The sequence below is a fragment of the Trichosurus vulpecula genome, chromosome 1, assembly GCF_011100635.1.
Source record: "Trichosurus vulpecula isolate mTriVul1 chromosome 1, mTriVul1.pri, whole genome shotgun sequence".
In the NCBI taxonomy this organism is placed as follows: domain Eukaryota; kingdom Metazoa; phylum Chordata; class Mammalia; order Diprotodontia; family Phalangeridae; genus Trichosurus; species Trichosurus vulpecula.
The window spans coordinates 160368-232456 of NC_050573.1; the positions used below are offsets into that span (position 1 = coordinate 160368).

The 72089-nt window shown below is 42.9% G+C and overlaps 1 protein-coding gene and 1 long non-coding RNA gene across 2 annotated transcripts; both read left to right on the top strand.

Annotated features, from left to right (window-relative positions):
• Window positions 1-10256: 10256 nt before the first annotated feature.
• LOC118853678 lies at window positions 10257-15669 on the top strand. The gene is made up of 3 exons (XR_005010684.1): window positions 10257-10307; window positions 12778-12904; window positions 15633-15669. It is a non-coding gene; the product is annotated as an uncharacterized LOC118853678 (long non-coding RNA).
• An 18530-nt stretch (window positions 15670-34199) lies between these two features.
• LOC118845015 (zinc finger protein 420-like) lies at window positions 34200-55672 on the top strand. Its single transcript, XM_036753038.1, has 5 exons — window positions 34200-34406; window positions 38325-38557; window positions 44071-44197; window positions 45675-45770; window positions 51203-55672. Exons 2-5 carry the CDS (start codon window positions 38525-38527, stop codon window positions 53038-53040), a joined length of 2094 nt encoding a protein of 697 aa, XP_036608933.1. The 5' UTR covers window positions 34200-34406; window positions 38325-38524; the 3' UTR covers window positions 53041-55672.
• The last annotated feature ends 16417 nt before the right edge of the window (window positions 55673-72089 follow it).

Here is a 72089-nt window from a genome sequence, read left to right on the forward strand (position 1 = left end):
TAAAAAAGACCACTGAATCATAATATGGGGACAGAGAAGATCAAAATATGAATTCAGAAGAGGACAGCTTTGGCACTATACCCACATCTGAAACCTCAAAAGGGACTATGATCTGGTCTCAAGCCCAAAAAGCATTCCTGGAAGAGCTCAAAGAGGATTCCAAAAGCCAAATTAGAGAGGTAAAAGAAAAACTACAGAATCTAACAAGAGAAAATTAATCCTTGAAAAGTAAAATTGGCCAAATGGAAAGAGAGATGCAGAAACTATTTGAAGAAAATAATTCATTAAAAATTAGAATTGGGAAAGTAGAAGCTAATGAATCTATGAGGCATCAAGAATCAGTCAAACAAAATTTAAAGAATGAAAAAATAGAAGAAAACAGAATATGTCATTGGAAAAACAACTGATATGGAAAATAGATCCAGGAGAGATAATATAAGAATTATTGCTCTTCTGGAAAGCCATGATGAAAAAAGGAGACTGGACAGTGTCTTAAAAGAAATCACAAGGAAAACTGCCCCTGGGTCTAGAAGCAGAGGGTAAAGTAGTCATCAAAATAATCCACCAATCACGCCCTGAAAGAGATCCCAAATTGAAAACTGCAGGGAATAGTGTAGCCAAATTCCACAATTATCAGTTCAAGGAGAAAATAATGTAAGCAACCAGAAAGAAACAATTCAAATATAATGGAACTACAGTCAGGATCACACAGGACCTTGTAGCTTCTACATTAAAAGATCAGCATGATTGGAATATGATATTCTGAAAGGCAAAAGAGCTTGGACTACAACCGAGGATCAACTACCCAGCAAAATTGAGCATAATCTTTCAGGCAAGGAGATGGACATTCAATGAAATATGAGAATTCCAGATGTTCCTGATGAAAAGGCCAGAGCTCAATGAAAAATCTGATCTTTGAATACAAGACTCAGGCATAAAACAGTAGACAGGGAAAAAATATAAAAAAGAAAAAAAACTTGTTATTCAACAAGGGCAAACTGTTTACATTCCTATATGGTGGGAAGATATTTGCTAATTTTGAGAATGGTATAGTTACTATCAAATCTAAAAGGGATATACATAGACAGAAGGTGTGGGTATAAATTAACTGAGGTGATGATAAAAAAATCTTAAGGAATGAGAAGGAATTATAATGGGGGAAGAGGTAAGGAGGAGGAAGAAAAGGGTAAATTATATCACGTGAAGTGGTACAAAAATATTGTACTAGAGGGGGAAAAGGGAGGGGGAAGAGCAGTGTTTGAACTTTACTCTCATCGGATTTGTTTCAAGGAGGGAATAGCATACTCTGTTAAGTATAGAAATCAAACTTGCTCTATAGGTAGTAGGAGCAGAAAGGGGAAAGACAATTGTGGGGGGCGGGTTAGAAGGGAAACAAGTAGTAATGGAAAAGGGTAAGATAAGGGGGGTGCTGAAAGGGAGGGAATATGGAGGGAGGCAGTGGTCAAAAGCAAAACTTTTGAGGAAGGGAAGGGAGAAATAAAAACCTAAACGGGGGAAATGGGATGAAAAAAAAGACATAGATAGTAATCATAACTGTGAATGTGAATGGAATGAACTCTCCCATAAAACAGAGGGGGCTAACAGACTGGATTAAAAACCAAAATCCTACAATATGTTGTTTACATGAAACACATTTTAAACAGGGGAATACACACAGTGTAAAGGTAAAAAGCTGGAGTAGACTACATTATGCTTCCGCTGAAGAAAAAAAGAGGGGGGCAGCAATCCTAATCTCAGAAAAAGCAAAAGCAAAGATCTAAATAAAGAGATAAAGGAAACTATATCCTGTTAAAAGCCACCATAGATAACACACTATGATCAGGTAGGATTTATTCCAGGAATGCAAGGCTGGTTCAATATTAGGAAAACTATCAGCATAATTGATCATATCACCAACAAAACTAGCAGTAACCATATGATCATCTCAATAGATGCAGAAAAGGCCCTTGACAGAATACAATACCCATTCCTATTGAAAACATTCCAAAGCATAGGAATAAATGGAGCCTTCCTTAAAATTATAAATAGCATCTACCTAAAACCATCAACAAGCATTATTTGTAAAGGGGATAAGCTAGGTGCATTCCTAATAAGATCAGGGGTGAAACAAGGACGTCCATTGTTGCCCCTTCTATTCAATTTGGTACTAGAAATGATAGCTGTAGCTATAAGAGAAGATAAAGAAATTGGAAGAATTAGAATAGGCAAAGAAGAAACTAAATTATCACTTTTTGCAGATGATATGATGATTTACTTAGAGAATCAAGTAAAAAAACTACTTGAAATAATAAACAACTTTAGCAAAGTTGCAGGATATAAAATAAACCCACATAAATCCTTAGCATTTCTATACATTACTAACAAAGCCCAACAGCAAGAGATAGAAAGGGAAATTCCGTTCAAAGTTACTGTAGACACTATAAAATATTTGAGAGCCTATCTGCCAAGACAAACCCAGGGCCTATGTGAACATAATTATGAAACACTTCCCACACGAATAAAGCCAGATCTAAGTAAATGGAAAAATATCAGTTGCTCATGGTTAGGCTGAGCTAATATGATAAAAATGACAAGTTTACCTAAATTAATCTATCTATTCAGTGACATACTAATCGAACTACCAAAAATTATTTTACAGAGCTGGATAAAATAATAACAAAATTCATCTAGAAGAACAAGAGGTCTAGAATATCTAGGGAATTAATGAAAAGAAATGCTAGGGAAGGTGGCCTAGCCATACCAGATATTAAACTGTACTACAAAGCAGCAGTCATCAAAACTACCTGGTACTGGCTAAGAAGCAAAGTCATGGATTAGTAGAATAGGATAGGTACACAAAATGGAGAAGTCAACAACTATAGCAATCTACTCTTTGATAAACCCTAAGAATCCAGCTTCTGGGCTAAGAACTCACTATTTCACAAAAACTGCTGGGAAAATTGGAAAATGGTAGGGCAGAAACTGGGCATAGACCAGCATCTTATGCCATATACCAAAATAAAGTCAAAATGGGTTCATGATTTAGGAAGAAAGGCTGAAACTATAAGCAATTTGGGAGAGCAAGGAACAGTTTACCTATCAGATATATGGGAAAGCAAACATGACACAACAAGAGATAGAGAGCATTACAAAATGCAAAATGGATAATTTTGGTTATGTTAAATTGAAATGTTTTCGTATAAAAAAGCCAATGCAACAAAGATTAGGAGGGAAGCAAAAAACTGGGCGAAAATCTTTACAACCAGTGTCTCTGATAAAGACCTCATCTCTAAAATATACAGGGAGCCAAATTTATAGGAATACAAGTCATTCCCCAACTAAGAAATGGTCAAAGGATGTGAACAGGCAGTTTTCAGAGGAAGAAATTAAAGATATCTATAGGCATATGAAAAACTGTTCCAAGTCACTACTGATTAGAGAAATGCAAATCAAAACAACTCCTAGGTACCACATCTCTCCTGTCAGATTGGCTAAAATGACAAAACAGGAAAATGATAAATGCTAGAGAAGATGTGGGAAAATTGGAACGCTGTTACATTGCTGGAGAGCAATTTATAGCCCCAAAGGGCTATAAAAATGTTCGTACACTTTGACCCAGCAATACCACTTCTAGGGTTGTATCCCCAAAGAGATCACAAAAGTGGGAAAAGGACCCATATGTACAAAAATATTTATAGCGGTTCTTTTTGTGGTAGCAAAGAATTGGAAATGAAGGGAATGCCCATCATTGAGGAATGGCTGAACAAGTTGTGGTATATGAATGGAATGGAATACTATTGTGCTATAAGAAATGGGCAAGATATGGACTTCATAATAACCTGGAAAAACCTACACAATATAATATTGAGTGAGTGGAGCAGAACCAGCAGAACATTATACACAACCACAGATATATGGATTCTGTGATGACTAACCCTGATAGACTTCACTCTTCTCAGCAATACAAGGTGTAAAGACAACTCCAAAGGACTCATGATGGAGAGAGCTATCTACACCCAGAGAAAGAATTATGGAGTCTGAACGAAAATTGAAGCACTGTTTGCTCTCCTTTTTTTTCCTTTGTTTTTTTTTCTTTTATTTTTGATTTTGTTTTTTTGGGGGGGGGGGTGTTTTTGGTTTTGTTTCTTCTTTCTCATGATTCATCTCATTGGTCATAATTCTTCTTTACAACTTAACTATTGTGTAAATAAGTTCAATGTGAAGTTATGTGTAGACGATGTATCGGATTCCATGCCATCTTGGGGAGGGGGGGGAGAAAATCTGGAACTCAAAATCATGTGGAACTGAGTGTTGTAAACTAACAATAAAAAAATCTTACTTAAAAAAATAAAAGGCACGATAGACAATGGAGTAATATCATTACTCAACAAATATGCAACAAGTGGTATAGCATCCAAATTCTTAGAGGGTTAGTTACAGGAAGAAATAGACAGCAAAACTATACTAGTGGGGGACCTCAACCTCACCCTCTCCAAACTTCTTAAATCTAACCTCAGAATAAACAAGAAAGAAGTTAAGGAGGTGAATAGAATTTTAGAAAAGGTAGATATGATAGAGCTCTGGAGAGAAAACTGAATGGGGATAGAAAGGAATATACTTTTTTCTCAGCCATACATGAAACATACACAAAAACTGACCATGTACTAGGGCATAAAAACCTCACAATCCAGTGCAGAAAGGCAGAAATAGTCAATGCATCCTTTTCAGATCATGATGCAATAAAAATTTGTTGCCCTGTTCCCCAGACGGCCCTCCCTTCTGTCACCACACTCCCCTCCTAGCCCTTCCTTTCTTGTAGGGCAAGAAAAATTTCTACGCCCCATTGCCTGTGTATCTTATTTTCTAGTTGCATGCAAAAACTTCTTTTTTTTTTTTTTTGTTTGCGAACATCTGTTTTTAAAACTTTGAGTTCCAAATTCTTTCCCCTCTTCTCTTCCCACCCACCCTCCCTGAGAAGTCAAGCAATTCAACATGGGGCACATGTGTATCATTGTGTATAACCCTTCCACAATACTCATGTTGTGAAAGACTAACTATATTTTGCTCCTTCCTAACCTATCCCCCTTTATCCAATTTTCTCACTTGACCCTGTCCCTTTTCAAAAGTGTTTGTTTTTGATTACCTCCACCCCCATCTGCCTCCCTTCTATCATCCCCCCTTTTTTATCTCACTGATTCAGGGTGCTAGGGCACGCTCCGCCCAGCTCCTGGTCTGGTTGGTCCGTGCCACCCACACTGGGCTCTGCTCCGCTTCCAGCTCCGTGCAAGAAAGACCTCACCCAGAGACCATCCAGGCTGTCCTGGGCTAGAACCCTGCTTCCCTCCACTATTTTATGGGTTCTGCAGTTCTTCTCTGTTGTCTTTGGTATTTGTGAGTTGAGAAGTCTGGCAACTGCCACAGCTCACTGATTCAGGGCGCTAGGGCCTGCTCTGCCTGGCTCCCAGCTCCTGGATCCTCTAAGGATCCCCCAATTCTGCCTGCCCTGGTGACCCCACCTTGGACACAGTTACTTTCCTGGTCTCTGTTTCAACAATCCAGCTGGGTGTAAAGCCAACAACAACCAGCTCATAGAACGCTGCAAGCCCAGGTCCCTTTCATCTGCTTTACAAATACAATTCGTAGTTATCAACATCTGAGTTTTCAGCTGGGGAGCTCACAATGGCTGGCCCAGAGTCACGCCCCACTCCTGCTATGGCTCAGAGCTAAGAAAAGAAAGCTAACCGCTGTGCTTATATATCCTTTTCAGGGCCCCAAGGGCCCAGACCTCACCCAGGCTGGCCCTGGAAAAGTTCTCCACCCCCAATATCACATCAGATACAAATCAATGACTCCCAATTGTCTCAGTGCTGAGAAATACAAAAACATCCCACTTTATCTACTCCATTCAAACAAAGGCCCCAATCATTAAAGGTCAACAGCAAAAAGTCCCACCTTAATTAGTATTACAGTCTCCCTTCTCTGCACCCATGGCTCTGGGGCTGGCTCCTTTTAAGATCCCAGGCGTGTGGCTCCTTGTCTCCACTTTCCCTTTAGGGATTCCAAGTCTAAGCTCTCCCAGAGGGTCCCAACAGTCCTCCCCAGCTCCTAGTTAGACCTCAGGACACAGTCATCCTGTTTCCCCAGGCTCAGTGTGCCCATGGAGCCCTTCTGTCACTCCATTGTCCCTGACCTCCCTCCATGAGCTATGTTAGATTGTCTTGGCTCCCAGACCATACCCCTGCTCCCCTTACACAAGCTGACCGGTTTCCTGCACCCCCTGCACACCCCATGCCAGAGAGCTGAATCCCAGACTCGCTTTTGTCTCCCAACATCAGGCTTCCCCTGGTCATTGCCAAGAGCCCTCCCCAACTGCTTTCCCTAGCTTCCCTCCCTCCTAGATAAAGCAATCAGTCTGTTGTCTATTCCTTGGGGACAGGACAATTTGGATGGAGAGCTCTGACTCCTAGGTCATTGAGGCTATGACTGGTCTCACCCCACCTGGGATCTCAAACCGCTTCTGCCTCTTGGGTCTCCATTGTTCATTCTTCTTTCCCTAAGAGGACCAATGACATGAAGAGGGTGATGTCTTGATTTGCAAGTGAATTGGATTTGAGTGGGGCAGGACAGTACAAAGTCATCAACTTCACCCTCTCCCCCAGAGTCATTCAGAGTCCAGTGGCAAGACATAGGTCAGGACAACTGGTGATGGCCCTGAAGGCAGTGGGATACCTTGGTCTTTTTAAGCTAAGGTCTTTCCCAGGTCTCGGTTTGTCTGAGGCAATACCCATTCAGAGACTGAAGGCTAGGTAAGAAATGAGGCTAAAGATCTGCCTTCTCCAAAGAAAGGGGAAGACCCTCAGGGTTTCTAACTCACACAGGAAAAAATTGCTATTTACACTCACTGTGAACCATCAATACCCAAAAATTTAGTAAGTGAGGCTTGGGCCAGGACCTATTATTGGCCAGGGTGGTTTGGGTGTAATGGCATCATCATGTAGCTCCTTTTGAATCCCAGATGGCTTTAACAAAGCCTGGCTGGTCAGAGCTAGATTCCAAGAAATCATAAAAGAAGGCTACATGAGGTGAGAGTTAATTGTCCCAGTTTTCAAACATGATAGTATAAATAAGTAGAGAATAAAAAATCTAGCCCCCAAATCCAAGATATCTTGGGAGGTTTAATCAATCACAATTTATATTCCTTTGGAGAGAACACCCACACATGTGGGTATGACTTCCCATCAGGGAGGGAGAAAGGGAGGAATGAAGGAAGGAAGGAAAGGAGGAAGGAAGGGAGGGAGGGAGGGAGGAAAGGAGGGAAGGAGGGAAGGAAAGAATGAAGGAAGGACAGAAGAGGAAGGGAAGGAGGGAGGGAAGGAAGGAAGGAAGGAAAATAACAGCAGTTTTGCCCAACTGCAACTGGCCAGTTGGTCCCCAATGGGGCAGCTACTACTACTTACAGAATGTTGTTCATCCTTGGTTCTCAGTGCACAGAGGGCAGAGTACCAGTTGGAGGAGCAGCTCTGACTCTGGGGCCACTGAGTCTCTGACTAGTCTCATCCCACCTGGGATTCCAAAACCCCCTCTGCCTCTTGGGTCTCTACAGAAGGATGGGAAGGGGAGGCAGACAGAAGAGAAGGAGGAAGAGAAGGAGGGAAGTAGTCTTCCTGTTCACACTATCTCCATTTCCAAGCCTGGCCCTCCCTCTGTAGGTTGGAGCATCACTTTCAGGTACTCTTGGGCTATAGTTTAATCCTGGCAGTCTGAGTCTAGGAGGTAGGGGGGAGGGGAAGGGATGGAGACACTGGAGAGGAGGAGCTCTCAGAGATGGACAGCCTGGTGGGTGGTGGCCCAGGGGGAGTTTGAGCTCTGGGTGGAGTTTGGAGGCCTGGTAGGAGTATAGGGCAGAAGTGGGGATCACTGCACTGGAGAAGGCATTCCATGTGATGGAGTGCAGGGCTTAGCAGGGAGAGGCAGTCTGGGTCTCTGAGTCCTAGCCCTGGGTGTGATTGGAGGAAAGAGTCCAGCTCTCTTGGGGGCCTCAGGGGCTAGATCAGGTGCTCTTGGAAGAGGAAGACCCTCCCAGAGTGGGCTGGACAGAAGCAGGAAGTCTTTGAGCCCAGACTGCTCTGGCTTCCCTCCACCTCAAATTTCTTTCCTTTCTTCCCTAGGATCTGAGATTGCTCCACCTTCTAGACACCAGCTCTGTGCTTACTGGTTCCAGGTAGGTCTGATCCAGAGCACAACCACCCCCACACACATACCCCACCCCCACCTTTCCTGGTTCTGCAGATTGCCCCAGCAATTCAGTCTCATTCTCCACATCTGACCTCATGGTGAGTGTCCTCCAGGTCTGCCAGGTGCACACCTTCCTCCCAAGCCTGGCTACTGGATGAGCTCCCTGCCCCTAAATCTTTTCCAGACCCCCCCATCCCTTCCTAAATTCCTGGCTCACCTTCCCCAGATTTATCATTGGATAACACTTTTCCAGACTTCACTTTGACGATAGTGTGTAAGGTAAAGAAAATGTGAAGACTTCATGGAGAAGATATGTATAAATATATATCTATATCTATACTGAGAAATGTTAAAAAATCAAGAAACAGGGAAATAGGTAAGTGGAAAAATTCTGAAGCTGTGAGAGTCTGATGGCTCAGCCTCTGGGAAAGTTTACCCTGAAACTTTTTGTTCTTTCTTCTGGTTCTGGTTTAAAGATTTGCTCAGTAAGAATAGGGTCACTGTGACCTGCTTTCTTTTACTGTAAAAGTACTGTAAAAGAATGGAGAGGGTCTCCTCCTCCCCTTATCCTATTCTCCTTCTTTAGATTTATAGATGTCACCTCAGTTGTAATCATTAACTAAGGGAATCGGAATTGGAGTTTCTATGCCTGAATTTCCTGGTTCTTTGTCTAGCTTCCGTGCTCAGATTATAAGCCTGTCTCCCAGCCGACGGTGAGAAGAGTCAGAGGTGGGTGGGAATTCTCTTGTGTTAGGTATAATTATTGGTGCTTTGCCCCTTGTAAAGCACCTCTTTTGCTGGTTCTGCTCTGTGCTAGCAGGGGATGCCCTATTCTCAAGAATGGAATAAAATTTATTTCTGTTCCCACCCTGAGATGGCTCCTTATTATAAATTAACTTTTAATTGGAGAGGGTCTTTCATCCCACACAATAGGATTCCTGGAGTCCTGATTTCAGTCTTTCTATCAGGACACAGCTGTCCTGTCTCCCTGTCCCCTAAACTCTAACCTCCTGGTTAGAAATTCCATCATCTTGCCTTCAGATCCAGCCCCTTTGGAGATCCAAGAATCCTACCTTCCTACCTGCCTACCCAGGCTTGAACACAGCTACCAAAACTCTCTCCTGGTCCCCCTTATCCACACCCAAAGTTCTGGGGCTGGTTCCTTGTCAGATCCCAGACACGTGGCACCCCGTCTCCAGTTTCCCTTCCAGTTTCTCTAGGGATTCCAAGCCTAAGCAGAGGGTCCCAGCAGTCCTCCCTAGCTCCTAGTTAGGCCTCAAGACACAGTCATCCTGCTTCCCCAGGCTCAGTGTCCCCCTGGAGCCCTTCTGTCACTCCATTGTCCCTAATCTCCTTCCATGAGCTATATTAGATTGTCTTGCCTCCCAGACCCCACCTCTGTCCCCTTTACCCAGGCCCCCTGCTCCCCTGACTCAGGCCCCCTACCAGGGGGCTGAATCCCAGGCTGGATTTTGTCTCCCAGCCTTAGGCTTCCCCTGATCATTTCCTGGTGGCTCCATTCAAGAGCCCTCCCCCCAAGCAACCTTCCCTAGCTTCACTCCTAGATCAAGGAGTCAGTCTGTAGTCTATACAATGTGTATCTGAGTCAGGGAGAGGGGATGCAAGGAGGGCAGAGGACCATGTGGAGGGAGAGCTCAGGAGCAATCAAGGCTCTGAATGGTCTTATCCCATCTGGGATCCGAAGCGCCCTCTGCCTCTTGGGTCTCTGTGGGAGAATGGGGGGTGGGGGGAGAAGAAAATAAGTAAGAAAGGGAGGGAAGTAGTCTTCCTGTTGAAACCACCTTCATTTCCAAGCCTGCTTCCTCCCTCCCTCTGTAGTGTAGAGTCTCTCTCCTTAGGGCAGGGCCTGGGCCTTTGTGACTCCTGTGGGTCCTCACCCTTTCAAATTCCTGTAGACTTGCCTGCTGCCTAGGAAGAGAAGAGCAAGACCTCTCCCCCTCTGGGATCCTTCTACCTGCCCAGCTCAGTCTGCAGAGGACCAAGGCCTGGCCCCAGCAGAGAGCCTGGAGCCAGAGGGAATGGCCCCTGGGAGCAGCAGCCCCCCTCCCCAGGTGAGTGCAGTCTGTGCACAGATATCAGCCATTGAGGCCATTGCCACAGACATAGAGGGTGGTCTGTGAAGCTGGCAATGTGGAGCATTTCTTTACAAAAAGAGGCATTCAAAGCCCTTTATAACCTACCCCTCACACCAACCTTTCCAGTCTTCTGACAGCTTACTCCCCAACATATATCCTTGACCTAGTGGCCCTGCCCTCCTGACTTCTCTCAGCTCTAGGTATTTTCAATGGCTGTCCCCACTCCTGGAATACTCTCCTTCCCCAGCCCGGACTCCTAGCCTCACTGCCTTCCTTTAAGTCCCAACAAACAACTGAAAACTGCAGGAAGTATTCCCTAACCCCTGTGAATTCTTACTCCTTCCCTCCTCTGATTATGGCCTATTTGTCCTGGACTTGGCTTGCTTTGTATATATTGGTTTGCTTGATGTCTCCCCGGTTAGATGCTGACCTCCTTGAGGGCAGGGGCTGCCTTTTGCCTCTTTTTCTATCCCCGGTGCTAAGCATTGTGCCTGGCACATGATGGGTGCTGAATAAATGCATATGGGATTGAAGTGACAATTTCTAGTCCTTGAGGAGCCCTTGGCACATCACTCTCTTCTTCCCCTGCTGTCTTCTCCTGTATCTGCCCTAGTTGTCATGTAGCACCACCAAAGGACCTTCTCCTGAAAGCAGGATGTCAGAAGACTCTGTCCATAATCCCCCCTGTCATCCTGTTCACTCTTACCTCCCCCAGAGTGACTCCTTCAAACCCATCTGCTTCTGAAGTTTCACAAAGAAATGTCTTACTTAGAGAACAGGAGGATTTAGAAGTTCTGAGGAACCTCAAAAAGTGTAAAAGAGCTATAAATTCCTCAGTTGTCCAAAAGTCAAACAATTCACTAGACTGAGAGGTGAAATGTAGATTCCAAAGAGATCAGAAATCAAGTATTTCAAAGAAGAAATCAAATCACAGTGATAAAAAATGGAATGGTGATTTTATGCCAAGGATGGAGAATTGTTCCCAAATATCAGAATCTCTGATAAAGTGAATACTGTGCTTATAATAGAAATAAAAGAAAATGAATTGGGAGACCATCAGATTTCAAGCTCATTGGCCACACACATAGTGGACATGTGGCAGGTTGGAAATAGAGATGACCCCTACCAAGTATCAGGGTATTTGTGGGGATGAAAATTGTTCAACTTACAAAAAAAAAAAAGGCAGAGCTCTGAGCCTGTGGCTCTTTATTCCGGGGCCCATGGTCCCTTCTAATAAGTGGACCTCAGATCTTCCTTCTGATCTGAGATGCATCCTTCTTCTGGGACCTTGTTTCTATAAGGTCTTATACCAGACATTAGAAAGACTTGCACAAAATGATTAAGAGAACCACGTGAACATCGTATACAGTAACAGCAATATTGTGTTCAGAAGAGTTTGAGCAAATGAGTCATTTTGACTATTATAAGACACAAATTGAAAATAAAGGGCATATAAAGAGTGACGCTATCTGCCTTCAGAGAAAGAACTGACCAACAGTGGTATGTATGGAATGATCTAACATTTATATACAAATAGGTATATGTGCATTTGTGTGTGTGTAGTTGTACTTAATGGGAGCCTTCTCTAGGGCTGGTGGGGAATGGAGAGGAAAAAAAAGAAATTTCCATGATAACTTTGTTGTATATTGGGAGGGAATAAGTTGTACCTGAGAGATTGCAGTTCCATGTGCGATCAGCTTTTTTATTGTATTCTTCTGGAAAAGCTTCTGTTGCCTGAATTGAAAGTAAAATATTTTTTAAAGGTAAAACCCAGTTTCTAATCCTAATGAGCTCACATTCTAATAGAGGAGACAACACGCAAATAATTTTGTACATATAAGATATATTTGCTATCTACAGTATACGGTATATATGCACGTATACATGTGCGTTTATACCCATATGTATATGCATATGTTCTATACATTTGGTCTGTGGCTTCCCCTTCCTCTAATCCATAAATTCTCTACTTTATTTGATCATTATATCCTTTGGATTTAAGTAAATCTTCCTTTAACTCTATTCAATATGAAAGGAATAAGATTCTAAAGTTTTCCATGCATTTGCACATAAGAGATTAAAATTTTTTTTTAAAAGAATATATCATTTATATGAGTTCTGATGAGGAAGATATTTCCTATCACCCTCTCTCATGCTCCACCACACATCCACCTACCTCACATGTAGAACACAAACTTTCTCCCTGATTCCACGGAGGGATGCACTTGTGAGAAAAATACTTCTCAGTTTTACTCTACCTTATCATAGAAAAAGCTTTTCTCAAAATTCAGTTGGGCTCTTAATGACTCTGATTCTCATAAAATGTCTGACTATTCAGCAAATCCCTTCTCTGCACTTCAGTATTGTTCTGTAAATTAATGAGAGTTGGACTATTAAAATCTGAAGTGTCCTTCAGCTCTACATTCTGTGACTTTTAATGATTTAGGGGTTGGTGACATTCGAGGATGTGGCTGTGGACTTCACCCAGGAGGAGTGGGGCCTCTTGGACCATGCTCAGAAGGAGTTGTACAAGGAGGTCATGCTGGAGAATGCCCAGAACCTGCTCTCCCTGGGTAAGGACACATCCTCTAGTAATGCTGAGTCTGCAGTCAAAGGAATATCTTCATGCCCTGGTGTGTAGGGTTAGGAGCACTGATCAGTTGTTAGAGAGAGAAAAGTGTTGCACTCCTGTCCTGCTGCCTGGAGTTTCCTATAGAAAGTCTGTGCATTGTGTGACAGGAACCTGAGGGTTTCCTTGTTGCTTCTGAAGCTGTCTCTAACCTCTTCTAGGCAGCTTCAAATTAGTGTGGAAGAATCTCAGACCTGGAACTAATGTCAGGGGTCATTTGGCCTAACCCCCACCTGGCCATGAATTGTGTCTGCCAAGGCTCTGAAAGCTGCTCAGGAGGCTTTTCCTTACAAGCCTGTCCTCTCTGGGATGGGTCTGGGATCTGGGATATTCTTCTTTTTAACAAACATCAATCTGTAGCTCCCAGCTTCTACTTGTCCCTTGTATAATGAGTTTGTCCTTAATATTCCTTCCTGTTGCCCTGGAATTCCAGCACAGATGGTGGGAAAGGAAGGGAAGGGAAGAAGCATTTATTCTCACTTAGTACTTGCCATGTGCTGGGCCTGGGGATTTCTTTACAATATTATGTCTCTCCATCCTCACAGTAACCTTCCAAGTTAGGGGATATTATTCTCCCCATTTGACAGTTGAAGAAACTGAGGCAAATGTAGGCTAAGTGACTTGTCCAGGGACATACAACTAGTAACTGTCTGAGGCTGGATCCAGACCCTTGCATGCCTCACTCTAGGCCCAGGGCTGTCTCCACTGCACCACCAGCTGCCTCTGATTTCTAGAGAATGGAAAGTGTGCAATGAGTCCAACCTTCTATGAAGAAGGTGCACCAAGACCAGATTTTCTGATTCCAACCTGGTTCCCTGATCTTCTCCCCCACTTTTCCCCAAAACTCGGAAAAGAAATCCTATCAGACATTCCTTCAGGAGTCCTTGAAACCACCCTGGGGTCCTTGCTTACGTGACCCTGTGTTTCAACAATCCGGCTAGCAGCTTCGGTGGGGGTATAAGATCCACCCACAGCCAACACCCAGAAAGCTGCCAACAGCACAGGTTCTTTTCATCTGCTTAACTAAGGAAAGCAAGGTGAAGGGGTTTGACAAGCTTTCTTTAATTCAGCATACAAATATCATTCACTTAGTTCAGGGAAAAAAGCCAGCACCCTGAACTTCAGAGCAAATTACAAAGTAGAAACATCAACAGACAGACCCAATACAGATTCACAGTTACCAACATGTAGGTTCAGTCCGGGAGCTCAGAACAAGGCCTGGCCCAGAGTCACTTGCACTACCACTGCTGTAGGTAGGAGCTCCAAGGAAGAGGAGGCCAACCCCTGGTTTTATATCTTTTTCAGCATCAGGGGTGAGTCGCACATGCGACTCACCCACATGACCTAAAATCGTCACAAAGAGGCAATTTAAACCTACATGGTCTAAAAGCCTCTGCTGTCCCAGACATGTAAACTAGGCCCTCCTTGGAGTTAGCCCCACCTTGGGCCCCACCTTAGTTGCCAATCCACACCCACATAGGTTTTACACCTAATAGGGGTTTGGGCCTGGGGCTTAGCACTTAGTAAGACTCAATGGAATACGCTGAATTACTCAAAGCAAACAAAAGCCAAACTCTTCAAGGGCACTTGTTGAACTAAGTGCTAAGGAGCCCATTTTGCTTACCAACACACCCTGGCATTGCCAGGAATAAGAGACTGGCCTAGAAATAGACTTTGGACCAACTAGGGATTATTGAGTTTGCCAGCAGAAGACTCTCACCTAAAGAAGCAGATAAACCCCAAATGAGCAGCACACAAGGTTTTTACAGGTTTCAGGGAGTTAAGAAAAGCGTATGGGGACCATGCAAAAGGGGGTTGGTCAAGGTTCCTGTTCTGGGGCTTGAGGGTCGTCTTGCATAATGAGCCTTTAGAATTAAGAGTTTCTATCAGAATGGGACTTGACAGGATGAGTGGCAGAGGTTTGGCTCTTTCTCACAGCTGGTTGTACCACAGGATAATGTGGCACACCCTGTTTTGGGTTACTTGCATTACAAGCACTAATGGATGAGTACAGACTCATATATGGGAACATAATAGTGTGAATCTCAGAATGGAGCAGCTCTGGGTCTAAATGCCTTTCCCTAAACAGAACTGAATGACAAGTTTCTCTCCATGTTGAATGGGATGAATAATTGTGAAGACTTCACAGGCTCTGTCTAATGGAGAGGTTTTGGGATTTGATTTGGCTTTGTGACTTTGGAAGGTGAGGGCCTGGAACTGTGGGTGTGCCCTTCCCCCCCCCCCCAGATGTTAGAAGATAATGAACTTGCTGTGAGCTATTTGTTCTCTGCTCCAGAAAGGGTCTCTCCTCCCCTCCACACACCATTTCTTCTCCTAGACTTTCAGACACTACCCTGGCAGTTGAGTTCTGATAGGGAAAAACCTGAATGGACCAGATCAACTTGGTCCTCTGTGCAGTTTTCCCGCCTAGACTGTAAGCCCACCTCCCAGCCAATGGTGAGAAGGGATAGAGGTGGTTGGGAATCTTTACATTAAAGAGTATAAATTAAGACAGGTTCCCTTTTACCTTGCCTCCTCCATTATGGAGGTGTGCCCAAATCTTGCAAGGTTTGTAGAATAAATTTACTTTGTTTCTCTTAAAGATGTCTCTCCTATTATTTAAAAATTCTGTCCCATACAATGTTCATCCCTATCTGACTCCCCATGCCTAGGGCTGCCAGTTCCCAGAGAAGACATGATCTCTTACTTTGAACAAAGGGAAGCCCCGTGGATGCTGGAGCAAGAAGGCCTGAGGAGCTGCTGTCCAGGTGAGTGAGGTGAAGGCAGACATATGAGAGCTTTGGGGCAGGAAGGCCTGCCTTGAAATTCTTTTTCAGATATTTCTCAGTAGCAGCTTCATGGGTCAGTCACTGAACCACTGAGTCTCACTTTCTCCATCTGTAATAAGAGGGCTTTGGACTCCATGGCCTTTCACCTTCCTTCCAGGGATCAATCTATGATCCAAAAAAAGACATTGTTTGGAATTTGGGGCATGGAATTCTCCTGAAAGTATAAAAGAGGATTGAGGTATCTTATATGAGTTCTTTTCTAGACCTTCTTCAAGTCAACCAACTTCTAAGTGCCTGCTCTGTTCCAGACCCTGTACAAAGGACATAAATCAATACAAGAGACATCCCCTGCTCCCATGGAGCTCACAGTCTGGTGGGGCAGAGAGCATGCCAACAACTATGTAGAAACCCCCTATGGACAGGATAAATTGGAACTAGTCAATAGAGGGAAGGCCCTGAATTTAAGGTGGACTGGGAAAGGCTTATTGTGGGAGGTGGGCTCTAGCTGGGGACTCAGGGAAGCCAGCAAGAACATTCTAGGCAACAGTGACGGCAACAAAACTCCACAGAGTCTGAAGGGGGAATGACCCATCTTTGGAACAGAAAGGAGGCCCAAACAAATGGATTATAACATATATGGAGGAGGAGAGGGGGGAAGGGAGAAAGAAGACTGGAAGAGTAGGTGAGGGGTAGGTGATATAGTGCTTTCACAGCCCTAGAGAGGGTTGTATATTTCTTATTTTTGCTGGGGAGCCACTGGGGGCTGTTGAGTACATGGTAACATGGTGAGTTGAAAGCTGAAGGAAGATGAATTTTATAACTGGATAGAGGATTAGACTGGACTGAAGGGAGAATTGAGGCAGCTGAACCAACCAGCAGGGTCTGACCCTACGTCAGGTATGGGGTGACGGGCCTGAACCAAGAAAGTGACAGTATTGAGATATAAAGGGGTCTATGGAATGGTGTCACAAAGGTGGAATCATCAGGACTTAGGACAGTTTGAACATGGGTGTCAGGAGTGTGAATGTATGAGAGTTGATGAGGAGGGCATAGCATTTCATTTCTGAGCCTGGACTATCGGGAGGATGCCTTGGATAGCATTAGGAATGGAAGAAGATGGGAGGGTTGGAGGAAAGAGAATAAATTTCCTTTTGGATATAGTAGAACTAGAACTTAGAGAGAATAATGTTGCTAAAATCTAGGGAGGGGAGGATCATAAAAAGGGGGAGACTGACAGTGTAAATGCCTGCAGAAAAGTCTGAAAGGATTAGGATTAATAAATGGCCACTGAATTTTAGCAATTTTTAGATTATTGGTTACTTTGGAGAGATGTTTCACTTGAACAATAAATTTGGGAGGTAACTTGCAGAGTTTTTTTTCTTTTGACTATTAAAAATACCCAAATTAACTATAAAGGACAAATGAGGAAAGATGCTATCCATATAAAGAACTGATAAATTAAAATATACATAGAATAATTTTACATAGATGTATCTATTTGTGTCTAATGGTGGCCATATCTTGGGTAGTGTGGTGGGTTAAAAAAAAAAAGGAAAAAACGAGTTTCAAAGAAAGCCAGGGAAAGGAGTTGGAGACATGAAATGGAAGAAAGATATTGGACACCATCTCATGGGGTGCATGGATCAAGTGAGAATGTTTTAAGGTTTAGAGAGAAATGATTTAAGTTGTGGTTATAGGGAAAGAGTCATCAGTGTGGGAGTGAAAATTGGTGACAAAAAAGGAGATCCTAGAGGACGAATGTACTGAGGGACATGAGGGTGTGGAGTGAGATTATTTGCACGTGTATGAGGATTTTCTTTAGCAAGGAAAAGAATAATCTTTCCATGTGATATGGGGGTCAAAAAGGAGAAGAAGACATTTGATTTATGTGAGATGAGGAGGATGAGAAGGCCCTTGATAAATGACTAGTTTGTTGGGTTTTTTTTTCAGTGATTGGGAGGGTGGAAGCAAGCCATGATATAAGGTTGGGGATGAATGAAAAGATTTGGAAGAGCTGCTGTGGTGGGTGGCACAGGGAATCAGTCAGGGAGATGGCAAAGAATTGCCTTGCCCCAGTGAGGGCCCAGCTGAGATTACATAGCCTAAATTGGTAGTGGATCTGGCAGCCTGGTTTCGTGATTTTCTCTGTACATTTAGCAGCACATGAGGAGGAGAGAAGACTGCTGCCTTACTCAGGAGTCTTCCAAGGCTAAACTTTGCATAAATCATCAGCCCAAGTCTCTTTCCTAATATCTATGGTTAATCTCTGTTCCAAATCTTGAAGAATCATTGGCCAGGTTCATGTAGATGACCACCATATCACTTTAGGGAGCTGGGAGTTAGAGACCCACAGGTGTCCTATAGCACAAAACCCTTCAGGAGCCTAGAAAGAAGCCTCTAATCGGGCAGCTAGGTGGCACAGTGAGTAGAGCACCGGCCCTGGAGTCAGGAGGACCTGAGTTCAAATCCGGCCTCAGACACTTGTTACATGTACTAGCTGTGGCACCTTGGGCAAGTCTCTTAACCCCAATTGCTGTGTCAAAAAAAAAAAAGAAGCCTCTAATCTTCAGTATTTGTTCTCTTCCAGTTTCATCAGGGTTAGAACCTAACTAAGGTAACTCCTTAGGGGTGATTGAGTATTAGAAAGTCACAGAAATAGGTCTGAGACCTGAATATGCATTCAACAAATAAGCAGAGACCAGAATGCAGGGAGTAGAGATAGAGGCTGGGGACTGCTATCAGCCCTGGGCCCAGGCAGGGAATCAATAAACATTGATTAAGTGCCTTCTGTTTTAGGCATGTGCTAATCCAAGAGGAAACAAAGGAAGGCAAAAGACAGTGTCTGCTGTCACAGAGCTCAGAATCTAGTTTACAAACTAATGCTGATATGGGGGAAAGTGAGTGGTTTGGAATGGAAATACATTTAGTTCAACAAGGACATAAGGAAATAAAAAGAGTGAGGATAATACTGGTTTAAGAAGGAGAGCAGAATTGGGGAGGAAACAGTCAAAATCAAATGAAAGTAGTAGGGAGCATTTATACAGCAACAACCATGTGTCATGCAATGTGCAAATAGTCTCATTTTATTGTCATAAGAACCCTAGGGATTAGAGGCTATCATTATGACCATTTTACAGATTGAAAATCTAACTAATCCATGTTGCCAACCAAGTCCTTTGAGAAGCTGCCAAATAAAGAAGAGTAACATGAACAGAGGAAAAGTTTGAATTAGGAAACAACCTTACCATTTCAATGATTGGAATTTTAAGGTCTGTTTTTCTAGCAAGGTTGTGGTGGTCCATAATGGCTTCATGATGGACTCTACTGTGCATGCCTGGTGATGATAGCCTGCTCTCACTGCTGCAAGAATGCAAATCCAAGTAAGATCTTGATCTGGTGATTTCAGGTTTGATGAAATATGATTGCAAGGTAGATCCAGAAGGAGGGAACTCCTCCAGTGCAGTGATAGACAGCCACCAAGGGTCTTTGCATGCCAGTGACCATTTGCACATGAATGTGTAACCTTCCTGGAAGTTTGGAAACAATTTGATGTCAAGTTGAGAAACTGAAATAATATGTTGCACTTGGTTAGAAACACTTCATGATCCCAACAGCAGTGCATTCCTAACCATGATAGTTTGGAATCATTGCAAAAAGGGAATTGTTAACGTTGAAATATGCATATACCTCTTGTGCCAGCAGATAAATATCTTTGTAGCCAAATTTAAGGTGCCACTGACAAATTTTTAGCTCACATCCTTTGGACAATGATCTCAATCCTTCAAGGGGTTTGTGGACCTTTAAAGGGAAAGGGGTACAAGAAAACCAATAGTGAAGCATGCTGCCCACTTCCATACCAAAGGAAGATAGGACTCTAATTCCTGTGTCAGACAGATGTTTTCAGACATGGGCAATGCCATGCATTTTTTAAAATTGTATTTTATAGAAGGATTTTAATTTTGATTTAGTAAGCAGAGGCATTTGAGATAATTTTTAAAAAGAAATAAGCAATGGCTATCTCAAAAAATTAATGAGTCAGAATAAAATCCCTTATGCCTCAGGTAGATAAACACACAAAAAAATTTTTGTATTCTGCATATGATTTGAGATAATGCAATAGAAAACCTAAGATTAAAAGTGATCCCCAGGTAAATGAGGTTTTGGTTACTGGTGGAAGAGATCATGAAATAATTTGAATGTTAACATATGTGCACCAAATGGCATTGTATCTATGAAGAAAAGATTGAAAATGCTGACCATGAAAGGGAAAGAGAAAAAGAAAATTGAAAGTGGAGATAATTTGTCAAGTACTATGGACAGAGCAGGTTCATTCATAGGGTTCGGATTCTAGTCCCAGCTGCTAGGATTTGGGTCAAGTCACTTTGCCATTCTCAGCTCATGGTCTGAGATGTGAATGTTATGAGAATGATGGCCCTACCTGTGTCACAGGTTTTTTGTGAGGATCCAATGTAACTTCATGCATGAAGCTCTTTGGAAATTAAATCATCCTTGGGATGTGAGCTAACAGCATTTTAAAATTATTGTATTTCTGCCCTTTTAAGGTGTTACTCTTTGCCTGGGGAAATAGAAAGTAACTGAGTTTTGGTTCTCCCTGTAGAGCAAAGGGTATATAAATGTGTGTGTGTGTGTGTGTATGTATAGTGTGTATATGTTTTATTGTTGGCTTTTTTTTTCAGAAGGAGAGATAGGGGATATAGATATATATGTGTGTACATATAGTGACTGTTTTACTGTTGGCTTTTTTTCTTTTTTTTTCAGGAGAGATCAGACTGGAAATGAAGGAAACTGCTGCAGAGCTAGCCCTTTCTGGGAAGGAAATGCACCAGCAAAGATTCATGAATGATGGTCCCTCTGACTTCAGTTGGAAAGAAGTCTGCACAACACCTCAGAATATCCACATTACAGAGAAATATTATGACTGTAAACAAAGTGAAAAGGGTTTTACTGACAGGAAGTATCTTATTGCACATCTCTCCACCCTGGAGAGAAACTTCATGAATGTACTCAGTGTGGAAAAGCATTTTGAGAGAAGAGATGTCTTATTGCACATCAGGGAATACATACTGGAGAGAAACCTTATGAAAGCAATCAATGTGGAAAAGCTTTGAAGTGGTGGAACAGTCTTACCCTACATCAGAGAATCAATACTGGAAAGAAAATGTATGAATGTAAGCAACGCAGAAAGACTTATACATGGAAAGACAGTCTTGTTGAACACCATAGGATCTACACTGGAGAGAAACCTTGTAAATGTAATCAATGTGGAAAGACTTTCAAAACTAGGAGGACTATTCATGAACATAAGAAGATCCATACTGGAGAGAAACCATATGAGTGTAATCAATGTGAAAAGGCTTTTATACAGATGGCTTGTCTTATTCAACATCACAGAATACACACTGGAGAGAAACCTTATGAGTATAATCAATGTGGGAAGACTTTTACTTGGAAGAGTGGTCTTCTAAAACATCAGAGGATCCACACTAGAGAGAAACCTTATAACTGCAGTCAATGTGGAAAGATTTTCACATGGAAGGGCAAACTTGTTCAACATCGGAGGATACACACTGGAGAGAAACCTTATAAATGCAATCAATCTGGAAAGACTTACACAAGGAAGGGGAGTCCTGTTGAGCATCAGAGAATCCACACTGGAGAGAAACCTTACAAATGTATTCAATGTGGAAAGACTTTCAGAGATAGGAAGCCTATTGTTGAACATCAGAGAATCCACACTGCAAAGAAACAGTACAATTGCAATCAAAGTGGAAAGACTTTTACATATAAGAATGATCTTGTTAGACATGAGAAAATCCACACTGTAGAGAAACTTTATGAATGTACCCAGTGTAGAATAGCTTTTAAATGGAGGAATAGCCTTATTCAACATCAGAAAACCCACACTGGAGAGACTCCTTAAGATTGCAAACATTGCAGTAAAACCTTCAGGAAAAAAATCAGTCCTTGTTTACCATCAGGGAATTCATGGGAGACATAGAAATTTTATAACTGACCTGAATGCGTAAACACATTGAAATGGAGTACAGAGATTCTTAGCAAAACATTCCCTCTGGGTATAAGGCATCTATATACTCAATGTGGGAAGGCTTTCAGTCAGAGATCATCTCTTATTCTCTCATCAGAGGATTTATAATGAAAAGAAACCTTATATTCTCAGCAGGTACATGCCTTTCTGTAGACCATGGAAGTCACTAATGAAGGTTATATTTTGTGTCTGACTATGACAGAAAGGTGAGATAAGGAAAATAATTTGTGCCACCCCTCCAGGTTGGAAAACCAAAAAAGGAGGCGATAGGCTGATAAGCTGCAGAACTAAGGGAGAGAATCCATCTGGATGTTCTCCGAAATAGAATGCCTTCAGAATAAGAAAAGACTGTGTCAGTATTATCTCACCTGGGGAACAGTCATTGATGAAGGGAAGAAATCAGATATTTTTTGATCAAGCATATAAAAATTGGAGAAATTTAGGGAAATTTTGTATTCTCCCATAGAGTATCTACATGTATGTATTCATCCTACACTGAGGCCTCTGCATGTGACAGCCAAGAAGCTTCTCATTAAGTTGAGGTCATTTCTGCCTCCTGATTTTGGTGACCCAACAATCATGAGGCAGGGATTCCCCTGATGGACTTGAGGCAGAGCAGGGCCATTGTGTAAACAAAGCAGCTGCTCCTAGGCAGGCAAGAGGCCTTGCAATTTCTATCTACAAAGCTTCCCATGGTTGTTCCTGCTCTGTCAGCCTGGAAGGGAAAGCTAAAAGAACTCAGTTCCATATCAGAGGCATCTGAGCTTCTTATCACATGCTCTCTACAAATCAATGAAGGGTTTAGGTCCTGATGACAGCACCCTCATCAGAGTGATGGTTTCCAGTGCAGAGACCAATAGGTTGGACATGAGGGAGCAATTCAAGAGGCATTATGAGAAGTCTCTATGTTCTCTCATCAAGGCAAGTCAGAAGGTCTTGCTTTGCCAGAAAAGGCAAGCACCAATAGGTAGGAATGTTTCTGATTAAATTCATTTGGATGTTAATGAGGACTCAAGCCTACTTCTTCTCATCATTAAATTTATAAGAGAATCTTGAGTTGGAAGGGCCTTCAGAAGCCATCTAGGCCAGACTTATGCCTGCAGAGGCATCTCTTTGAAATCATTTCTGCTTGAAGACCAGCTAGGAAGACAGCCCATTGTTAGGGCACCATTCATCATGTCAGGCTGAAATCTGCATCTTGCAGCTTATACTCATTGGTTCTAGGCTTTCCCTCTGGAGTCAAGCAGAAGAAGTATGATTCATCTTAGACATGATAGCCTTTCAGGTTTTTGAACAGTATTTCATGTTGCCCACCAAGTTTTCTCTTCTGGATAAGTTGCCTCAGTTCTTTCAACTCATTTGCATGGTCTCTAATCCATCATATTCATACCCCTTCTTTGGATGTATTTCAACTTGTCAGTGCCACTTGTTGATTATCTCCAGTTTATCACAGGTAACTTGTTTGTCCATTTTTATTGGTCAGGAGGTAGCTGCCAAAAGTGCCACCAAACTGGAGTATAAATTACTTGGAAAAATCTTGTAATTGTGTAATCTGATTTTGTTAACAATAGTGGAACCATGACTTTGGCACCCTACAATCTGTCATTTGTGGCCATGTTTATAGATTAGTTAGAAATGGGGGGGGGGATATCATGAGTTGTCTTGACCTATATCTTGGCACTAGACTCTGATAAGTCTGGAGGAGAGAGTGAGGTTGATGACTTTGCACAGCTCTGCCTCACTTAAATACAACTCACTTGCAAACAAAGAACCAACAATCTGTGAATGAAGAAGCACATGAGTTTAAAAGTTCAGTCTTCCTCTCTCAGATAAATGCAAAAGTTCAGTTTTCCCATCAGTCACTTTTAATTGAAGAAAAATTCTGAGCTAAGTTTATAAGTACAGTATTCTTTTAAAACACTTTACTTCAAAAGGAATTATTATCTCAGCACCAGCAGCAAATCACTTCATGTCAATGAAACTTGTTAGACCATCTGTTGTAATCTCTACCGGCCAGGATGATGCTGTTCCTGGAAATACTGTCTCTAAGTGTTTTTGTAGAATTAGAGTAAATTTGTTATCTATTATTAGTTATTTCTGCAAGATACAGGTGGAAAGTATTAACATTTTCAAGATGAAAAGAGGGGCTATTCCCAGCCCACATTTCAGACTTTCTACCAATCACATTGTCCCTGCCCCTATAATGCTGTCAGTCCTTTAACCATTCATATTTTTCCCCACCTACCAACTTCTATTCTTCATTCTTTTTTTTCTTGAATATGTATTCTTTACTGAAAGAAATCATTTATAAATTAACATACAAAGAATGTACAAACACATGAATAAATGAGGTAATGACAAAGGACTACTTTTGTGAAAAGTATGTGGTCTGTTGTTTGTTATCTTTAGAGTTCAATGCAAACTGTACCCCTGGCACCTCTTAAAAAGGTAAAAGGGAAGTGCAAAAAACCTAGTGATGGACAAAACTGCCTCTCCCCCAGGTCTTTGAGCTCAATTATGAAGCCATTGGCCCTCTATTTAGTAAATTCATGTTAACAAATAAACTGCTAGTGCTCAGAGCTTTGTACCTCAGTTGACTTAATTTTCCTTGTGACAATTAATTCTTGTGGTCTAGAGATCACCAATATAATCTCTCCTGAAGGAAGGCTTTAGCTTCTAGACTCTTTGCATGGAAACCATTGTCATCAAATTAGACCTGATCATGTCATCATGACAGTCTCAGCTGATTTTTTGTTCAGTCATTTCAGTCGTATCTGACTCTTCATGACCCTATTTTTGTGGGGAGGTGGTTCTTGGCAAAGATGTTGGAGTAGTTTGTCATTTCCTTCTTCAGTTAATTTTACAGATAAGGAAAACTGAGGCAAACAGAGTTAAGTGACTTGGTCAGGTTCACACCCCTAGTGTCTGTGGATGGATTTGAACTCATGAAGTTGAGTTCCTGATTCCAAGCCCAGTGCTCTATGCACTATGGCACCAATTAGTTGCTGAGCCTTTAAGCTGAAAGAACATTTGTTGTTGTTGAGTCATTCAGTTGTGTACAACTCTTTATGACCCCAGGGACTATAGCAGGCCAGGCCCATCTATCTTCTATCTTTCAAAGTCTGTCCAAGTTCATGTTCAATTTTTTCCATGACACTATCCATCTCATCCCCTGCTTTCTCCTATTCCTTTGTCCTATCTTTCCCAACATCAGGGTCTTTCCTAATGAATCCCATCTTCTCTTTATGTGGCTAAAGTATTTCAGCTTCAGTGTTTGATCCTCCAGTAAATAGCCTGAATTAATTTCTTTCAGTATTGCCTAATATGTCCTTGTTGCTGTTCAGGTGACTCTCAAAAGTCTTCTCCAGCAACACAATTTAATTTGTTGATTCTGTAGTGCTCAACTTTCCTTATACTGCAACTATGACAGCCAGAGTACTGAAAGACCCCTAGCTTTCACTATATGGCCTTTTGTTGGCAAGGTGATGTCCATGCTTTTTAGGATGCTGTTCAAATTTGTCACAGCTTTCCTTTGAAGGAGGAAGCATCTTTCAGTTCCATGGCTGCAGTCACCATCTGCAGTGACCTTTGAGCCTAAGCATATCAGCTCTGACAGTGCTTCCATTTCTTCTCCCTCTGGTTTCCAGGAAGTGATGGGACAAGTTGCCAAGATCTTAGCATACAGGCTTAAAGCAGGAATAACATATACACTCAATTAAGTATAGAAAACTACAGTATCCTACAGAAAAGTAGAGGGGAAGGGGACAATCAAAGCAGGATGGGGTGAGAGAAAGGAGGGAAGAATGGGGCAGGGGGGCAATCAGAAGCAAACCCTTTTGAGGAGGGATAGGGTGAAAGGAGAGAATAGAATGAACAGGTACGGCAAGTGGGGGTGGGGTAGGAGAGAAATATAGTTAGTCTTTCACAACATGTGTTTTGGAAGTGTTTTGCATGACTACACATGTATAACCTATACCAAAATGCTTGCCTTCTCAATGAAGCGGGGTTGGGAGGTTGGAAGGGACAGAATTTGGAACTCAAAGTTTTAAAAATGAATGTTAAAAATTATTTTTACATGTAACTGGTGAAATAAGATACACAGGCAATGTGGTATATAAATCTGTCTAACCCTACAGCAAAATAAAAGGGAAGGGGTTAAGAGAAGGTGGGGGTGAAAGAAAAGAGGGAAGAGTGGAGGGGGTGGGGTAGTGTAAGGTTAATGGGATATATGATCTTCCATGCCCATTAATAGGCCCCACATAGAGCCTTGGGGCAGAGACAATTAGGCTCTGGGCTACAGGGACTCCCACACCTTCCCAATTAAGTGCTGATTTCCAAGCTTCTCCAAGCCAATCAAGTGCCCAGTCTTTGATTGGAAACCGTATATATTGTATTGCTTGGAGGGAAAGGTGTGGGAGGAGAAAGAAGTCAGAGGGAAGAGCTTGCCTAGGGGAACTTGCTTGCCAGGAGCTGGACAGAAAGAAATGTCAGGGCTCCCTGGATTGGTGATGAGTACCTTACTAAATCTTGCCTTCTGGTATCCTAATAGTCATGTTCCAAATAAACATTTTGGTTTTATCTTGGAGGAGGAGAGTTTATTATATTTTGCAAATAAACCCTGGGAATACATATGCATATTCATAGCAGCTTCTATGGGTATTGCATTGGCATTATAGGTAGTCAGAATGAAAACATTTTTGAAGATTAACAGGGTGAAAGGAGAGAGAGAATAAAATAAATGGGGGTAGGGGGAATAGGATGGAGGGAAATAGAGTTACGTGAAAAAAAATATTGAAGCAAGTTTCTTCGAAAAAGGGTTCATTTCTCTGACATATAGAGAACTGTGTCAAATTTATGAAAATAAAAGCCATTCCACAATTCATAAATGATCAAAAGATAGGATCAGTTTTAAGATGAAGTAATTAAAATTTTCTATAACCATAAGAAAAAAATATTTTAACTAACTATATTGATTGGAGAAATGCAAATTAAAACAATTCTGAAGTACTACCTCTTACCTATTGGATTGGCTAATAAGACAGAAAAGGAAAATGACAAATGTTGAGGGAGATAAATTTAATAATTAATTGACCCTCCCACAGATAGACCCTTTCCAGCCCCACACCTATCACTCAGAAGATTCCCAAATCTTCTGAAGTAAGGCAAGGAAGAACACATGGGCCAGAGGGCACGTGGACTTGCTGCTGTCCTGCCCCACCCAAATCTTTTGTTTTTTAATTTTACCTTTCCAATCTTCACTCTTCCCTCCTTTACATTTCAAATATATATATAAAAATTATACTTACCAAATTTCATCCAGCTTTTCTGTACCTTTAAAAAGTAGAGTTAATGCCTAACAATTTATACATTAAGAGAACCATGTTTCTCCCCCTAATTTTGTAATTTAAAACACATTGCCTGCTATCAGATACACTGATTCAAACTTAAAATACAAACATTTGCCCTGAGATGTAATTAGACCTGGATTCTAAAAACTGCTAGCTCCACCTTAAAAAAAAAATTCCTTACAGGTTTTTCTAGCTGCTTTTCTTTTAAATCTCTCACCACATGAAACATTTCACAAACACACAGACTACATTTGACAAGAAAGCATGCACAAAAAATTTAAAATTCAAATTTAGATGGGTCAAAAACTCAGAGTTATAATTTACTCTAATTCCTAGCCAGTTTTATAAAAGATATCCTTCCAAGATCTCTGCCTCCCCGAGCACCACGGACATGCTGATATTTCCACACCCTCCACTAAGGGACTGTTTTTGGAGGGGTGATAACCGGATATCTTTAACCCCCTTTCCCTGCTGCTTTCTCTCCTTGTTTCCATCCTACCTTCCTGGACTGAGACCTTTTTATCTTACTATCTCACTGTGGCTTCTCCTTTCTGTTCTCTTTTTATGGGACAGGCCCAGATCAGTCACCCTCCTTCGGTTTGCTCAATTTTGCCAGAACCTCTCTCAGACCTGTAGGATGCCCCAACCATCAAAGTGGCACTTAAACAGTCAATTTTCCCACTTTGACCTATGCATAAGGTCTCCCAGTTGCTGTGGATATGTCTCTTATTATTTTACCCACGCTCCTAGGTTCACAATGACTCCAAAAATATTCTTGCGAATTTAGCAGTCTGAAAATGGAAATTCCCACCTGTGAATATTCGGGCTGCTGGAATTCCAACAGGGTACCTCCTTTTCTCTGTAACAGGGTTCCCCTTTTTCTGATGCTAGAGATCCCAGCTGAGCCCCAAGTTGTCAGAAACATGCTCACTCTAAACACAGAACAATACTCATTGTAAAGCCAGGAAGTCTCATTTTTATTTTGACCAAATTATTCTATATGTGAACAGGTATTGATCACAGAAAAATACTACTGCTCTCAGAATCCCTTTAAACAATGGGAACATCTTGCAGAGAAGACCTATGCATGTGGCCTTCTCCTTCAGAGCAAGCTTAGAGAGAAAAAATGCAGACTACAATGAACCAGTGGAGTTCATTTTAGGAGAAGGGGTAGAGAAGGGACTTACCATCCCAGTCCAGGGTGGGAACTTTTCAGGAGAATAAGATCTTTGGGAGCCCAGTCCAGGGAAGAGTCCAATCTCTAGCAATGACCATTTGAATAAGTGGCACTCTTTACAGTCAACCATTACTAAATTCATTTGGAGAAAGACAAAATTAGTCTGAATATGAGTGTTTATTTCTCTCAAAGCTTGTGAAACATGCATGTAGAGACACTCATGGGAGCTCACCATGAGACAAAGAACTCAACAATGGACAGAGGGTTTTTGTATCTTGAGATAAATTCTGTCTCACTCCTCCCTCCCTTCCAAGCTCAGGATGTCCACATCACCCAGAATTATGATCTCCGTATGGTTAACCATGATATGATAAAGGAATTTCTTAGGTGAATAGGTTGTAAATACAGTAAGACAATTGACAGCATCGATTAAAATTACAGTCCCAGGATATCTATGTTTCCTCTACCATTAACATGACATAACATATGTCCATAAATACTTAAGAAAAATTCCATCATTCAAGTTAGTGTCTGTTCAAGGCTCCTTGTTCTTGGTAGTCATAAACAGAAGAACGCTTTGGTCAGCTTCATCTGGCCTTGTAGTGTTGACACAAAAAGGAACATTTTGAGTTCACTACTATGCCAGAGCATTGCAAAGCATTATGGTAGATTAAACTCAGAGTGGGACACAATGCCTCTCCTGATTGGCCAATCCAAGTTGTAGGCCTTTGTCAGATCATAGGTATTCAAAATGGTTTAGGGAGGGGTCTACATGAGATACTTAGCAGTGGGGAGGGAGTGGGGAATGCTGAGCAATCAGGATTGGGAGGAGGTGTTTTAGCATGGGGTAAGCTCCTGCAGTTACCCCCAATCTCAGGAGTTTTCTCCAGCAAACCCAAAATGAGCCATTTCCAAACTCCTTAATGATTAATCTCAAAACCTCCAGACTCTGCTAAGATGTCTTTAGCTGTATCTAACTTCTCACTGTAGCTCCAGGTTACCCAGACCAGGATCCACAAAGAAAAGAGTCTGACAAGTTCATTTGTTTGTTTTTCCAGATGCAGCCCTTAGAAGTCTCTGGCTGCATCTTAAATCTTACAAGACAATAGATTCATTTACAACACACATGATACAGACAGAAAGACACACACTGACAAAATGACAGGACAAATACAAACAGAATGCACAATTAATGACAGGGAGAGGGGGAGTTAGAGACTTGTTAGAAACCCCCATGACAAATCAACTATTATTATTCCAAGGAAGGAGAGGCTTGTGGAATTTGCAAGAATTCAGGACCTGACAGGGTTGGGGTGGATAGGGATCGGATCCCGCAACCTTTTCTAGGAGCATCACTATGGTCATTGGCGGCGTAACCCTTGGTATTTTATTTTCTGTAACCTTGAGACATGTCCTACATTCAGATTTCCAGTGCCCTGGTCTCTTAAAATAATGACGGTTACCAGGCTTGCCATCCCTTAGGAGTTGCGAGTGGGGGTGGGAAAGAAGCTGTTAGAAGCTCTGTTTTTGTTTAAGGTCCTCCTCAGCCTGTGCTGCTAGGGTATGAAGAGAGTTGGGAGGCAAGCTCAGTGATAAACTGCCGGAAATCCTTACAGGAAGGGGAGGAGGAAGAAGGCAAGGAATAGGGTAGAGGAGGAGCAAATATTGGAGGAGAAAGGCAGCCTGGGGCTGTTAGTCAAGAGGGGAGGGTGGGGTAGAGGGAATTAGCAGGTGCTGGGCAAAGAGGTGGTGATGCTAAGGCAGCTTCATGAGCCTTAAGGGAAGAGGATTCTGCCTCTTGCTCTCACTAACCCTCTGGAAGGATGGTCAGTCTTCAGAAGTGGTATTGTTTCACAAGGAATAATAATCACTTGAACCATTCTATCATTTTTACAAAATTGTATAGGGTCTTCACCCAAATTTTGAAATGTCACAATAATTTCTCTTTGATAATTAGAATCTATTACTCCAGCCAATATACGTATTCCTTGAGGTGCTAATTCTGGTTTAGGTAATATTCATCCAAAATGGTTCTTAGGGATTCTCATACATATTCCAGTAGAGATTTTTCTTATTCCTTTCTGTCCAACCAAAAGTCCTCTAAACAGTGTAAAACATATCCTGCTCAACCAGGTGTTCCTGGATACAATGCTGGGACATCTTCCCTCCCAGTCCAATATTTAGTATTTGAACTCTTATGTGTTTCTGGTTTTCTAATTTGCAGACTTGAGGTCATCACTCTGGCTAGAGGTGTACTTCCTCCCAGTGGGCCATTATTCAAATTATGTAAAGCAGTGAACAAATTATCCTTCCAATGTGGATATGAATTATTAGAACTTAACTTCCTTAACTGTTCTTTCAATAATCCATTCTTTCAATTAACCCAGATGCTTGTGGATAATATGAAATATGATATATTCACTCTATATAGATATATCAATGTGGAGAATCTCACATATGTGTATTTATACATATATATACACATATATGAGATTCTCCATATAGAAGATAGAAGTAAATCATTTATTCAGACACCAGAGGACCAGATCCCAAAACCAATACACAAACTCAATCACAGCAACAAAGAATTCAATACACAACTTCACAGCAGAGGACCACTCCATCCCAAAACCATCCCCTGCCGCTGTGGCCTTCCCCAAAACAAAGTCACTCACAACCACCACAGGTCTGCTCTCTTTCCCTCAGCTCTAATTTTTGCAACTGCTCTCTCAGCATTTCCTGTGACACAATTTCCTTTTCCTCTCAGCGAAGTCCTGCTACCACATGTGACTTAGGCTTCCTGTGACATAAGCAGGTCACATAGCCTATTAATGGATGGGAAAGATCTTCAAATCTGAATTGCTCTAACACCCCTTCCACTACATGTGACTTAAGCTTCCTTCAAAGTAAGCAAGTCACATGGGCCTATTAATGAATGGGAAGATCTTCAAATTTACATTACCATTACAATCATCTGGAATGAATTCATGGACTCAAGCAATCTTTAAGTCAAGTTGGCAAAGGTTTACTGCTACACTATTAGAGTGGGCAGAGCCCCTTAGGGAACTTGCAACTTAACAGGAATGATGCTAAAGCTTATTCAAGTAAAGTAGTGCAGTATCTGTTAGATACGCTAATTAGGTGATAACTTACAACCTTGGTCACTGGAGTCATTTACTACTAGAAACCAGGGCAAGGGGTTTCTCAGAGTTGTATTTTTGGTCTGTTTAGTCTGTAACCAGGTAAGTTTTGAGAGTTAATGTCTATAGCATGAACTCTTGATTGAATATGATAACTTTAGGAATCAATACACAATAATTCAATAGTTACAAGATAAATCTGTTTTTACAAGAGAATTTCTTCAGAGGTCAGCTTGTTCTTGTGATGAGGCAAGATAGTTTGTTTTACTGGGGCCCACTCATGAGTAAATGTGGGTAAAGGTAGTTTCAAAAGCCTTAGTCTGTTCCAGTTCCCATCCCAAAGGAAGTGTATCAGGACCTTGAATAGAATCATAAAGAGGCTTGACAGTAAGTCCAAAGTTGGGGATCCAGAACCTACAAAACCCAGACATGCCCAGAAAGGTACAGAGTTGTTTCTTAGTGGCTGGGACAGGAATAGAAAATATTGTCTGTTTCCTCTATAGTGTTAGGAAGTGAGAGGTGTGGGCTAACTCATGGCCCAGATAGTTAACACTCTGATAAGCTATTTAGACATTAACCAGACAAACCTAGTAGCCTTGAGTGCCTAAAAAACTAAAAATCTCTATGGCAGCCCTCAGAGATTCCTTGCGATTAGAGCTACAGTTAAGGATATCACCCACATATTGCATTAAACTACTATTAGGTAACTTCAGAGCCCTTAAATCTTTTCCCAAAGCCTGACCAAATAAGTGGAGGCTATCCCAGAAGCCTTGTGGCAATGCTGTCGAGGTTCATTAGCATGGGTTTGATTTCCCAGGGGGTGTCCACTTCAATGCAAATATAAATTGGAGGTCCTTTGAGATCCAGAGTGGAGAACCATTGGGTATCCCCCAGGAATTGAGTATGGTACATGGATTAAGGACTACAGGGTGAGTAGCAAGCAATAGGGTTTGTTGACTACTCTAAGGTCCTGAACCATGTGAAACTCCCCATTTGGCTTTCTTACAGGAAGAACAGGGGTGTTAGAGGGGGACTGGTGAGGAAAGGGAAGCCCATACTTTAGGAACTTCTCAATCAGGGACTGCAATCCCTCCCAGGCACCAAGTGTGACTTGGGTATTGGCACAGGTGAGGGTACACCCTAGGATCCAGCAAGCAGACAACAGTTGGGGTGGCATGAGGAGTAGCCTAGGAATCCCCTGGTCCCAGACACGAGCTCAACCTCCTCCCATACCTCTGAGGGAAAATGAGAGGGCTTGGTGAGCAGAGTTAAAAGGGAGAGGAAAGGCTTGACTAAGGAGCATTGGCTGCCCAATTTCCCCATCAGATCCCTTCCCATTAGAGGGGCAGGACAGGAAGAGAGCAAGAGGAAAGAGTCGTTCAACAATAGATCCCCCATTGGCAGGGGAAGGGATGTGTCTCAGACAACCCTTCTTTTCTTTCAGTGCCCACCAACCAGCGCTAGAAAGACAGGTGGGTCCAGAGTGGGGAACATCACAGAGTGGGGGCCCCCATCAATCAGCAAATCAATAGGCTTGGCTGCCATGTGTATCGTGCCCCAGGGCTCAAACAATGACACAGACGGGGCGGGAGCCAAGCGGGCGCAGGGGTCACTGCGAATTTGGAGAGAGCCGGAGGGCAGGACGCTGGCAGGAGGCTGCTCCAGTGGTCTGACCCACCTGGGGGCCCACCCTCCTCCAGGGCTCTGGTGGTCTGCAGACAAGGCAGGGTCTGAGGCTTCCTGCAGGACCCAGGGCCCTTCCTATGGAGTTCGATGTCCAGAGCCCCGGGGCACCCCTGGGTCATCCGCGAGGCTGGGACAGAGCTGAGCACGGACCGAGCCTGCTCTTCACCTCTATCCCCGGCCCCCGTCCTTCTCCTGGGCCACAGTCAGGGCAGCTTATCAAAAACTCCAAAGGCGCTCCCCGGAGTTGGGTCGGAGGCGTTTGGGGTCCTCAGTTCCCCACCCCCCATATGGGTGGAGGGGGACGGACTAATTAATGAGATGCAGCCGAGGATGCCCCGAGAAGGGCAGGGGCTCCTCCACGGGGTGGGGTGGGGGGGCCGGAATCTCCCTGGGGCCATCCCAGCCTCTCTAAGTCCATCTTCACCCTCCAGGGGGCGCAGCGGCGTGTGATACGTCTTCTCCCTGTCTGCTTCCCTTTGCTCATCCCAGCCAGGGTCTGAATCTGGGCGGCCGCAGGCCCCGCAGGCGCCCGGGGGCGAGGACGAGGCTGATCCCCTCCCAACTTCTGGCCTCGATCCCGGATCCTCGTGCTCTCCTGGGTGTGCGACGGGTGGAGAGAAGGATCTGAATGTCTCTCCAGATACTCAGACTGAAGTGGGGCAGCTCCGACGCCCTCTACCGGCTGACGAGGATTGGTACAGGAACGGCCGAACTTTGCCTTCATCAGGAGAGATCATTTCTAGGAAAAGGAACTTGTGCTGGATCCTTCCCCAGTGGAACCTGCTACTTCCCATAGAGAAAACAGTCGAGAGAGAATGGACGAATCGAGGAAGAGGTAGATAGGAAGTTCCGCCCCTTGTAAGGGAGGGACTAGGCAGCGATTGGGGGGGGGGGGGGGGTCTGGGAAACCGGATCCGGCTGCGGAAGCCTAGGAGACCAATGAGCAGCCCGGTCTGGTAGGTGCCAGGGCTGCTGGGAAATGAAGTCCGGAAGTTCCTCTGGTGATGAAGGCCCGGAAGTGGAGGTTTAGTCGACCAATGGGCAGGCTGTGCCGGCGGGTAAGGGGGAGGGATTTCCTATAGGAGTTGGCTAGCGTTCTGGTATAGAAGAAGAGGAAGGAGCAGATGGAGAGGCCGGAGGGATAGGAGTTGCCCCAGGAGCTCAAGGAGCCTAAGCTTGAGGGCCTGAAAGAAGGGGACCCTCAAGAAGGTCGGGCGAGTCTTGGTTCCCTTTTCTGGAGTAAGTTTGGTCAGGAGCGTCCCGCGTTGTTGCCGAGGTTCTGAAGAGCCCGGCGGGGGGAGGGGCTTTCTGTCCGGTTCCTCTCCCGGCGCCCCGGGCCTACCCCGGGCCGCTTGTCTACAGGCCCTCACCCCGAGGTGTCTCCCAGCTAACACCCGGGAGGCCCCGGAGGTTTGGGAGCCCAGGAATCTGATCCGAGGGCTCACGGCCAGCTTTGTTCTAGCCCAGTACGCTCAGGGAGTCCGCCGACAGTGGCCGTACCGGCTCCGGGCAGGGGCCAGCCACGGTAGGGGGTTGGGGGGGAATCAGTGGAGGCAGGAGCGGCTCGCGCCCTCCCCTGAATCCCCTCCAGCTGGGATGGGGGCCGGTCAAGCGCTCCCAGATTGCCCTGCGGCTTCCCCAGGATTTGCCCAGGCACTGACCAGGGGCACCAAAGGCAGGCCGGCAGCTCTCAGCTCGTAGGATAACGTGGTGATGTCGTCCTTCTGCCCGTCCCAGCGTGGTAAATGATGTGACTTCTCTGTCCACTGGGCAGCCTCAGGACCGCCGGTCACTGATTCTGGTAATGGAGGATCCGGGAGCTGTTGTCTGACACAGGCCGCTGCCGGAGCCTGAGAAACCGACCTCTGAAAGGATAGCACAGCGCTCCTCACATGCGGCGTCCCTTCTTGCCTGGGGCCCTCGGGTGCTGCTGTAGCCTCTGGACCAGCGCCCTGGAAGAGGGAGACGATGCCCGGCAGCTGTGCCCCCAGCGAGGCTTCCCCTGCGGTGCAGGATGCTGCCAGAGCCCTCGGCGGGCTCGACCCACCGTCCAGCAAGCCTACCGCAGGGCCTTCCGAGGTGCGTGAGGGGAGAGAGCTGCACAGACCCGGGGAATGCTGGGCGCCGAAGAAGTGATGGACCCCCGAAGACCCGAGCACTGGACAGGTGCGTCAGGAATGAAGTCACAGACTCGGGCAGCCTTCAAGTCAAAGGGGCAAAGGTTTATTGTAACAACAACGTGGTGGGCAGAGCTCCTTAAGGAGTAAAAGCTGTGAATCATTTGGCAGATATGCTAATTAGGGGGTAACCTGCAACCTTGGTCACTGGCCTCATTCCATACTGGAAACTGGGGGAAGGGGTTTCTCAGGGGAGTACTTTTGGTCTGTTATGTTTGTAGCAAGAAAGCTTTGAGAGTTGATGTCCATAGCTTGACCTCAGGATTGAATATGATAACTTTGAAAATCTGTACACAATAATTCTGTGGTTACAAGACGGTCCTGTTTCTTTGCAAGATAATTTCTTCAGCGGTCAGCTTGTTCTGGTGATGGGGAAAGATAGTTTGTTTTACTGGGGCCCACTCATGAGTTATTGCCAGGAATAGTGTCCTTGGCTGGAGAGAAACCTGTCAAGGGTTTTGAGGCTAGGGAGAAATGTGATCTTAGAATTGGGGTCCAAGCATGAGCACCCCATCAGGAGCATCTTCATTTCCAAGCCCGACCATTCCTGCTTCCTCCCACTTTCGGGTAGTCTGATGCTAGTTTTATCTTGGCAGTCTTTCTGCTCAGGAGGAGGAGGGTGTGAGTCTGGGAGGGAGGGAGGAGGGGAGGGGGTGGAAACGCTGGACCAGGTTGACTTTGGACTCCTGGGAGGAGTTTAGGGCATAGGAGGGGATCATTGCACTGGGGATGGCATTCCATGTGATGGAGGCTGTCAGGGTCTCTGAGTCCTAGCCCTGGGTGTGATTGGAGGAAAGGGTCCAGCCCTCCAGGGAGCCTCAGGTGCTAGACAGGGCTCTTGGAATAGGAAGACCCTCCCAGGGTAGGTTGGGCAGAAGCAGGAAGTCTTTGAGCCGTGACTGCTCTGCTTTCCCTGGACCTGAGAACATACCGCCTTCTGGACCCCAGCTCTGTGCATGCAGGTCCCAGGCAGTTCTGAGCCAGAGCCCTGCCAAATTTCTTGGTTCTGCTGGATGCCCATGCCATTGGGTTTCATTCTCTTCATCTGACCTCATGGTGAGTGTCCTCCAGGTCTGCCAGGAGCACACCTCCCTCCCAAGCCTGGCTACTGGATGAGCTCCCTGCCCCTAAAGCTTTTCCAGACCTCCAATCACTTCCTAAATTCCTGGCTCACGTTCCCCAGATTTATCATTGCATAACACTTTTCCAGACTTCAGACTTTGCCCATAGGATTCCTGGAGTCCTGATTTCAGCCTTCCTATCAGGCCCCACGTGTCCTGCCTCCCTGTCCCCTAATCTCTAACCTCCTGGTTAGAAATTCCCTTATCTTGCCTTCAGCCCCAGGTCCTTTGGAGATCCAAGAATCCTACCTTCCTACCTGCCCACCCAGGCTTGGGCCCAGTTACCAAAGCTCTCTCCTGGTCCCCCTTACCTGCACCCATGATTCTAGGGCTGATTCCCCATCAGATCCCAGGCATGTGGCTCCCTGTCTCCAGTTTCCCTTTAGGGATTTCAAGCCTAAGCTCTCCCAGAGCATCCCAGCAGTCCTCCCCAGGTCCTTGTAAGACCTCAGGACACAGTCATCCTGCTTCCCCAGGTTCAGTGTCCCTCTTGTTAGAAATGACTCTTCTCAGCAACACAAGGTACAAAGACAACTCCAAAGGACTCACGATGGAGAACGCTATCTACATCTAGAGAAAGAACTGTGAAGTATGAATGCAGATTGAGGCATACTTCATGCTTGCCTTTTTTTCCTCTCTTTTGTTTTTGTTTTTGGGGTTTTTTTTGGTTCTGTTTCTTCTTTCTCATGATTCATTCCATTGGTCATAATTCTTCTCCACAACTTGACAAGTGTATAAATTAATTCAATGCGAAGTTATTCGTGGTAGTTATATGAGATTCCATGCCATCTTGGGGAGGGAGGGGGGAGGGAGGGGAGAAAATCTGGAACTCAAAATTATGTAGAGCCGTGTGTTGTAAACTAAAAATAAAAAAAATATATAAAAAATATAAAAAAAAAGATTAAAAAAAAAAGAAATGAGGAAAAACAAGTCCTGGACACCGGAGTAGGTGAAAGAAAGCTATTACTATGATTCTCAAGAGAAGCTGATGCCCCAAACTAAAATGCCTCACCTCTCCTCTACAGAAGTCAGCCGTCGTAGAGAGATTTTCGTAACTTCTAAACTGCCCCTCCCCTCCAAACCAGGATTGGACCCAATTCTTCAGGGTTACAGTCTCCCCTTTGTTCTCATTACTCTCCTTGTCTCCTGTAAGGATAATTAGACTCTAATTTTACTCAGAGTCTGTTGGCTACTATTCATGAAGCCATGCCTACTACAGGTCGAACTTAAACTTTGCCCTACTTTAGATTACAAACCCATTTGAAACTGGTTTGCTTCTTTTCTGAGAATTGTTTCTTTTTTTCTAATCGCCTGACTCTCAGATGTTTCTTCCTGTGCAGGACAAATTTTATCTCTTTTCTAACACCCTGGAGCCCTTCTGTCAATCCAGTGTGCCTGACCTCTCTCCATGAGCTGTGTTTGATTGTCTTGCTTCCCAGTTCCCACTCCTGCTTCCCGCCTCAGGTCCCCTTCCAGGGGGCTTCAGCCTAGACTGGATTTTGTCTCCTAGTCTCAAGCTTCCCCTGATCACTCCCTGGTGGCTCCATTCAAGAGCCTTCCCCCTACTCAACCTTCCCTAGCTTGGATCTTAGATGAAGGAGTCAGTCTGTGTTCTAGACAAACTGTCTGTGAGTCATGGAGAGGGCATGCAGGGAGGGCAGAGGAACATTAGGAGGAAGAGCTCAAGAGCCATTGAGTCTGTGAATAGATCCCATCTGAGACCTCAAGCTCCCTCTGGCTCTTGGGTCTCTGTGGGAGAATGCGGATGGGGGAGAGAGAGTAAGAGAGGCAGGAAGTAGTTTTCCTGTTGAGACCATCTTCATTTCAAGTCTGACCCTCCCTACTTCCTCCCTCTGTAGGGTGGAGTCTCTCCCTTGAGGGCAGGGCCAGGGCCTTTGTGACTCCTGTGGAACCTCACCTTTGTAAATCCTTGTGGGCCAGCCTGATGCCTAGGAAGAGAAGAGCAAGACCTCTCCCTGTCTGGGATCCTTCTTCCTGCCCAGCTTAGTCTGCAGAGAACCAAGACCTGGCCCCAGCAGGGAGCCTGGAGCCAGAGGGAATGGCCCCTGGGAGCAGCAGCCCCCCTCCCCAGGTGAGTGCAGTCTATGCACAGACATCAGCCAATGAGGCCATTGCCATAGACACAGAGGATGGTCTATGAAGCCTGAAATGTGGTCCTCATGGAGCATTTTTTTACAAAAATAGGCATGAATTTGAATAAGGTAGTAACAACACTGCCCTGCTCTCTGCTTTCTGGGTTAAACTGATTCATTGGCTCTTTGGCATTTTGAGGACTAACCCCTCCCTCCTCACATTGCTGCCCTCCCCCGTTTGTTTTCCAGTTCTCCCTCATTAGAACAGGTCACACAAGAGTCCCCAGTCTCATGGAATCCCTCCCATTTACCATTTCTGGGGTCTCGTCAGCAAGCATTTGTTATTGTCACTGAGTTGTTTTTAGTCCTGTCCAACTCTTTTGATATTCATGACCCTATTTGGGTTCTTCTTGGCAGAGATCCTGGGGTGTTTGGCCATTTTCTTCTCCAGCTCATTTTATAGGTGAGGAAACTGGGGCACAAGGGGTTAAGCCTGCCTTGCCCAGGGTCACTCACCTAGTGTCTCAGGCCAGCTCTCCATCCACATTGCCACTGAGCTGCCCCAGCAAGTCAGCAGCTTCGTCCAGACAAGCTCTGCACGGTATCAAATGGCTCTAACAATTTGGGTATCAGAAAGTAATTTTTTCAGAAAGTGACATTTTAGCTGAGATTTGAAGGAAGCCCAGAGCAGGCCTTTAGGGCCTGGGTTAGGGTCAGGATTGAGAGCGTTCCAGTCGTTGGAAAGGCATTTGACATTGTCTTCAGTTTTTTCTTTTCTTTGATTGTGTCTTGATATTTTGTACAGTCAGTAGGTTCCACGGTCTCCATTCTATTTTTTAAGGAATTATACTGCACTGAGCTTTTGTACCTCCTTCCCATGTGGCAAATTCTACGTTTTAGGGAGTTCTTTCCTTCAGTACTTTTTTGTTCCTCCTTTGCCAAGCTTTTGATTCTTTTTCTCATGATTTTCTTGCACCTCTGTCGTTTCCAATTTTTTCCCTACGTATCTTAAATGATACTGAAAAACCTTCTTCAGGATTTCCCTCCATGACCTGAGATCAATTCCAATTTGTCTTTCAGGCTTTGGATGTGGGAGTTTGGACTTTGTTGGCATCCTCTCAGCTTGTGTTTTGATCTTCCTTGTCACCATAGTACCTTTCTATAGTCAGAATTTTTCTGTTCTTTGCTCATTTTTCCAGCCCATTCCTTGACTTTAAACTCATTCCTAAAGTGGGGCTCTGCTTTCAGGGTGGAGGGCTCACTGTAAGTTTGCAGTTCTGCCAAGGTGGTAGGAGCTAAGGAGGGGTGTGTTTACTTCTCTCCTGCCTGTGAGTGACCACAGGCACTCTTCTTCCCTGGAGCTATGAGGAGCGGTCCCACATCCTAGCAGTTCCAAGCTCTGGTGTGATCCTCCTCACACTGGGATTGCCATCTAGGACTGGGACCCAGATCCAAGTATGATCAAAGCAACAGTGCCCCCAATGCCAGCAAAAGGACCCCTGTAATCTCCTTCTAACTAGTTATCTGACCTTTTACCACATGTGAGCTGAGAGGTCCACAAGCTGCCTCAGCCACCACTGATTTCTTTCTGGGGCCCAGTCTGGACTGGTGCAGCCTGCGATGGACTATGCTGCCCTCTTGCCCAGGTGTGACACACCTTTCCCCCTCTCACCTTCAAAGTCCCGCCCCCCTCACCTACTCTACTGTGCTCTTCTCTTTTTGAGACCACAGAGGTGACCTCCATCCTCATTCTCCTTGACCTGTGTCCTGCCTCTGACTCTGGTGATCACTCTGTCCTCCATGATACTCTCTTCTCTCTAGGCTTTTAGGACCATATTCTCTTCTGGTTTTCCTCTGACCTAACTGACGACTGATCTGTCTTTTCTGGGCCTTCCTGAGATCAAACCCTCTGACCATAGGTGTCCCTCGGGGGTCTGTACTTGGTCCTCTCCCATTTTCTCTCTATTCTACTTTCCTTGGTGATTTCATCAGTTCTCATCCATGTCATCACTATCTCTGTGCTAATGATTCTCAAATGAACCCTTCCTGGCCCAGTCTCTCTGCTGACCTCCAGTCTTGTATGTCTAATTTCCTAACAGATATCTCAAACTGGATGACCAATAGACATCTGAAATTTAATATATCACAAACAGAGCTTTTGATTTTTACCCCAGACACACACACACACACACACACACACACACACACACACACACACACATACACACTGTCTCACCCCTCCTTTCCTTATTACTGTAGAGGGCATCACCATCTTCCCATCCCCACCCAGGAGTTGTCAAGTCCTGAAATCAATCAAAGGCATGAGTTGAGGAATAAAGTGCCTTTAATTGAGATAACAAGGTAGCAAACCTACTACCTGGGGGATGTCAGGGGTATTTCCCAAACAAAGAAACCCATCAAAAAGTTTTTATAGTTTTAGGAGGACAGAGGGAGAAGGCTATATGAAGTAGCAAACGCTGGTCATGAGACCCCAGTGGCCCTTGGCCATCCAGGCCAGAAAAGCCATCTCATTCCAGCTGCTCTGCCCTTCCTGCCATGAATCCCAGTGTGAGGGAGCAAGTAGAAGCTGAGGTCTAGCTTGGGCTGGGCTTCGCACGAGGAAACTTCCCTAGAGGGGGGATTTAATGTGTGGTTGAGCTCAATTTAATCCAAAATAACTGTCTTAAGAGTAGGAAGGTGAGGACAATACTGAAATGCTGACATTCCGAGGGTCATTTAAGGGAGTGGCAATCCACATTACATCTGGTATTAACAATTTCTGTCACTTTGTGAACAATTTTCTGTCAATCATCCCAGCCTCCTTTGTATCTCTTAGCCCACACATCCAATATGGTGCAATGGCCCATCAGTGTTACCTTTGCACCATCTCTAGACCATACACCTTCTCTCCTCTCCCTGCCACCTTTCTCATGTGTGGCCCCATCACCTCATGTCTGGTCTATTAAGATAGCCTACTGGTGGGTCTGCCTCTCTCAAGACTCTTCCCCCCCTCCAAGTCATTCCCCAATCAGCCACAAGTCATTTCTTGCAATGCAGTTCTGACCAGATCACTGCCCTCTTCAATAAATTCCTGTGGATTCCTTTTTATTGCCTCCAGGATCAAATAGAAAATGGTCTTGTTGCCATTGAAAGCCCTTTAGGAGCTACCCACCCTCCACCCCAATCTTTCCAGACTTCTAACAGCTTACTCCCCAACATATATCCTTGACCTAGTGGCCCTGCCCTCCTGACTTCTCTCAGCTCTAGGCATTTTCAATGGCTGTCCCCACTCCTGGAATACTCTCCTTCCCCAGCCCGGACTCCTAGCCTCACTGCCTTCCTTTAAGTCCCAACAAACAACTGAAAACTGCAGGAAGTATTCCCTAACCCCTGTGAATTCTTACTCCTTCCCTCCTCTGATTATGGCCTATTTGTCCTGGACTTGGCTTGCTTTGTATATATTGGTTTGCTTGATGTCTCCCCGGTTAGATGCTGACCTCCTTGAGGGCAGGGGCTGCCTTTTGCCTCTTTTTCTATCCCCGGTGCTAAGCATTGTGCCTGGCACATGATGGGTGCTGAATAAATGCATATGGGATTGAAGTGACAATTTCTAGTCCTTGAGGAGCCCTTGGCACATCACTCTCTTCTTCCCCTGCTGTCTTCTCCTGTATCTGCCCTAGTTGTCATGTAGCACCACCAAAGGACCTTCTCCTGAAAGCAGGATGTCAGAAGACTCTGTCCATAATCCCCCCTGTCATCCTGTTCACTCTTACCTCCCCCAGAGTGACTCCTTCAAACCCATCTGCTTCTGAAGTTTCACAAAGAAATGTCTTACTTAGAGAACAGGAGGATTTAGAAGTTCTGAGGAACCTCAAAAAGTGTAAAAGAGCTATAAATTCCTCAGTTGTCCAAAAGTCAAACAATTCACTAGACTGAGAGGTGAAATGTAGATTCCAAAGAGATCAGAAATCAAGTATTTCAAAGAAGAAATCAAATCACAGTGATAAAAAATGGAATGGTGATTTTATGCCAAGGATGGAGAATTGTTCCCAAATATCAGAATCTCTGATAAAGTGAATACTGTGCTTATAATAGAAATAAAAGAAAATGAATTGGGAGACCATCAGATTTCAAGCTCATTGGCCACACACATAGTGGACATGTGGCAGGTTGGAAATAGAGATGACCCCTACCAAGTATCAGGGTATTTGTGGGGATGAAAATTGTTCAACTTACAAAAAAAAAAAAGGCAGAGCTCTGAGCCTGTGGCTCTTTATTCCGGGGCCCATGGTCCCTTCTAATAAGTGGACCTCAGATCTTCCTTCTGATCTGAGATGCATCCTTCTTCTGGGACCTTGTTTCTATAAGGTCTTATACCAGACATTAGAAAGACTTGCACAAAATGATTAAGAGAACCACGTGAACATCGTATACAGTAACAGCAATATTGTGTTCAGAAGAGTTTGAGCAAATGAGTCATTTTGACTATTATAAGACACAAATTGAAAATAAAGGGCATATAAAGAGTGACGCTATCTGCCTTCAGAGAAAGAACTGACCAACAGTGGTATGTATGGAATGATCTAACATTTATATACAAATAGGTATATGTGCATTTGTGTGTGTGTAGTTGTACTTAATGGGAGCCTTCTCTAGGGCTGGTGGGGAATGGAGAGGAAAAAAAAGAAATTTCCTTGATAACTTTGTTGTATATTGGGAGGGAATAAGTTGTACCTGAGAGATTGCAGTTCCATGTGCGATCAGCTTTTTTATTGTATTCTTCTGGAAAAGCTTCTGTTGCCTGAATTGAAAGTAAAATATTTTTTAAAGGTAAAACCCAGTTTCTAATCCTAATGAGCTCACATTCTAACAGAGGAGATAACACGCAAATAATTTTGTACATATAAGATATATTTGCTATCTACAGTATACGGTATATATGCACGTATACATGTGCGTTTATACCCATATGTATATGCATATGTTCTATACATTTGGTCTGTGGCTTCCCCTTCCTCTAATCCATAAATTCTCTACTTTATTTGATCATTATATCCTTTGGATTTAAGTAAATCTTCCTTTAACTCTATTCAATATGAAAGGAATAAGATTCTAAAGTTTTCCATGCATTTGCACATAAGAGATTAAAATTTTTTTTAAAAGAATATATCATTTATATGAGTTCTGATGAGGAAGATATTTCCTATCACCCTCTCTCATGCTCCACCACACATCCACCTACCTCACATGTAGAACACAAACTTTCTCCCTGATTCCACGGAGGGATGCATTTGTGAGAAAAATACTTCTCAGTTTTACTCTACCTTATCATAGAAAAAGCTTTTCTCAAAATTCAGTTGGGCTCTTAATGACTCTGATTCTCATAAAATGTCTGACTATTCAGCAAATCCCTTCTCTGCACTTCAGTATTGTTCTGTAAATTAATGAGAGTTGGACTATTAAAATCTGAAGTGTCCTTCAGCTCTACATTCTGTGACTTTTAATGATTTAGGGGTTGGTGACATTCGAGGATGTGGCTGTGGACTTCACCCAGGAGGAGTGGGGCCTCTTGGACCATGCTCAGAAGGAGTTGTACAAGGAGGTCATGCTGGAGAATGCCCAGAACCTGCTCTCCCTGGGTAAGGACACATCCTCTAGTAATGCTGAGTCTGCAGTCAAAGGAATATCTTCATGCCCTGGTGTGTAGGGTTAGGAGCACTGATCAGTTGTTAGAGAGAGAAAAGTGTTGCACTCCTGTCCTGCTGCCTGGAGTTTCCTATAGAAAGTCTGTGCATTGTGTGACAGGAACCTGAGGGTTTCCTTGTTGCTTCTGAAGCTGTCTCTAACCTCTTCTAGGCAGCTTCAAATTAGGGTGGAAGAATCTCAGACCTGGAACTAATGTCAGGGGTCATTTGGCCTAACCCCCACCTGGCCATGAAATCTGTCTGCCAAGGCTCTGAAAGCTGCTCAGGAGGCTTTTCCTTACAAGCCTGTCCTCTCTGGGATGGGTCTGGGATCTGGGATATTCTTCTTTTTAACAAACATCAATCTGTAGCTCCCAGCTTCCACTTGTCCCTTGTATAATGAGTTTGTCCTTAATATTCCTTCCTGTTGCCCTGAAATTCCAGCACAGATGGTGGGAAAGGAAGGGAAGGGAAGAAGCATTTATTCTCACTTAGTACTTGCCATGTGCTGGGCCTGGGAATTTCTTTACAATATTATGTCTCTCCATCCTCACAGTAACCTTCCAAGTTAGGGGATATTATTCTCCCCATTTGACAGTTGAAGAAACTGAGGCAAATGTAGGCTAAGTGACTTGTCCAGGGACATACAACTAGTAACTGTCTGAGGCTGGATCCAGACTCTGGCATGCCTCACTCTAGGCCCAGGGCTGTCTCCACTGCACCACCAGCTGCCTCTGATTTCTAGAGAATGGAAAGTGTGCAATGAGTCCAACCTTCTATGAAGAAGGTGCACCAAGACCAGATTTTCTGATTTCAACCTGGTTGGTTGCATGATCTTCTCCCCTCAGAGAAGAAACCCTATCAGACTATCCTTCAGGAGTCCTGGGAACCACCCTGGGGTCCTTGGTTACAAGTACCTGGCATTTCCAGGAGTAAGAGACTGGCCAAGAAATAGAATTTGGACCAGTTAGGGTTTCTTGAGTTTACCAGCAGAAAACTCTCACCTGAAGAGTCAAAGATGCCCCAAATGAACAGTATACAAGGTTTCTGTAGGTTCTAAGGAGTGAGAAATAGGGGAGGGAGACAGTGCAAAAGCTGGCTCATCTAGGTTCCTATTCTCAGGCTCCAGTCTGGTCTCGCATAATGTCTTTTTAGCCTGCATTGGGTTAGGAGTTTCTATGAGAATGGACTTGACAGGATGAGAGGCAGAGGTTTCTTTCTCACAACAGATGCTACAAAAGGATATTGTGGCATACCCTATTTTGGGGTACTTGCATTACAAGTACTAATGAGTGAGTACAGGGTCATGTGTGTGAACTTAATGGAGTGAATCTCAGACTGGAGCAGCTCTGGAACCATACCCCTTTCCTTAAAGAGAAGTAAATGACAAGTTTCTCTCCATGCTCGTTCCTATCTGACTCCCCGTGCCCAGGGCTGCCAGTTCGCAGAGAAGACATGATCTCTTATTTTGAGCAAAGGGAAGCACCATGGATGCTGAAGCAAGAAGGCCTGAGGAGTCTCTGTCCAGGTGAGTGAGGTGAAAGCACTTCTATGAGAGCTGGCATTACAAGATACTGCTATTTGTTGTGGTGAAGCAGGTGCTCAATTTGGGGGCAGGAAGGCCTGACTTGGAATTCTTTTTCAGATATTTCTCAGCAGTGGCTTCATGGGTCAGTCACTGAACCACTGAAACAGCCTCAGTTTCTCCACCCATAACAAGAGGGGTTTGGACTCCACGGCCTTCTTCCTTCCAGGGATAAATCTATTATCCGAAAAAAGTTATCATTTGGAATTTAAGGACATGGAATTTTCCTGAAAGTATAAAAGGGGTTAGGGAATACCGCATGAGCTCTTTCCTAGACCTTCTTCAAGTCAACTGTCTTCTAAGTGCCTACTCTCTTCCCGACTTTGTACAAAGGGCTGAGTACATAAATCAATTCAAGAGACATCCCCTGCTCCCATGGAGCTCACAGTCTTGTGGGGCAGAGAGCATACCAACAAGTATGTAGAAACCTGTTATGGACAAGATAAATTGGGGCTAGTCAAGAGAGGGAAGGCCTTAAATTTAAGGAGGGCTGGGAAAGGCTTATTGTGATAGGTGGCCTCTAGCTGGGGACTCAGGGAAGCCAGCAAGAACATTCTAGGCAACAGGGATGACAACAGAAACCCACAGAGTCCGAAGTTGGAATGACCTGTCCCTGGAACAGACAGGAGGCTCAAAGAAATGGATTATAACATGAGGAGAGGAGGGTAGAAGGGAGAAAGAAGACTGGAAGAATAGGTGAGGGGTAGGTGATAAAGTGCTTTCACAGCCCTAGATAGGGTTTTATATTTCATGTTTTCCTAGGGAGCCACTGAAGGCTGTTGAATACATGGTGACATGGTGAGGTGAGAGTTGAAGGAAGATGAACTTGATAACTGGATAGAGGATTAGACTAGACTAGGAGGAGAATTGAGGCAGCTGAACCAACCAGCAGGGTCTGACCCTATGTCAGGTATGGGGTGACAAGGGTGGTACCCAATAAAGTGACAATATTGAGATACAAACGGATCTATGGAATTATGCCATAAAAGATGGAATCAACAGGACTTTGGAACAGATTGAACATGGGTGTCAGGAGCGTGAATGTGTGAGAGTTGATGAGGAGGGCATGACAATTCATTTCTGAGCCTGAACTATTGGGAAGGTGCTTTGGATAGCATTAGGAATGGAAGAATATGGAAGGGCTGGAGGAAAGAAAATGAGTTTCCTTTTGGATATGGTAGAAGTAGAACCAGAAGAGAGTAATGTTGCTAAAATCTGGGGAGGGGAGGATCAAAAAAAGGTGGAGACTGACAGTGTCGCAGCCGGCACGGAAGTCAAATAGGCTTAGGATTAAGAAATGGCTATTAAATTTTAACAATTTTGAGATTATTGGTAATTTTTGAGAAATATGTTTCACTTGCACAATAAATTTAGGAGGTACCATGCAGAGAATTTATTTTTTTTTACTTTTATAAATACCCCAATTAACTGGAAAGGACAAATGAAGAAAGATGCTATCTACATAGAGAGAAAGAACTGATAAATAGAAATAGGCCTAGAATAATTTCAGATAGACAAACCTATTTATATCTAATGGTGGCCATGTCTTGTGCGGTGTGGTGGGGTAGAAAAAAGAGAAAAGAAAGGTAAAAAAGAAAAAAGTTTCAAAGAAAGCCAGGGAAATGAGTTGGAGACACCAAATGGAAATGACCATCTCTAGCTGTTTAGCCATAAAATGGAAGAAAGGTATTGGACACCATGTCATGAGGATGCATGGATCACGTGAGAGTGTTTTAATGATGAGAGAGAAATTTTATTTGTGATAATAGGGAAAGAGTCACCATTGTGGCAGAGAGTGAAAATCGGTGAAAAAAAAGAGATCCTACAGGAGGAATACATGGAGACAGATGAGGGGGGCAGAGTGAGATCATTTCCATGTGTGAGTGGATTTTCTTTAGGAAGCAGACAAATTTTTCCATGTGACGTGGGGGTCAAGAAGAAGAAGAAAACATCTGATTTATATGAGATGAGGAGGATAAAAAAGCCCTTGTTGAATGTCTAGTTTTTTTTCAGTGATTGGGAAAGGAGGGGAAACAAGCCATAATGGAGGGTTGGGGATGAATTAAAAGATTTGGAAGAGCTGCTGTGGTGAGTGGCACAGGGAGTCAGTTAGGAAAATGGCAAAGGATTGCCTTGCTCCAGTGAGTGCCAAGATTATGTAGCCTAAATTGATAGTGAATCTGGCAGCCTGGTTTCATGATTTTCTCTCTGTACATTTAGCAGCACCAGAGGAGTAGAGATGGCTGCTGCCTTACTCAGAAGTCTTCCAAGGCTAAACTTTGCATAGATTATCAGCCCAAGTCCCTTTCCTAATCTCTATGGCTAATCTGTATACCCATTTTTGGACAATCATTGGCGAGGTTCATGTAGGTGACCACCACATCAGTTTAGGGAGCCAGGAGTTAGAAACCCACAGGTGTCCTACAGCACAAAACCCTTCAGAAGCCTCTGTAATCTTCAGTATTGGTTCTCTTCCAGTTCCATCAGGGTTTGATGCTAAGGTAACTACTTAGCGGTAATTGAGTATTAGAAAGGCAGAGAAACAGGGCTGATGCCTGAACGTGCATTCAACAAATAGGCAGAGACCAGAATGCATGGAGTAGAGATAGAGGCTGGGATCTGCTATCAGCCCTGGGCTCAGGCAGGGAATCAGTAAACATTAAGTGCCTTCTGTTTTAGGCACTGGGCTAAGCCATGAGGATCCAAAGGAAGGCAAAAGACAGTGTCTGCTGTCACAGAGCTCAGAATCTAGTTTATGAACAAATGCTTATACAGAGAAAGTGAGTGTTTTGGAATTGAAATATATTTAATTCAACAAGGAAACAAGGGAGTAAAAGGAGTGAGGATAATACAGGTTTGAGAAGGAGAGCAGAACGGGGGAGGAAATAGTCAAAATCAAATGAAAGTAATAGGTAGCATTTATACAGGAGCCACTATGTGTCATGCACTGTACAAATATTGTCTCATTTTATCTTCATAAGAACCCTAGCAATTAGATGCTATAATTATGCCCATTTTACAGATTTTAAAAAAAACTGATGCAAACAGAGTTCTTGTGACTTCCCTAGGGTCACAGGACTAGCAAGTTTCTGCAGTGGGATTGAAACTCAGGTCTTCCTGATTCATGGCCCAGCATTCACTCCACTGCCCTACCAGTTGTATTCTCATTTTTTGAACAGAATATATTGAAAATACTCACTGAAGCATAAGGTGGGAAATGGAAGGCGAATTTCACAAGCTCCTTCCAGGATATGTAGATTCAGCTTTTTTTTTTTTTTAAGCTCTCCAACTAGTCACAATGCTTTGCTAATCATTTTTAAAATTTCTTTTTCTATTGGCTCTTGGCAGGTACCACGTTAAATGACAAATGTGTTTGAAGATCAATTGCAAATATTACTATATTATTGTTTTTAATTTGTATTTATATCTAAAACAATCTTTGGAAGGATAGAATTTCTTCAGGCATGACTTTGTTATTTCTACCACTGGTAAACTGGCTGTACTTTTGCTGAAACTCTACTGAATGACTAACCCATGTTGCCAACCAAGTCCTTCAAGAAGCTGCCAGATATAGGAAGAATAACATGAACAGAGGAAAAATTCAAATTAGAAAACAACCTTATCAAACTTACCATTTCAATGAATGGCATTTTAAGGTCTGTTTTTGTACCAAGGTTATGGCGGTTCGTGATGGTTTCATGGTGGATTCTACTGTGCATGCTTGGTAATGATGATTTTCCTATAGCCTCCCCTCACTGCTGCAACAATGTAAACCAAAGTGAGATCTTGATCTGGTGATTTCTGGTTTGATGAGATGCAATTACAAGGTAGACCAAGAACGAGACGATGACTCCAGTGTAGTGATAGACAACTATCAAAGGATTGCTGCATGCCATGTGACCATTTGCACATGAATGTTGAACCTTCCTGCAAGTTTGGAAACAATTTGATGTCAAGTTGACAAACTGAAAGAATATGTTCCACTTGGACAGAAGCAGTCAGAGTTTGGGGTACTCACTGCACAATCCCCAAAAGCAGTGCTTTTCTGATCACTATAGTTTGGAATCACTGCAAAAAAGACAGCTGTTAAGGTTGAAACATGTGCATACCTCTCATCCCAGAAGATAAAAAATATCTATGTAACCAAATTGGATGATTATTTACCACTGACAAATTTTTAGCTCAAATCCCTTAGACATTGGTCTGAATCCTTCAAGGAGTTTGTGAACATTTAAAGAGGAAGGGATTCAAGAAGACCAATAGTGAAGCATACTGTCCACTTCTGTACCAAAGGATGACAGACTCCACTTGCTAGATCAGACACATATTTTCAGATGTGGGCAATGCTGTGCTTTTGGGGGCAGGGGGAAGGCAGGGCAATTAGGGTTTAGTGACTTGCCCAAGGTCACACAGTTACTGAGTGTGCCAAGTCTCTGATGTTGGATTTGAACTCAGGTCCTCCTGAGTCCAGGGCTAATGCTCTATTCACTGTGCCACCTAGCTGCCCCTGTGCATTTTTTTAAATTGTGTTTTATAAAAGGCTTTTAATTTTATTTTAGTGAGCCAGAGGTATTTAAAGATAATTTTTAAAAAGAAATAAGTAATGACTATCTCAAAAACTTAATGGGTCGGAACAAAATCTCTTATGCCTCAGGTAAATAGACACACAAAAAAAGTGTCGGTACTCTGCATGTAAGCTGATGTAATGCAGCAGAAAACCTAAGATTGAAAGTGATCCTCAGGGAAATTAGGTTATGGTTACTGGTAGAATAGATCATGAAATAATTTGAATATTTAGTATATGTTCACCAAATGGAATTGTATCTATGAATAAATGTAGACAACGAAATGGACAGAGAAAGATTGAAAGTGGAGATAATTTGTCAAGTACTGTGGTCAGAGCATACCCCTTCACAGGGTTCAGATTCTAGTCCCAACTACTGGGATTTGAGTTAAGTCACTTAGCCATTCTGAGCTCATGGTCTGAGTTGCGATTCTGAGCTCATGGTCTGAGTTGCGAATATGATGAGAATAATGGCCCTACCTGTTGCACAGGTTTTTGTGAGGATCCAATGTAAATTCATGCATGAAGCTCTTTGGAAATTAACTCATCCTTCAGATGTGAGCTAAAGGCATTTTAAAATGATTATTTCTGCCCCTTTAAGATGTTTCTCTTTGCCTGGGGAAATAGCAAGAAACTGAGTTTTTGTTCTGTCCATGGAGCGAAGGGGATATACATATACATATATATATATATATATATATATATATATATATATATATATATACACACATATATGTATGTGTGTGTGTGTGTGTGTGTATACGTATAGTGACTGTTTTACTGTTGGCTTTTTTTCTTTTTTTTTTTTCAGGAGAGATCAGACTGGAAATGAAGGGAACTGCAGCAGAGGTCACCCTTCCTGTGGAAAAAATGCATAAGCAAAGATTCATGAGTGATAGTACCTCTGATTTCTTTTGGAGAGAAGTCTGCACAACACCTGAGAATATCCACACTGCAGAGAAATATTATGACTGTAAACAACGTCGAAAGGGTTTTATTGAGAGAAAGTATCTTATTGCACATCAGAAAATCCTCCCTGGAGAAAAACTTAGTGAATGTACTGAGTGTGGAAAAGCTTTTAGACAGAAGAGATGTCTTATTGCACATCAGGGAATACATACTGGAGAGAAACCTTATGAATGTAATCGATGTGGAAGGGCTTTTATACAGAGGGCTTATCTTACTGTACATCAGAGAACACACAGTGGAGAGAAACCTTATAAATGTAATCAATGTGGAAAAGCTTTTAAATGGTGGAACAGTCTTAGTGTACATCAGAGAATCCACACTGGAGAGAAACCTTATAAATGTAATGAATGTGGAAAGACTTACACATGGAAGGACAGTCTTGTTGAACACCAGAGAATCCACACTGGAGAGAAACCTTATAAATGTAATGAATGTGGAAAGACTTTGAGATGCAGGAAGAGTATTCGTGAACATGAGAGAATCCACACTGGAGAAAAGCCATATGAGTGTAATCAGTGTGGGAAGGCTTTTATACAGAGGGCTCGTCTTGTTGTGCATCAGAGAACACACACTGGAGAGAAACCTTATGAATGTAATCAATGTAGAAAGACTTTTACATGGAAGAATGGTCTTACTAAACATCAAAGAATCCACACTGGAGAGAAACCCTATGAATGTAAACAATGTGGAAAGGCTTTTAAATGGTGGAACAGTTTAACTCTACATCAGAGAATTCACACTGGAGAGAAACCTTATAAATGTAATGAATGTGGAAAGACTTACACATGGAAGGACAGTCTTGTTGAACACCAGAGGATCCACACTGGAGAGAAACCTTATAAAGGTAATGAATGTGGAAATGCTTTCAGATGTAGACAGAGTATTCGTGAATATCAGAGGATCCACAGTGGAGAGAAAACTTATGAATGTAATCAATGTGGAAAGACTTTTAAATGGTGGAACATTCTTACTCGACATCAGAGAATCCACACTGGAGAGAAACCTTATGAATGTAATCAATGTGGAAAGACTTTTAGAGAGAAGAGTTATCTTATTTTACATCGGAGAATACATACTGGAGAGAAATCTTATGAGTGTCATCAGTGTGGAAAGTCTTTTAAACACAGGGCTCATGTTATTGTACATCAGAGAACGCACACTGGAGAGAAACCTTATGAATGTAATCAATGTGGAAAGACTTACACAAGGAAGGAGAGTCTTGTTGAACATAAGAGAATCCACACTGGAGAGAAACCTTATAAATGTAATCAGTGTGGAAAGACTTTCAGATGTAGGAAGACTATTGGTGAACATCAGAGGATCCACACTAGAGAGAAACAGTATGAATGCAATCAATGTGGAAAGACTTTTACATGCAAGGGAAGTCTTGTTCTTCATCAGAGAATCCACAATGGAGAGAAGCCTTATGAATGTAATCAATGTGGAAAGACTTTTAAATGGCGTGCTAGTCTTACTTCACATCAGAGAATCCACACTGGAGAGAAGCCTTATGAATGTACCCAGTGCAGAAAGGCTTTCACACAGAAGTCCTCGCTTACTGTCCATCTTAGAATCCACATTGGAGAGAAACCTTATGAATGTACCCAATGTGGAAAGGCCTTTAAATGGAGGAGTCATCTTAAGCGACATCAGAGAATCCACATTGGAAAGAAAGCTTAATAATGTAATCATTGTGGTAAAACATTCAGGCTAAAGTCAGTCCTTGTTTACCATCAGTGAATTCATGGGAGATAGAGGAATCCTATAACTGACTTGAATGAGGAAAGACATTGAAATGGAGTAGAGATCTTCTTAACAAAACTCTAGGTATAAGCCATCTATACACTCAGTGTGGGAAGGCTTTCAGCTAGAGGTCATCTCTTATCCTCTCATCAGAGGATTTACAATGAAAAGAAACCTTATGAATGTGCTCAGTGGGTACATGTCTTCCTCTATATCATGGAGGTCATGGGTCAAGATTATATTTTCTGTCTGACTATAACAAAAAGGTTAGATACAAAAAATAATTCATGTCAACCCTCCAGGTTGAAAAATCAAAAACGGAGGCAATAGGCTGGTAATCCACAAACCTGTGTGAGAGAATCCATCTGGATGTTCTCAGAAATAGATTGCCTTCAGAATAGGGAAAAGAGTTTGTGTTGATATTATCTCAACTGGGGAACAGTCATTGATGAAGGGAAGAAATCAGATTTTTTTTTATTAAGGATATAAAAATTGGAGAAATTTAGGGGAGTTTTGTATTCTCCCACAGGCCACCTTGCATATATTCAGACTACAGCCAGGGCATTGCATGTGACAGACAATCAAGAAACTTCTCATTAAATTGAGCTCATTTCTGCCTGCTGATTTTGGTGACCGAACAATCTTGATGATAAAGCAGGGATTCCCATGATAGACTTAAGGCAGAGCAGAACCGCTGTGTAAAGAAAGTAGGTGCTCTTGGGCAGGGAAGAGTTCTTGCAACCTGTATCTACAAAGCTTCTTATGATTGTTCCTACACTGCCAGCCTGGAAAGGAAAGCTAAAGGAATTCAGTTGCATATTAGACGCATCTGGGTTGCTTGCCACATGTTCTCTACAAATCAGTGAAGGGTTCAGGTCCTGATGACAGCACACTCATTGGAGTGATGGTTTCTAGTGCTGAGACCAATATATTGAACATGAGGGAGCAATTCAACAGGCATTATGGAAGTCTCTGTATTCTCTCATCAAGGCAAGTCAGAAGAGTCTTGCTTTGCTAGAAAAAGCTAGCACTGATAGGAAAAAAGGTTTCTAATGAAATTCATTTGGATTCTAACGAGGACCCAAGCCCACTTCTTATTCCCTTACTGAATTTATCAGAGAAACTTGAGTTGGAAAGGCCTTCAGATGCCATCTAGGCCAGACTCATACCTGCAGAGGTATCTCCTTGAAATAATTTCTGCTTGAAGACCAGCTAGGAAGGCAGCCCATTATTAAAGCACTGTCCATCATGCCAGGCTGAAATCTGCCTTTTGTGGCTTACAATAGTTGGTTCTAGGTCTTCCCTCTGGAGTCAAGCAGAATGAGTGGGATTCATCATAGACATGATAGCCTTTCAACTATTTGAAGAGTATTTCATGTTACTCACCAAGTTTTCTCTTCTGGATAAGTTGCCTCGGTCCTTTCAACTCATTTGATATGGTCTCTAATCCATCATATTCACATTTCTTTGGATATATTCCAACTCTTCAGTGTCATTTGTTGATTATCTCCATTTTATCATAGCTAGATAGAGATAAATATCTTCTTTGTCCACATTTATTTGTCTGGACATACCAGCCAAAAGTGCCACCAAATTGGAATATAAATTACCTTGTAAAATCTTACTATTGTGTAATCTGTTTTTGCTAACAATGGTGGGACCACGATTCTTGATAATTCTAGAGGAGAGAGTGAAGTTGATGACTTTGCACAGCTGTGCCTCACTTAAATACAACTGACTTGCCAACAAAGGACCAACAACAAAAATCTGTGGGTAAAGAAGCTCATGAGTTCAAAAGTTAAGTGTTCCTCTCTCAGTTAAATGAAAAAGTTCAGTTCTCCTATCAGTCACTTTTAATTGAAGAAAAATTCTGAGCTAAGTTTATAAGTGCTATGCTCTCTTAAAACACTTTACTTCAAAAGGAATTATCATCTCAGCACCAGTTGCAAATTATTTTGTGTCAGGGAAACTTCTTGTCTTTACCTTTAAGCATCCTGATTCAATCCTAGTCCATCTGTTATCTCTACCAGCCAGGATGATGCCATTCCTGGAAATATTGTCTCTAGGTGTTTTTTTACAATTAGAGTTAGTTTGTTGTCTGTCATTATTTCTGCAAGATCCAAGTGGACAGTATCAATTTCTTCAAGATGAAAAGAAGGGCTGTTTCCAGCCCACATTTCAGACTTTCAGCCAATCACATTGTCCCTGCCCCCATAATGCTGTCAGTCCTTTAACCATTTATATTGTTTTCCCCACCTACCAACTTCTATTTTTTTTCTTGAATATGTAGTTTTTACTGAAAAAAAAAATCATTTTTAAGTTAACATAAAAATGTACAAAGACAGGAGTAAGATATGGACTTCTTTTGTGAAAAATGTGTGGTCTGTTGTTCTTTAAATATTTTTAGAGTTCAGGGCAAAAATGTACCCCTGGAGCCTCTTAATAAGGTAAAGGGCAAGTTCAAAAAACCAAGTGATGGACAAAACTGCCTCTCCTCCTCCAGGACTTTGAGATCCATGGGGAAACCTTTGGGTGAATTTATGTAACAAATAAACTGCTAGTGCTCAGAGCTTTGTGTCTCAGTTGACTTGATTTTCCTTGTGACAATTAATTCTTATGGTCCAGAGACCACCAATATACAATCACTTTTTGGGGGGCGGGGGAAGGCAGGGCAGTTGGGGTTAAATGACTTGCCCAAGGTCACACAGCTAGTAAATGTGTTAAGTGTCTGAGGCTGGATTCGAACTCAGGTCCTCCTGACTCCAGGGCCAGTACTGTACTCACTTTGCCACCTAGGTGCCCCAATACAATCACTCTTGAAGGAAGATTTTAGTGTATAGAACCTTAGCATGGAAACCCTTGTTATCAAATTAGACCTGATTATCTTGAGGCCATCATGACAGCCTCGGCTGATTTGTTTGGTCACTTCAGTCATATTTGACTCTTTGTGACCCCATTTTCCAGGGGAGGTGGTTCTTGGCAAAGATGTTGGAGTAGTTTATCATTTCCTTCTATAGTTCATTTTACAGATGAGGAAAACTGAGGCAAACAGGGTTAAGTGACTTGACCAGGTTCACACACCTAGTAAGTGTCTGTGGATGGATTTGAACTCATGAAGTTGAGTTCCTGATTCCAAGCCCAGTGCTCTATGCACTGTGGCATCAATTAGCTGCCTTTAGTCTCACCTTAGAGGAACCCTTAAGCTGAAAGAACATTTGTTGTTGAGTCATTCAGTTGTGTCTAACTCTTTGTGACCTCATGGACCATAACAGGCCAGGTCTATCTATCCTCCACTGTCTCTCAAAGTCTGTCCATGTTCATGTTCAATTTTTTCCATGACACAATCCATCTCATCCTCTGCTTTCCCCTTCTGTTCTTCCTTGTATCTTTCTCAACATCAGGGTCTTTCCTAATGAATCTCATTTTTCCTTTGTATGGCCAAAGTATTTCAGCTTCAGTGTTTGACCCTCCAGTGAATTAATTTAAGTATTGCCTGATGTCACCTTTTTGCTGTCCCAGGGACTCTCAAAAGCCTTCTCCAGCAACACGATTTAATTTGTTGATTCTGTAGTGCTTGACTTTCTTTATACTACAACTCTGTGTATTAGCAAGACAGTAACCACAACATCGACAGTAATTCTGTATTGCAAAACAGGACTCTCCATATAGAAGGTAGAAGTAGTAAAATGGCAGCTAGGTGGCACAGCGAGTAGAGCACAGGCCCTGGAGTCAGGAGTACCCAAGTTCAAATATGGCCTCAGCTGTGTGACCTTGGGCAAGTCACTTAACCCAAAATGCCCTGCCTTCCCCCCTGCAAAAAAAAAAAATAGTAAAACATTTATTCAGACACCAGAGAACCAGAACCCATAACCAATAAGTCCAGCCCATCCAACAAGCAACTCCCCAAACCAGTAAGCCTACTTTATCATAATAGCGAGGAACGTAGCACACAGTATCATAGCATGGAGCCTCGCCATCCGAGAACCATCCGCCCCGCGGCTGAGGCCTCTCTACAGATACACCAACAGCCACCATGTCTGCTCTCTCCCTCAGTTCTAATTGCACTCTGCATATCCTGTGACACACTTTTCCTCTCAGCAAGCTCCTCCCACCATGTATGTCTTAGGCTTCCTGTGACATAAACAGGTCAAATGGCCTATTAATGGGAAAGATCTTGAAATCTAAATTGTTAATACATTTGGCCCCAAGATCTTTCTGATCCATTACATAGGTCAATGGGTCAATCAATGGGAGTTTTGGGATAACTGGTGTCAACAGAACTTTACAACAGTGTAACAGGGATAAGACAAAATAAGCATATAAAACAATGTCATTCCCCCCTCGAACGAATGGGGCTTAAAATCTTAGGGTAAGGGTTGAAGGTCTGATCCTCCCTAGCTTCTTCCTGCTGAAATTGGACATAGAGCTGTCCCTGGCACAAGAAGTAAAGAGTCCTAATGGAGAGGTCAGTTCTTTAACAAGCTGCCATCTGGAACTCGGTCAACACCAGGTTCAGGGATGACACTTCACAGTCTTGGACAGGTCCTGGGGTGATGCATCACAGTCATGGAACGATCCAGAGGTGACATCCGAACGCATCAGAGGGTGAGAACTGGCTTAAGTGATCAGACATCTGCAGGTGGGGTGGTACTAAGCCTGCAGGAAACAAATTTTAACACAAAAGCCAAAAAGAAAGAAGGAAACAATCATAGTCTCGTTCATGATAGAATGCATGAGTCAAGGATACAGTTTCATAATCATTTTCTCCTCACTAAACAATAGTTACAGTATTATCTTTCCCATGTGCTATAATTTCTGCAGCCTTTGGAACATGGTCAAGGTTCCATTTTACCCATACTTTAATTCCTAATTTTATCCTGTCAGTAGAATGAAACTCTTCCTTTCCTCTGATAGTTGTTTTGGAAGGAGGGTCAGTTTTCACAAGGGGTATTGTTTCACAAGAAATAATAATCAATTGAACTAGTCTATCATTTTTACAAAACTATGCGTTATTTGCCCAAATTCTGGAATGTCACAATAGTTTCTCCTTGATAATTAGAATCTATCAAACCAGCCAATACATGTATTCCTCGAGCTGCTAATGCTAATTTAGGTAATATCCATCCAAAAAGATTCTTGGGGATTCTCATACATATTCCAGTAGTGATTTCTTATCTCTTTTCTGTCCAACCAAAAGTCCTCTAAACAGTCCAAATCCCATCCTGCTCAACCAGGTTTTCCTGGAAATGATGATGGGACATCTTGCCTCACAGTCCAATTTTCAGTATTTGAGATCTCATGTGTTTGCTGTTTTCTAACAGATCTGGGGTCATCATTCTGGCTAGAGGTGTACTTCCTCCTAATGGTCTATTATTCAAATTACGTAAAGCAGTGAACAAATTATCCTTCCGATGTTGATACAAACTATTAGAACTTAACTTTCTTAACTATTCTTTCAATAATCCATTCTTTCAATTAATCCATGTGCTTGTGGATAATATGGAATATGATATATCCACTCCATATTATTTAACATACAATATCTCTTCATTACCTTTGAAATGTGACCCGTTGTCACTTTGAATCTGCATTAGGGTTCCATAATATAGACATGATATCTAGAGTTTTACAAGTGTTCTTCTGAGTTGCATTCTTAAAAGGATAAGCCACTAGTGCACCTGAATAGGTATCAACACAAGTGCATATAAATTTACATCCTTTATCTTGGGGTAGTGGTCCAATATAATCTTATCTGCCAAATCTGGTCTGGAACTTTTCCCCTTGCTATTTCTCCAGTTACTACCCTAGGAACAGTTTGTTCCTTTTCCAATTAACATATGTAACATTCCTCTGCTACTTGTTTTAACAATGAATGAGAGATACTAATACCTCAATCTTGTGCCCACCAGTGTGTGTGGCCTGCACCCCTAAATGGATAGTCATTTGGTGGACCCATTTTGCTAGTACCAGATCATCAGCTGTTAAGCGTACGGACAATAAGTTCAGTAGCAATCTTTGCTAGTCAATCAGCATGTGCATTGTACTCACATTCTGGTATAATGAGGGCCATATGAGAATCTACAAGAAAAACTGACAAATTAGTAAGCAAAGACATGGCCCATATATCTTCCCATAATTCCTTGCTCCAAACTTGTTTACCATTAATTTCTCAATTCAGATTTTTCTACATGGGCATCCATGTAGCTATTGGCTACCACCCATGAATCAGGGAATGCATGCCACTTGATATACTACCATCAGTTCATCATTTCTACCCATTCCAGTACTTTCCAAAGTTCACTTAGTACATGGGTTATAGGCTACCACTTTCCAATGTCTTTTATGGCCCAAATACTTTGCCATCCTATCAGAAAACCTTGCATGTTTCTTCTGTGTTTCAGTTAATCCATCAAATTAATCATTCCATTTTACCAGGTATTGTAACCAACTGTTGCTTTGGTTCAGAGGGTTTCTCATTTCCCTCAGTGTCTATCCTTGCTATAGATTCATGTAAAGCAGAAAATCCAATTTTGCCTGTTTTTGATCTATTTTGAATATACCATTTCCATTTAATTATGCTAGCCCTTTTTGCATGTCCCATTCTGTGAGATGCTGGGGTACTCATTACCCAAGTCACAAGCGGGATTCCAGGCCATAATATCACTTCATTGCCCACACTCAATATTCAGCTAACAATTGCTTTTCAAAAGCAGATGTTTTGAACTCCAGATGTATTGAACTCCAAATGAAGGAAGTTTCCTAGACCAAAATCCCAAGGGTACATTTTGGCTTTGTTATTTTCTGCCATAAACTCCAGTTTGCATAGTCATCTTATACAGTCACATGTAATTCACTGGGCCACTTTGCATAGGCCGTAAATCCAGAGCCAATTGTATACCAGCTTTGGCTTCTTCAAAAGCTTTGCTCTGCTCAAGTCCCCAGTCAAATTCATACTTTTTCCTAGTAACTTTATACAAGGGTTTCAAAATCTGTCCTAAATGTGGAATGTGATATCTCCAATATCCAAATAGTCCTATAAACTTTTGGGCCCCCCTTCTTAGTGGTAGGGATTGGAAAATATTGAATCTTTTATTGAGTTTCTGGGAGGATTTCTTGTAGTCCTTTATTCCATTGTATACCCCAAAATTTTACAGTGTGAGCTGGTCCTTGAATCTTTACAGGGTTAATTTCCCATCCTTTGCTTTTCGTATGCTCAATTAATAGTGATAAACTCTTCTCCACTTCTTTTACATTTTCTCCATGTCATGATATCACCTATGTAGTGCGTAAGCTGTACACCAGTTAACTTCAAATCATCCAAATGTTTTCTGGACTCCAGCTCTGTGCTTGTAGGTCCTAGGTAGGTCTGAACCAGAGTGTTGTGCTCTCACCCTCTACACCCCACCATTTCCTGGTTCTACTGGCTGCCCATTTAATTCAGTCTCATTCTCCTTATCTGACCTCATGGTGAGTGTCCTCCAAGTCTGTCAGGAGCATTCCTCTCAAACCTGGCTGCTGGCGGAGCTCCCTGCCCCTAAATCTTTTTCAGACTCCCCATCACTTCCTAAATTCCTGGCTCACCTTCCCCAGATTTATCATTGGATTACACTTTTCCAGACTTCACACTTTGCCCTCGAGATTCCTGAAGTCCTGATTTCAGCCTTCCTGTCAGGCCCCATGTATCCTGTCTTCCTGTAAATAAACACTCACCAATCCTAACTCTCTGCTCAGCACTCTCTCCATCAGCTCTGCTGACTCCACGTTCCTTGATCTTCACCACTCTCTCTTGTTCTGCACACTCCGCTCTGCAGTCTCTCTCAGTGCTGGCTTTCCCTCGGTGTCTGCTGCTTCAATGTCTTCATGTCTGCTTCTGAATCCTGCTGCTCTCAGTCCCAATGCTCCCAGTTCTGCTGCTCTAAGTTCTGTGCTCTCCTTTTGTACAGTCCTAGCTGACATCTAATTGACTAGAACTCAGTGCACATACCATTGGCTCTGGTCTTAGCAACTCCCCTTAGGGCCCCCGAGGGCTTCATGCCTCTCACAGCCTAACTACCAAAAGGGGTTAGGCCTGGGGCCTCATACCTAGCTAGTGAAAAGGTGGGGGCCTGCCTCTAATCAGGCCTCCCTTTGTTGGCACCATCTGAAGCCTATTCAATTGGCAGGAAAGATCTTTCACTTACTGATTGGCCTTACATCTATTCAGTCTTGGACACAGTTACCAAAGCTCTTTCCTGGTCCCCTTATCTGCACCTATGATTCTAGGGCTGATTCCCTTTCAGATCCGAGGCCCGCGGCTCCTTGTCTCCAGTTTCCTTTTAGAGATTCCAAGTCTAAGCTCTACCAGAGGATCCCAACATTCCTCCCCAGCTCCTAGTGAGACCTCAGGACACAGTCATCCTGCTTCTCCAGGCTCAGCGTCTCCCTGGAGCTCTTCTGTCCCTCCAGTGTCTCTGACCTCCCTCCATGAGCTATATTAGATTGTCTTGCTTCCCAGACTCTACCCCTATTCTCCTTCCCCAGGCCTCCTGCTCCCCTACCTCAGGTCTCATGCCAGGGGGTTGAATCCCAGACTAGATTTTGTCTCCCAGCCTCAGGCTATCCCTGGTCATTTCCTGGTGCCTGCATTTAAGAGTCGTCCCCATTCTCAATCTTTCCTAGCTTGCCTCCTACATCAAGGAGCCAGTCTATAGTCTAGGTAATGTGGGTCAGGGAGAGGGGCTGCAGGGAGGGCAGAGGACCATTTGGAGGGAGAGCTCTTATTGAGGAGCCATTTGAGGCTCTGAATGGTCTCATCCCATCTGGGATCCCAAACCCCCTCTGCCTCTTGGGTCTTTGTGGGAGTCTGGGGGTGGGGGGGGTGGGGCGCAGAAGAGAAGGAGTAAGAGAGGGAGGGAAGTAGTCTTCCTGTTCAGACCTTCTTCATTTCAAGCCTGACCCTCCCTGCTTCCTCCCTCTGTAGGGTGGAATCTCTCCCCTGAGGGCAGGGCTAGGGCCTTTGTGACTCCTGTGGAGCCTCACTCTTGTAAATCACAGCCAGCCTGCTGCCTAGGAAGAGAAGAGCAAGACCTCCCCCCTTCTGGGATCCTTCTCCCTGCCCAGCTCAGTCTGCAGGAGACCAAGGCCTGGCCCCACCAGAGAGCCTAGAGCAAGAGGGAATGGCCCCTGGGAGCAGCAGCCCCCCTCCCCAGGTGAGTGCAGTCTGTGCACAGACATCAGCCAATGAGGCCGTTGCCATAGACATAGTGAATGGTCTATGTGCTGTACCAAAAGCGAGTGAGACACACCACAGAGTATAAGTTTTAAATGGAGAATTTATTAGCCAGCAACCATTCGGGGTTTGCTATCCAAATCAAAATGGCCCCGAGTTGGGGGTTGAGGAGTAGCTTAAATAGAAAATACAGGGTACAGAGGTTAATTATCTCTTGGAACTTACAGGCCAGGTCACAGGGTGGGGTGTGGCACAGGGACAGATCAAGGATTCTGACAGGTTATCATTAAGTGGGATAATCTTATTGACATTCCTTGGTGGAGTCATGGAGCCCCAGGGACATTTGCTAAATGCCAAAAGGTCTGAGTCCATTCTTTATTATGCAAACTGGGGTTTCTCAGGGGTTTCCTTAGCGATAACTGATTTTTCCAGTACCACACTCCCTACTTCTTTTTATGGAGCTATTCAAACCTTTGAAAGAGGAAAGACCTGATGGGGCATAGCAATAAAATGAGGGGGGCCAACCAAAACGCTAAGCAGGGGTGAGCCTGGGGAAGGCATGCATTTTCATAGTAACAATAAAGGCAAGGCTCAGGCAGAGATCCTGGCCCAATGATAATGCTAGTCCGATGGCCCCAGGGGAAGGCCAGACCTAGTTGGAAGACCAAGGAGCCTTCCGGGGACTGCACTCCAGATTCAAGGGGGATCCCAGAGACCGTGCCCTCATCATACTCCCCCAAACAAATAGGACCCAAATTCTTTTGGGGTCAGGGACGAAGGTCTTGGCTTCTGAAACTGCTCCCTGCTGGCAAGGGGTGTAGAGCTGTCCCTGCATTGATGGGTTCAGTTCAGGGGCTACACAGTCTGCGCAAAGAAGCCCAGGTCCTGGATCTTCTTCCAGTTACTCACTAATTCAGGATCTGAGTCTGGTTGAAATTAAAAATGATACAAAATGGTATAAAATGTTCCACATTTCCCCCTTTTGGTCAAAGGCAAACTGAAGGTTTCACCTGAAGACCAACTAAGGTATGGAAAAACCTCTATCTTCCTCAGGGGTGAAGTTCTAAAAATCCTTATCTAGGTGGAGTCAGGTTTTTCCCTTTTCTGTGTCTGGACATCCCCAGGGATGGGCAGAAATTGTAAACTAATTGTAAGCACGCAGAGGGAACATAATTGCTAAAAATACTAAAAATTCAGGAAAACAGTCTTGGGAACACAAGGACTCAGAAAGGGAAAAAGCAGGTCCTTGCTCAGGTTCTGGTTCTGGATCCTGTGAGAAAGCCATCTGCATCTGATGCTGTCCCTCTCAGGCTCTTTGGAACCGCAGGGCAAGCTCTCCTATAGGCTCAGATGTCCACCCGGGAGCAGGGGCAGTCCTCAGATGCGACACACATATGATTTGATGATTGAGAGAAAAAAAGTGCAACATAGGTCCCAGCCACGCAGGGCTGAGTTCAAACAATTACAATAAATTTTTTTTTCCATAATTCACAAAACTGCACAATTACATTGAGTCAGGTACAGACCAAACTACTTAGATGGTGCACAATAGAGGGGGAAATTTGCATGTCACATGTTTTACATTTACACATTAGATAACCAAGAAAACTTAAACATGAACCATACAAAACATTATTAACAATGTTGACTAGCATTAAATCCCTCGTATCCCAGTAGCACAGTACATATAACATCATAAACTCTTTAGCCATGCCATGTCTCTTTGATGGAATTAACAAATAATCCACAAACCATTCTTAGCAAAACTAAAAATGTATCTAATTTAATTCCAGCACTTAATTGCACATTTTGTATACGAAGTAACTTTAAATTACAGTTACATATTCACAATGTCCATTTAAAGCAGCACTTTTAAATCCCAGATGCCTGATTGTAGTTATCTGGTCCCTTGATAGTAAAAGAGAGTTCTGCTTCTCTGGTTCAGATCTAGAAATTCTCAGACAATTCTAACTTAATATAACTTACAGATACTTTACAGAGGAGATATATTTTCACTTGTACCACTATCCTATACAATTTTCTTGTGCTAGCATCCAAATTTAAGATCTTATTACCAAAACACACTTATCAGCCCGAATTTTCCAGAATTGATAAATTTTGGAGCCAATCATACACATCCGTATGTAATTCTTAGGGGAATCAATCTGATCCTATTGCCTCTTTCAAAATTCGCTATTCCCTTTCCTGTTATTACACATTGATCACATTACATCTTTGCTTATTACTTTGTCTAATCATTTCCTCCTTTTGGAGGATGTTATCTCTATATCCTTCTGATCTTTATTTGGTCATGAACATAGGTTAAAATTGTAAGCTATTCATACCTGTATCCTATTATAATAACTCAGAGATATTTCAATATTCAGCTATTACCTAACAGATTTAGCATTGTGCTTACAAAACTTCTTGATAATATAAATTTGCTATGAAAGAAACGAGGGACAATGTCATATATCTTAACAGAAGGAAAGAATTTCCTTAGCTCTGTTTGATTCCAGGCACGAGTCATATCTGATAGCCAATCTTACAGTCACCAGGTGCCAAAAGCAGGGCTTAGGAGTAATCAGGTGGGCATTTCCTTTTCAGAAAGGAAATAGCAGAATTGGAAAATAGAGTCAGGAAGATCCTACCTAGGTTGTGTACAAGGTCATCTTCAAAACTGTTTCCCAGGCACAGACATGTACCTTTCAAGTTCTCAGCTTGTAATGCCTGCCATATTACTACTGGCTTCATGTGACCTATTCCTGTAATCAGAGCTTAAAACAATATTAAATTATAGTCCCATAAAATCTTAAATAGCAAATTATAGGGAGTTAGTGCCGACCCCGGGGCTGCTTGAACTCTAGCGCTTGGCCTGTTTCCTGGTAATACCAGACAGGCTTAGTAGGAGTTGGAACGGTAGGCACCCGGAGGAAAGACTTCCATCCCTAGCAGCCCCCCTAACAGCCCCCCTCCTGCTTTGATAGCCATCCTTTCTCATTCAGGCAGAGTCCATTCACCAAGGACTCACAAGCCCAGTTAGGAGGAACACAGCTGGCCACTACCTAATGCTCTTGAACCAGTGCCTAACACAAACATGCTTTAATTAACGGGAACTTCTTGGATACTTTACAAGGGCATCCTGCCCCGTGCCTCACATAGCTCATACAGTATTGATACCAGTTTGTATCCTGCCCGAGCCTTCCCATGTCTCTTTAGATACTGTAGAAACAGCACTCCCCTCCTGTTCCCAGCCTTCCCTGTCACTGTAGAATAGCACTCCCCTCCTGTTCCCATACTCCTATGGAAACCACCTTACCACAGCCCTAGTTTTCCCATACGCTTGTAGGCAATATAGTTTACAATAATCCAGATTCTTCCCACCAGATATCGCTACTTACATCTAATCTAAGTGCAACAATACATTACTGAAGCACATCTCTTTTTTCCCATGCCTTCATCCCCTTGAACACCTGCTTCTGCTTATGTAGTGCAAAAACCTATAAAAATGGATAATGACTTCCAATAAATCAGAGTTATATCCATCTTGGCTCCCGCCTCATCACTGTGTACTGAGATAGGGCAACTTGCTGGTCAAGACCCTAACAGCAAATAAATATCCTTCAGATGAGACTGCCCAAATTTCATTGAGCTAATAATTATCAAATTAAGCTACATAACTTTTTCATCTTCTAAATACTTCCTCACACTCATTCCCAACTTACTTAAACCTTCTGAAACTATCATTCTCGGGACAGGAGAGGCTTAGCTGACTCCCATTTGTCCCCAAACTTTCTTATCTGCCTTTCCTATTTTCCCTCAAACCTTAATTTACCTTTCCAAATCTTTCAAAATCCATTACTCAGTCTTCCTTTACACTGCAACCATAAGACAAAACAACTCATAAGTTAGTACTTTTTACTGTCATAACTGTGTATACTGGAATCCCATTCCAGCTTCTTAAACAAACCAAAGAGGTTAATGACTGACCTCAACAGGTTGATGGATTTGTGTTCCATGTTAACTCATTCTGGAGGAAAAGGGACACTTATTAAAGAGATCTGCCATCTCATCTCCCCCCAAGGGTGAGTTCTTCTCCATCAGATGGCAGACTTCACTAATAAAACTACCAAACCAAACCCATCTCAAGTCTGAGTCTAATCTTATCAGTTCTGTTGACTTTAAGAAGCCAGGTTTGGAGGCTTCTGACCCCTACAGTTTTCTTATTTTCAGTAAAACTCAAATCCAAGTAATTGCTGCCTCTCCCCCTTCCTTTCCTTCTGACAGGTGGGCTAAGGTGAAATTCTTTCTTCTTATCTAAACTGAGGGCAGGGAGGAGTTTGGAATGCAGGCTGCCATTTCGAACCTCCTTACAAGATTTTACAGAACATTTTTTCAAAAGTATTTTCCCTTCTTTAAAACAGTTTAAAATTTTATCCTGATGTTAAAAGGAATACTCACTAAACCTTTCTGACGAGAATTATTTAGGTTTTAGAATGATAGACATCTCCTTCTCTTTCCTTAAAGCAAATTAACCCTTAAAAACTGGAATTCTTTATCGAAGTTGGTGGAAAATGTCCCCATTCTCAAATATTGCACAGAATTCCTAGATATTATGAAGTTCCTTAGTCAAAAGTTGTTGTAATGTAGGGGACACTTAATTTCTATAATTGCATGCCCAATTAAATTTACCTTATCACAATAACAAAGTTTATGAGGACTTTAAAAACTTTTCATACAATTCCTCTACACAGAAAGCTTTACACAAGTTTGATAAGAATTCATGACTAGATGGTTAACAACCTCAATTTCTTAATTAAGTACAATTCTTAATCTAAAAACATCCAGATCATAAGAGAAATTATTTTCTAACAGCATAGGTAATGTGATGTTAGCCAATTTGCATGACCTAACAAAGTTAGAAATAAGTACACCACAAGTAATTATCATGTATTTAAAACCTGAAACAGAATCTAATTAATTTCCAATCTAGTGATCATAACTGAGTTGGATATAAGCAAATCAAATCTGATTCATAACCACTAGTGGTAACATTTTAATTTCTAAGGCCCAATACTTAGCATTGTAAAGGATTATTACCTATAAAACCACATGTTAACAGTTCACAATGTATCCTGAATTGACAGAGATTATTTGAACTACTCATTTCAGTCTAGGTAACTACATTTCTAAACCAAATATGACAGTTTAAAATTACCAAATTTTCATCACATCCTTTAAAAGCATCCAATTCACATATATCAAACCCAGATTAAAATCACATAATGGTCTTCTCAAATTACACGATCTAAGAGAATTTTAGAAATACAATATAATTTTGGAAATACAGAAACAATAAATTTCAGATGACATCAATTGCATTTCCAGATTATCACATATAGGAATTGTTGATCCTATTACTTCTGGTATTCCTATATTAATACATTAATATATAAATACATGCATAACATATATCAATACATTAATATCTTTAATACACTTTATTTTTAGCTGTATATTCTTCAGCACCAACTACCTCTGGCCCAAGTATTAGGAACATTTGCCTGGCCATGAATGAACTTATAAAAGAAAGAGAAACTTTATTTGCACCCCACTTTCTCCAAGCTTCATCTTATACATACTGGTAATTAACAAAATGCCTAAAAGGATTTTTTTTGAAGGGGGAAGGGGTGCGGGCACTTCTCTTCCAAAAAACTTTTGGACTCCTAAGGAAGATAAGAGGGAGTGTTCCGTAAGAGCACATGGGTTTTGCAACTCCCCCACTCATTCTTTATATTAAGCTAAATATTTCTCAGTTTCCCCTTCAGCCTGCTGTCTCAGATAAAGGGAAAAATCCCTTTCAGTTTTCTAAGGGTTCCTCCCTAGGTGGGGCCTGGCAGGCCCTTGAGGGCAAAGGAGCCTACCTTTCCAAGCACTAACTAACCAGCCCTATTTCTTTACAAGTTTCTTTTAGTTTCAGCTCCCGTAGTCTTTCAATGTGGAGGGTGGGAGGAAGGGTGTGGCCAGGAGCACATGGCAGCTAAGAGCAGCACATGGACTCCTGGCTAGCCAGGTGGTCTCAAGCTGCTATTCTACAACCCCTCTAAATTCCTTTATACAAGTTTCTATCTCTCTCTTTCCCAAATTTTACTTTTTTTTAAACTTTGCCAAAGGATGGGCTACAAAGGTACCCAGGGGCACAGGACTGACTGCCAGTCTGTGAATTTCTGTCCTTCTCCTCCTTTTGTCCAGTGGGGAGGGTGATTTAAGTTTTCCCTACAGTTTTGCATTCTCTTCTAATCTGATCTGGGAGGAGAAGAGTGTGTTTTAACTGCTCTAACTTTTACTGCAGCCCTGGACAACAAAAGTGAAAAGATCTCAATGATTGTAATTTAGGCAAACTTCACCTTTTGCTCACTCCTAAAAACCTTTTTACACTTAAATCTAAGGGATAAGATTCCCTCCTAACTTTGGGACAAAGACAAAGGCAAGAGTCCCGACCAAAAACCTTTTACCAGACTCGATATTTACGGATAAACAGAGGTTTTTAGCCAGAAGGCATTCATTGGGAGGAGGTGTTTCAGCAAGAGTGAGCTCCTGGAATGACTTTACAATTTCAGTTCTTTTTCCCCAAATCCGACTAACCAATTTCCAAACTTTTTAACAATTAAAACCCAGAATTTGCCAAAATTTTAACCCTATTTCCATTGTAATTCCAAGTTTGGCCAGACAAGGAATCACAAGGAAAGGAGTCTTTGTTTCTCTCGTTGCAGCCTGAAATCTCTGGCTGCCTGCGTTTCAGATTTTTTTTCTTTTTTTTAACCAAAATATAGACATTTCACAATTTGACATAGACACATGGACACGGACAAATTCAAAACATGACAGAGAACCAAGAGTGTAGGTGAAATTGAAGGCTAAACGAGTCCCCTCAGAGGAAAGAAAAATAAACCAAGTTTCCTCCTCAGGGATAAGGCCTCCAATCCCTCTCATACCCCAATGCAGAACAGAGAACCAAACAGTGTGAGTGAAACTGAAGGCTAAACAAGTCCCCTCAGAGGAAAGAAAAATAAACCAAGTTTCCTCCTCAGGGATAAGGCCTCCAATCCCTCTCACACCCAAAACAGAACAGAGAACCATACAGTGTGGGTGAAATCAAAGGCTAAACTAGTCCCCTCAGAGGAAAGAAAAATAAACCAAGTTTCCTCCTCTGGGATAAGGCCTCCAATCCCTCTCACACCCCAAACACAAAACAGAAAACCAACAGCGTGGGTTAATTGAAGACTAAACAAATTCCCCTCAGAGGAAAGAAAGTAAACCAGGTTTCCTCCTTAAGGATAACGACCTCCAATCTTCCCACACCCCAACAGGGAGAAGCCAGTGTCCTGCGCTCTCCCCCCAACTCTGCACACCCCTCGTTAGGGTTATCGTGTTAACAGAGACCAGATGGCTAGTGTGAACCTGGATGTTGGTTAAAGGAAGCAACGGACTAGATAATAAAAAAATTGTATTATTTATATATATTAATTCCCATAAGCATAGCCAACAGACATGCATGTATGAGATTGAGCCAGAGAATGTCTGACTGACTTGTACAGAAACATGAACAGGTTTTATATTCTTTAGAACAATCACAATTCAGCATGTTACTTAAATTTATGATTCTCAGGTATGTTTGACCATAAGACAAGGATTTCTCTTAATTGAATAGAGTTGTAAAGGATGTTGACAAAAGTCAGTTGAAACTACAACCCAGCGCCTCTGTGTCTCATTACATTCCATAACATAGTATATACTTGTAGAATACTAATCAAGGCGATCTCTCTTGGGATTAGAGTCTCATCCTTGATGACTAACAAGGGTCAGCCTAGTCTGGCTTTGTTGACAGAGATAAGGGTATTTCCTGAGCAAATTTTTAGAGAGAACAAAGAAGCCTAGGTCCTGGATCTTCATCTAGTTACTCATTAATACAGGTTCTGGGTCTAGTTGAAATTAAAAATGATATAAAATAGTATAATATTTCCCACACTAGCCCAGAACAGAAACTTTACCTCTAGAGGTCTGAAAACCAGAATTCTCCATGGGTCGAAAAGGGACAAGTCAGCAAAAAGCCCATTCTCCAAGACCATCACCCCACATCAGAGTACTAGGAAAAGAAATCCCCAGGAGCCAGCTCTCTGAAGTGAGAGGAGGTGGATCGGGGGCAAAGACTCTCTGCTGAGGTCCAAAATCCTGTGTGTGTCTCCGGGGCGGTAACACGAAATACCACCTTATCTCACTGGGGCCTCCAAAATGTTGGACCAAAAGTGAGTGAGACATACCACAGAGTATAAGTTTTAAATGGAGAATTTATTAGCCGGCGACCATTCGGGGTTTGTTATCCAAATCAAAATGGCCCTGAGTTGAGGGTTGAGGAGTAGCTTAAATAGAAAATACAGGGTACAGAGGTTAATTATCTCTTGGAACTTACAGGCCAGGTCACAGGGTGGGGTGTGGCACAGGGACAGATCAAGGATTCTGACAGGTTATTGTTAAGTGGGATAATCTTATTGACATTCCTTGGTGGAGTCATGGAGCCCCAGGGACATTTGCTAAATGCCAAAAGGTCTGAGTCCATTCTTTATTATGCAAACTGGGTTTCTCAGGGGTTTCCTTAGCAATAACTGATTTTTCCAGTAACACATTTGAAGCCGGCAATCTGGTCTTCATGGAGCATTTCTTTTCAAAAATAGGCATGAAATTGAATAAGTTAGTAGAAACACTGCCCTCCTCTCTGCTACTCTGGATTAAACTGACTCACTGGCATTTTGGTATGTGGAGCACTAAGTCCTCATGTGCAGTGTTCTTAGCAAGTCCAGTGGAGTTGTTTGCCATTTCCTTCTCCAGCTCATTTTACAGATGAGGAAACTGAGGCAAGCAAGGGTGACTTGTCCAGGATCACACAGTTAGTATCTGAGTCAAGATTCAAGCTCAGGTACTCCTGAGTCCAAGGCCAGCACTCTATCCACAGTGCCGGTTAGCTTCCCAAACAACTCAGCAGCATTGTACAAACAAGCTTTGCATAGTATAAACTGGTGTTGACTCTGAGAGGGAAGGCTCTAACAATTTTGGGGACCAGGAAAATAATTTTTTCGGAAAATGAAATTTTAGCTGAAACTTAAAGGAAGCCCAAAGCAGGCATTTAAGATCTGGATTAAGGTCAGGGTTGAGAACTTTCCAATCATAGTGAAGAAGTTTGGGTTTGACGGGTGCTCGACACTCCAAAGTACCGACATACTGGGTCCTGCCAAAAGAATTCGACTCAAGCCTTCTCAGCCAAGGGGAAAAGACAAAGTTTATTGGGGATTCACCATAATGGGTTGTCTTAAGAAATCACAGCCTTTGTGATGCCTGTTTCCACAAGCGGGCCAGATTCAACCTACTGGATTAGATTGAATCTGAGTACCTTCATGGAGGCAAGATGGAGATTATATACACAACGATTGTGGGAGGGATTGAGGGGTGGTCTAGGGTGACCAGAGGAGGGGTTTAGGGAGGGACTTGAGGAGTCTAAGGAGGAACTTGATGGGACCGAGATGAGGTCAGACTCCTGGGTGGGAAATAGCTGAAGGCTACATGGAGACATACAGACAATAGAGGGCTGGGGTAACAGAGCTAGGGTATAGATATTTTGATCAGGATTAAGTGCAGGGAAACAGCTGGACAATAGAGGGCTAGGCTAGGCTAGGCAGAGACTTGGGCCCAATGATAATGCAAGGCCCATGGCTTTGGGGAGGGC

Bases quoted from the DNA above. Each gene is read 5' to 3' on its own strand.
- LOC118845015 (XM_036753038.1), top strand. From the start codon at position 38,525: ATGGCCCCTGGGAGCAGCAGCCCCCCTCCCCAG. The intron at 38,558-44,070 runs GTGAGTGCAGTC...TTAATGATTTAG, and splicing joins GCAGCAGCCCCCCTCCCCAG to GGGTTGGTGACATTCGAGGA. The intron at 45,771-51,202 runs GTGAGTGAGGTG...TTTTTTTTTCAG, and splicing joins CCTGAGGAGTCTCTGTCCAG to GAGAGATCAGACTGGAAATG.